Source organism: Drosophila obscura, unplaced genomic scaffold (assembly GCF_018151105.1).
Source record: "Drosophila obscura isolate BZ-5 IFL unplaced genomic scaffold, ASM1815110v1 contig_87, whole genome shotgun sequence".
In the NCBI taxonomy this organism is placed as follows: Eukaryota; Metazoa; Arthropoda; class Insecta; order Diptera; family Drosophilidae; genus Drosophila; species Drosophila obscura.
The window spans coordinates 2,940,493-3,012,581 of NW_024542880.1; the positions used below are offsets into that span (position 1 = coordinate 2,940,493).

Sequence of the window (72,089 nt, forward strand, 5' to 3'; positions counted from 1 at the left end):
AGCCAGTGGAAGTGGGTGGAAGCGGCACTGGCCGACCGCTGCTTCGAGCTTCTAGAGAAGGATCCCGGGCCACCCCCAGTCTGCAAAGACATGGGATGGTTCCAGGGGAGCATCAAGGTGGTAGCCTGCGAGGATGAGCGCTCCGTAAAGCTATACAAAGCTGCGGTGGCGCAAATCGGTGAGGTCTACGCCGGGGCAAAGCTCGTCGCTGTGGACTGGAGCGAGGTGCCCAGTAGGCCAAGGGCCCGTATATGGGTACCGGCCACTTTCAAGGAGCCCGAGCGGATCCTCACGATGTTGCAGAGATGCAACCCCACACTGACAACCTCAGATTGGAGGGTGGTCAAAGTGGAGGCATCAAAGGGCCCCACAAATCAGGCGGTGGTTGTGCTGAACAAAGAATCGCTAGCCCCGATCGAGGCAGCCAGGGGAGAGCTTAACTTCGGGTTCAGCTCGGTGACCATGAAGGTCTATAAGTCGGACGCAGCGACCGAGGCGCGTTCTGTCGAGGCGCGTTTCTAATGAAGTCTCTGAGGCTTCTGCAGATAAATCTCCATCACTGTAAAGCAGCATCCGCTGCCCTGATACTCCGCTTAGTCGCAAGCGGAGGGGACATAGTCCTAATCCAAGAGCCCTGGGTGGTAGGAGGCAGGGTCTGTGGATTAGCGACGAAGGACTACAAGCTGATTGTAGCCCAAACTGAAGGTAAAATTAGAACCTGCATATTAGCAAGAAAGCACCTAAATATCTTTCTGCTCCACAATTTTAGCAATGGCGACAATACGGCAGCTAGCCTAGAGCTACAAGGGACACGCCTGAACCTGGTGTCGTCCTACATGGCTCACGAGGAAAGCGATCCTCCCAGTGACCTCGTTCGCAAGATTGCCAGCGACAGCGAGAGGTCGGATACAAGCCTACTAATAGGCTGCGATGCCAACGCTCATCACACCCAATGGGGGAGCTCGGATACAAATGTAAGGGGTGAGTCACTTTTCAGCTTCATCCTGAACTCCAACCTAATTATCGGTAATCGGGGTAATGACCCCACTTTTATCATAAAAAACCGTCAAGAGGTTATTGACCTCACTCTATTGTCTCACAAACTGTCAGACATAATGGAAAGTTGGAGAGTCCTAGAGGACCACTCCTTCTCCGACCACAGGTACATCGAGACAATCCTATCGAGACGATCTTAATCGTCTTGTGGACAATTTCACGGAAGCTTGCAACAAGGCCTTCATGGCAGCTTGCCCCCCAACCAAACCAAGAGGGAAAAAGAAACCCCCTGGTGGTCTAAACATATAGATACCCTCCGGAAAGACTGCAGGACTCTCTTTAACAGAGCCAAAAGCAGCAGCGAGGAAGCGCATTGGGAAAATTACAAAAGTAAGCTAACCCTATACAAAAAAGAAACAAGGAGAGCAAAAAGGGCCTCTTGGCACAAATTTTGCTCCGAAATTGAGGACACGTCAGAAGCCGCAAGGCTACGCAAGATCCTGTCAAAAACATCCCCCTCGGTGGGATACCTCAAGAGAACGGTTTCGTTCTCTTTCGTAGTGACCAGACGTGTTTTTGTTTTGCGCTCCGCATTTTCCTTTTGTTTAACTTAAACAGCCGGTGTTTTTTATCTATAATTTAACTCTCTTACTAACATACATTAAAATCATTCTTTTACCGCGGGTGCATGCCTGTTAATTGTGTAAAAACACAACTTATTTAATAAATTTTGTGCGTCGGTTAGTCGTGTGTTTGTGTTGTTGCTTTTCGTAAGTACGCCCTCTCATTACATTTAGCCGCTCTTTGTCGTATTTATTGCCTTCTATCACTCTCTCTATCACCTAACTCTCAATAACTGTTCTTTCGCTCTCGCTCTTGTAACCTTTTGTGCAGTAACGCTCTCACTTATAAGCTGTTGCTGCAACCACTCTCCTCTCTCTCTTTTTTTCCGATTTCGCTTTAAGCATTGCTCTAAGCATTTGCTCTGCACAGTGGTCTGATTGCTATTTGTTTTGAACTTTTTTTTTCCCGAAGTAAAAAAATAATAAAAGACATAAATATGGAATTTTCTGTCGTCTGTGCCAAAAAAACCTGCAAGAAGCAGATCACCCATGACCAGCCCAATATCCCCTGCTGGCTTTGCGAAAGCGTAGTGCACGCAAAATGTGTAGGGATATCGGGCCGTGTAGGAGACGCCATTTCCCAAAACAACGGCCTACATTATAGTTGTGAGGAATGCCGTGCTGTGGAAAACGACATGCGTTCGTTCATGAGGCAGACGCGGAGTGGCTTCAAAGAGCTGATCGTGGGCTTTAAAAAGCAGTACGATCGGCTCTTGGCCATGAACACTCAGTTCAGCAGTTTACAGCTGCTGGCTGAGTCTCCGAGGCGCAAGAAGTCTACTCCGCGGGACTTGCAAGTGCCGACTGCCTCATGTCCGCCGGCATCCGAAAAACTTACTCCGACCACTCCCTTAGTGCAGCAGTTGATTACGTTTGCTACTCCAAGGGCAACGATCGCTGCTGGTGATGCAGATTCGGGAGCCGAATGCGTCACTTCGGAGAGTATGCAGTTAGAAATGTCTGTAGAGTCCGTGTCCGTCGAGTCCGCACCCAACCCCTTAACTATCCCCTCAGTTTTGCTCCCACCAGCTAATAGATGTCCAGGACCACCGGATACTGCCATCACAGGTACTAGGCCTGTGGTGCCAAAACCACTGGTGGGAGTCCCACCAAAGCGACAAGTTTTTGTCTCGCGGCTAGCCCCTGACCTCACATCCAATGATGTGACCGCTTTTATACAAAGCAAAATAAAAGCCGTCGGCTTAAAGGTGGAAAAATTTAACTTTTCTTACGCCAGGGAGATATCTTCCTTCAAGATAAGCGTCTCCCCAACTCAATTTGAAACCATTTGTTCCGCCAAGTTTTGGCCAGAGCATTTGGTGGTTAAAGAGTTTAAGGCTAAGAAAAAGAATAGGCCCCCCATTACTCTTCCTAGCATTCAGACCAGTGCTCCATCTCTATACTCATCTTCCACCTCTACTTCCACCCATCCAAAAAACTAACTTCCTCTCTTGTAGTTACCTACCAGAATGCTAGAGGCTTGCGTAGTAAGCTCAGCACTCTTTTCCTTGAGAGTCTCGCATTCTCATCCCACGTTATTGTGTTCACCGAGACCTGGTTAAAGCCGGACATCCTTAGTTCTGTAGCAGTACTATCCCCTAATACCACTGTACATACATTTAATACTAGCCATTAAGCCCACTGTAATCGTGTTCTCAGCACCAACACATATAGAGACACTCTCAATGTAAAGAGAGCGCAAAGAATACGAAGGAGAAAAGGAGAAGAATAAAATGAGAGCGAGATCAGTTTTTGATCGAGCAGAGACGAGAAAGCACGCGTTGTGAATTGCTGCCCAGACTACAATTTCAGAAGTGGTTCAGAAGCCCACTAAAGTTAGAACTCCCACTCAATTAAAAGCTACTGACTAAAACAATAAAAATGGATAATCTCGACATCAACAACTATACACTTATCGGATTGAAGACTTGGTGTGCTCGATTAAATCTGCCCACAGAGGGTAGTAAGGCCAGCTTGATTGCAATGCTGAATGAAATTCCTGCATTTGAGCGTGGACCTGGACCAATAATCGACAATCAAGGCGCAATTCCAAAACACAAAGAAAATAACGAAATCAACTACGCATTAAAAGGCACTGGCGAAATTTCTGGAGACTCCGACAACGGCACTGTACCCACAGCTTCAGCTAGCAGTGTATCAGACAAGGACGGATATACTGACCTGCTCGTTGAGTTCGACGCACACAACGAAACGTTGAGGAAAGAAGAAAACGCCGATTGAAGCAATAGTGCAGACCACAAAAAAGATGTCGTTGGTATTCGAAAAAGACAACAAAGAAGAAATCGGAACATTAATAGAAGTTGGCAGCTCCAGCCCCACTCCGATAAATAGTAATTTTGCAACACTAGAACAAACCATCGAAAACCTGCAACACGAAAACGAACAGCTGCGCAAAAAATCAGCTGTCCCATTTAATGTAATAAAAGAATGCGTTCCTGAGTTCAATGGCGAAGGTGATATTGATGTTTGGCTAACCTGCATAAAAAATGTTCAAGCCATTTTCAAAGTTGAAGATGACATTATGCGCTCACTCATTTGCGCACGCATTAAAGGCAAAGCCAGTGCTTGGTTCTTCGCAAACTACTCGCCTCTCTCCTCGGGCATTGATCAAATTCTACATCAACTTCGTGTCATGTTTGGAAACAAGGACAACATTCTGGAAACTCGTCGCAAGTTTGAACAACGAAAATGGATATTTGATGAAAAGTTCGTGGTGTACTATCACGAAAAGTTGCTACTTGCCAAAGATTTAAATATGAAAGACGCTGAGACCATACAATACTTGATTGATGGAATCCCGGATCAACAGTTACGCAATCAAGCATTGCTTCAATGTTTTGTCTCGACAGAGGCTATGCTTATGGCATTCCAGCACCTGAACAGACCTCGTCCACCACCCACCAAGATGCGTCCTTCCTTGGCTGACGTTAAGAACTACACAGGACCCAAGTCAGATGTAAGCCAACCAGGGACCACACTAAGCCTGTACGCCCAGATGGAGCTTGCTATGCCTGTGGTGAATACGGGCATGTGGCCAGAGATTGCAAGCTGTATAAGAAGAACATCAAAGAAACTAAAAACGATTACGTAAGATATTATAATATAAGATTTCCTCATTTTTCTGACAAAGTATATTACATAGAGTGCCTTCTAGACTCGGGAAGTCCGATCTCATTTGTTAAACAATCAATAGTTCCTGAAGGACTTAAAATTCGTAACACTGAAGACCATGAAGATTATGTTGGAATAAATAATAGTAAATTAGTCATTTTTGGAAAAATATTTTGTAACATTATAACTTCAAATAAAACTGTTAATATTGAAACAATGGTCGTGAACAATGAGTCTACAAGGTACAATATGGTACTAGGTAGAGATTTCTTAGAGCTATGCAATTTACAATTAATTTCAGTGAACGATACTAAGACCAGATTGATCGATGTAAAATGGTATGATAACTATGAACAGCCTGTAAGGGTAGGCATCACAGAAACAACAAAGAGTATAAGACAACGTAAAGTCTCAACAGAAGAGTCAAAAGTAGAGTCAAAAGTAGAGTCAATAGTAGCGGAAGTAGTAGAGCCAAAAGTAGAGTCAATAGTAGCGGAAATAGTGGAGCCAAAAGAAAAAATCAACGTAGCGAGCTATCACAAAGTTAAGTCAAACAATAAAATTAATATTACAAATTCAAAGCCAGAAGTAGTGAAATCGAATCCTTTTAAAAACAATGTACATATACAAGGCAAAGAAAACATAGACGTCAACGTAGAAGGCGAGCCAAACGATTTTGATAAAGAAATGTTAGCCATCAATGTTGTGCAAGAAGGCAACGCTACTTTCAAGGTGGGGAAGAAATTAATTATAAAGTAAGAGAACAATTCAAACGTATCTTCGAAGAACAATATTTGCTAGCCAATAGATCACTAGAACCCAAAGTAAAAACTGTAATGAAAATCACGGTAGAGAGTGATAAACCATTCAATTGTCCACCACGGAGATTATCATACATGGAAAAAACAGAAGTACAAAAAATTCTAGATGAAAACCTAGAATTAGGTTATATACGTCCCAGCGAATCAGAGTTCGTATCACCAATAGTTCTAATTAAAAAGAAGACTGGTGAGCTAAGATTATGTGTAGATTATCGTAGGCTGAACAAAGTAACTATAAAAGACAACTATCCAATCCCCCTGATAGATGATCTGTTAGAAAGGTTAGCGAACAAGAAGTTATTTTCCAAACTAGATCTAAAAAATGGGTTTCATCATGTATTCATGCATGAGGATTCTATCAAATACACCTCGTTTACAACGCCTTTAGGACAATTTGAATACACAAGAATGCCATTTGGGCTAAAGAATGCATCTCCTACGTTTCAAAGATACATAAATAAAATTTTTTTCTGATATGGTCAAAGATGGTAGAGTAATCATTTATTTAGATGACATAATGATTGCTTCAGAAGATATCAACACCCACTTTAAGATACTTAAAGAAGTTTTTAAAAGAGTAGGAGACAACAGTTTAAATCTTCGACTTGATAAATGCGAATTTTTGCAATCGTCTGTAAACTATCTAGGGTATACAGTAACAGGAAATGGCATATGTGCAAATGAGACGGGCATAGACGCCATAAATAGTTTCCCGGTACCCAAAAAAGTGCACGAAATTCAAAGCTTCATTGGTCTATGTTCTTACTTTAGGAGGTTCATCAAAGATTTCGCATTAATAGCAAAGCCATTATATGATGCAACAAGAAAGGATAAAAAATTTGAGTTTGGAGAAGTAGAGATAGAAGCATTTCAAGCGCTAAAAAATAAGCTGATAGAAACTCCGATTTTAGCAATTTATAATCCACACGACGAAACCGAGCTGCACTGTGATGCAAGCTCTTTAGGTTATGGAGCCATTCTTCTTCAAAGAAAGAATGATAGTAAATTCCATCCAATATTTTACTTCTCCAAGAGAACTACAGATGTCGAGTCGAGATATCATAGCTTCGAGCTAGAAACATTAGCGATCATAAACGCACTCAAAAGATTTCGTGTCTATCTACAAGGTATTAAATTCAAAATAGTGACCGACTGTAATTCATTAACATTAACGTTAAATAAAAAAGAGCTAAACCCTCGTATAGCGAGATGGGCATCAGATTGCAAAATTATGATTTTGATCTCGAACACAGATCTGGAAAAAGGATGCAGCATGTAGATGCACTCAGTCGTAACAATAATATTTATACCCGTACTCAAAAAAAGAGTTAAGGGGGGTATATTAGATTTGTGGTAGAAGTGGATGTGTGTAACGCAGAGAAGGAAACGTTTCCGACCCCATAAAGTATATATATTCTTGATCAGCATCAATAGCCGAGTCGATATAGCCATGTCTGTCTGTCCCTGTCCGTCCGTCTGTCCGTCTGTCCGTCTGTCCGTCTGTCTGTCTTGTTGAGCGCCTATCTCAGAGACTATAAAAGCTAGGGGAACCAAATTTTGTTTCCAGACTCATGTGATATCACACTGCTACAAATGTGAGTTTCAAAATTTCGCCCCGCCCCCTTCCGCCTCCACAAAGGACGAAAATCTGTGGCAGGCACATTTTTAAAGATACGATAAAACTAAAAACGCAGTGTCGTAGAGAATGCCCATATCTACCAGACTGCCGAATCTGAATCAGATCGGATCATAATTAAAGCCAGAATGAAGAAATTAATTTTCAGTTGCTTCCCCTTCCCCCTCCTGACGCATTCAAGCAAGTCATTTTCCTTCTCGCTCGCACACTCTGCCGCGTTCAGTGCGCGAGCAACCCCTAGCGGAGGAGATGTAGAATATGAATGGAACATGTACAATCTACATATTAGATGTATAATAGACATTTTATATGTAGATGTAGATAGCATATGTAGCAAAAAAATGTAAAATGTAAAATTTTTTTTTTTTTTTCTAAAATTCTAAAAAATCATAAGCTCAAAAGTGTATGTATATACTGACTGAGTACGGGTATAAGTAGAGTCGTGTCCCCAGAAACGACTCACACGTTCCTTCTCGTTTAATATTAGAAACAAATACTTTCGAAGATAATTTAATAATATCACAAAGTAGAGATGAAAAGTTAAGAAAAGTCAAAGACATGTTATTAGAAAGGGAAAATGAATATTATGAAATGCGCAACGGTGTAATTTATAAGAAGCACAACGAAGGACTCTTATTTTGTGTACCAGAGTCAATGATCGAAAGTGTTTTATACAAGTATCACGATGAGATGGGACATGTAGGTGTTGACAAAGTAACAGATTTAATAAACAAAAGCTATTGGTTTCCGCAAATAAGAAAAAAAGTCGATGTACATATCAAGAATTGTGTGAAGTGTATAGCCTTTTCATCTAAAACCGGAAAAAAAGAAGGATATCTACACTCAATACCCAAAGGTACAACGCCGTTCAATGTCATCCACATTGACCACTATGGTCCCATCAAGAGTAGTGAATCTAAGAAAAAGCACATACTATTGGTTATAGATGCCTGCACAAAATTCATAAGGCTTTATCCTACAAAAACAACAAGTTCAAAAGAAGCAATAGATGCTTTGCAAAATTATTTTAAAGCGTACAGTCGCCCTAAGCACCTAGTTTCCGACAGAGGCTCTTGCTTCACCTCCCACGAATTTCAATCATTCATAGAATCACAGAACATCAATCACATAAAAATAGCAACAGGGTCTCCGCAAGCTAACGGGCAAGTGGAAAGAATTAATAGAGATTTAGGACCAATGATTGCCAAGATTCGAGACGTAGAAAAAAATGAGCAATGGCATAAAGTTTTGGACAAAGTGGAGTTTGCAATGAATAACACAAAAAATAGAAGCATAGACGAATACCCGAGCGTAATGCTCTTTGGTGTATTACAAAAGGGCAATAGTATAGATAGTTTAAAAGAAAACATAGTCGAAGAAAATCAAAGTAGCGACCAAAGAGACTTAGAGTATACAAGATGCAAAGCAGCAATAGTTCAACAGAAAGTTCAAGAGTACAATAAAAGTTACGTTGATACAAAGCGACAGAGACCCAGACTATATTCTATTCATGATTATATTATGATTAGAAATTTCAACTCACAACCAGGAACGTCCAGTAAACTAGCTCCAAAGTTCAAGGGACCGTATAGAATTTCAAAAGTTTTAGATAACGATAGGTATGTTGTGCAAGATATAGAAGGATTCCAACAAACTCAAATCCCCTATTCAGGAATATGGGCTGTCCACAATATTAAACCATGGGTTTATGATCAAAATGTAAACAAAGAGTTAAATGATGAAGAAAATGTAAACAATGAGTTAAATGATGATGAAAATGTAAATAATGAATTAAATGATGAAGAAAATGTAAATAATGAATTAGATGATGAAGAAAATGTAAATAATGAATTAGATGATGAAGAAAATGTAAATAATGAATTAGATGATGAAGAAAATGTAAACAATGAATTAAATGATGAAGAAAATGTAAATAATGAATTAGATGATGAAGAAAATGTAAATAATGAATTAGATGATGAAGAAGATGTAAATAATGAACAAAATGTAAATACTAAATTAGAAAATGAAAATGTAAATGAACACGAAAGCAATTTAAATAAGAATGAAGAGGATGTAACTGATTCAAGGAATAAGATCATAGCAAGCGAAATGCAAAGAAAAAATGTAAGAAAGAAAAATGTTAGAAAAATGGCTGAGAGCAGCATAATAACAACAAACATGGCAAAGAGAATCAGGAGATCCTCACTGTCAGGATAGGCCGAATTGTAGCAGTACTATCCCCTAATACCACTGTACATACATTTAATACTAGCCATTAAGCCCACTGTAATCGTGTTCTCAGCACCAACACATATAGAGACACTCTCAATGTAAAGAGAGCGCAAAGAATACGAAGGAGAAAAGAAGAAGAATAAAATGAGAGCGAGATCAGTTTTTGATCGAGCAGAGACGAGAAAGCACGCGTTGTGAATTGCTGCCCAGACTACAGTTCCGAAGTTTTGGCAGGTCGGTACACAATTTTTAGAAATGACCGTTCGTCTCGACGTGGAGGTGGGGTCCTTATTGCAGTGGACTCAAATTTCACGTCGGAACATTTCATGGTCCAGGTTCAACAAGACCTGGAATTCCTGTGCGTAAAACTGATTCTCCCAGGCTTTTCCATTTTCATTACTTGCTCGTATATTCCACCTTCCTCGGATATCTTAATATACGAGCATCACCTGACCGCTTTAAAAACTGTTTCTTCCTCGCTATCAGATAAAGACCATATGATAGTTCTTGGTGATTTTAATTTGCCAGGTGCTGTTTGGTCTTCGGTAAACGAGTCTAATAACCTTGTGCCCATGTCACGACATGACTTTATCGACGGCTTGCTAGACCTATCCCTGTCTCAAGTCAACCATGTGAAAAATTCCTTGGGTCGATTGCTTGATCTGTGCTTTGTCTCGGATCCGACCATAGCGTTGTTAACCCGAGCCCTTCCGCTCAGTATACCTGAAGACTCCTACCATCCTACATTCGAAGTGTCAGTCGATATTGGCCCTACTGTATTGGATCGAATGAGTAGGCTATCCGAACGTGTCCGCTGCTTTCGTAAAGCCGAGTTTACGAAGCTTAATAACCTTATTAGGGATTTTGATTGGTCCGCTCTGTACTTGTGCACTGACGTTATGAAAGGCACACACATTTTTTACAATGTACTTGACACATTTTTTGATTCTTGTGTCCCACTTTCTTGTCCGGTTAGATCTGGAAAACCTCCTTGGTTTACCAAGGAGTTATCCAGTCTAAAAAATTTAAAATCAAGACTTTATAAAAAATTTCGAGAAGTTGGTTCTCCCTCTTCTCTTTCTCACTATGTAATAGCTCGGTCAAATTTCTCCGTTCTTAACGCTCAATGCTATAAGAACTACCTATCTCGATGCAGGATACGATTTTCACAGGACCCTAAACAGTTTTACAGCTTCGTAAATAGTAAGCGTAGAACGTCCGTACATCCATCCTCGTTATCTTTTTCTCAATATGTCAGCAAACAATGATCAGGCAATTGCCGATCTTTTTGCCAAATTTTTCCAAACAACATATTCTCATGAAAGCTACTCTGGTCAGCCGTATCCATACAGTTTACCAAGGTCGAATGGCATCTTCAGCCCCTTGTTAAATGAAAGCTCACTGCTTCATGATCTTCGACTAGTTAAGCCGGTGTTTTCACCAGGTCCCGACGGAGTTCCCGGCTGTGTACTCAGGTACTGTTCCGACGCTCTGTGTGGACCCTTGCTTAAACTATTCACCCTATCTATTAACTCTTCATGCTTCCCCCCATCTGGAAGGAATCTTTTATTATTCCGCTCCATAAGAAAGGTAGCAAGTCTGATGCAAATAATTATAGGGGTATATCTAAGTTATCCGCTATTCCTAAAATGTTTGAAAAAATTTTAACTCCGCACTTGCAACATCTCTGCAAATCACTTATATCTCCGTCCCAGCACGGATTTATAAGGCGACGATCAACAACCACAAATTTATTAGAGTTTACCTCTTTTATCATTAAAGGCTTTCAAGGTTACTTGCAGACGGATGTCATTTACACTGATTTTAGTAAAGCATTTGATTCTGTAAACCATTCCCTTTTAGCACAAAAACTTGACCTTTTAGGGTTTCCGCCTAATCTCTTGAGATGGATTTCTAGCTACCTTTGTTCTAGGTCTCAAAGAGTCCTCTTCAAAAACTCCTTCTCTTCACCTGTTAAGGTTACTTCTGGAGTACCACAGGGCAGCCATCTAGGCCCCCTACTATTCACACTCTTTATTAATGATCTGCCTTCAGTATTAACAAACTCTCGAGTACTCATGTATGCGGATGATGTTAAACTTTGTGTCCAGTATAAGGACATTTCATTTCACTCTCGCTTGCAATCCGATCTCAATAACTTTCAATCATGGTGTTGTGCAAATATGTTACACCTAAATGCCTCGAAATGCAAAGTAATGACATTTCATCGCTCCAGCCCCCTATTGGCTCCTTATAGCCTCTGCGGTGGTTCTCTTGAGAGAATCACCTTGGTTGATGATCTTGGTGTTAAATTAGACCCAAAGTTGAAGTTTTCTGAACACATTTCTACCATGGTAAATAAGGCCATGGGTGTGTTGGGTTTATAAAGAGGTGGTCAAAGGAATTTGACGACCCCTATATAACGAAGACTCTCTATATCTCGCTTGTTCGTCCGATTTTAGAATACGGCTCTTGTGTATGGTGCCCCCAGTACAAAGTACACCAGGACCGTATAGAATCAGTCCAGAAAAACTTTTTACTTTTTGCTCTGCGTGGCCTTAACTGGGATGCAGGTGTGAGACTGCCATCTTATCCTCGTAGATTGATTTTAATAAACCTTCCAACCTTAGTTAGTCGTAGAAAAATGCTTGGTGTGATTTTTATGCACAACCTGATCAAGGGTGATGTAGATAGCCCTGACTTGTTGAGCCGCATAAACTTTACGATTCCTATTAGATCTACTAGAAACTTCATTCCTCTTTTCCTTCCGCTTTGTAGATCGAATTATTCCTTGCACGAACCATTTAGGGTACTTTGCTCGGACTTCAATTCCCTTTACCACATAATATCAACTACTAATTCCCTTCCTCTTCTTAAATCACTAATACTAACATACCTTTCCCGTAATTAGTTATATTTTTTAGCTATCTTTGCATGCTTAGCTCTTTGAGTTGTGTTTAGCTCTAATTTTCCTCGAATTTTAGTCTAACACCTATCTTTCCTGCATGCTCGCGATCGGTTCGGTAACACGCGTCGCGCGTCATGCGGCAGCGCCCCTCGGTCGGTTGGGCGGGAGGAGGGCTGCGTTTCTGCCTGGGTTCCGCGCGTAACAGGCTTCGGCTTGGTGTCGCATGGGCCACTTGATGGTGCAGTCATTGCATATCAACGTCCAGACTATGAACGGATGGTACGTGGACTAACTCTAGTGAGGACTCCCTACACATTCTACTCGATACTCATTTTCCTGGGTGTACGACCATCGAGCCGGCAGACACCCCAAGTGAAGGCCCGGAAACCTCGATGGGGCACATCCTCACAAAACGGAATATTAGCTGGGCAGTAAACAGCTTTAAATCCTACAAATCGCCTGGCCCGGACCAAGTCATTCCGGCTCAGTTGCAAAAAGCCGGGGACATGGCCATCAACTGGCTGCAAAGTATCTTCAGGAAGATACTGACAGTGGGAAAAATCCCCCGAGCTTGGCTAAAGGCTAAAATAGTCTTTATCCCCAAAGCAGGGAAACCCTCACACTCAACCCCAAAAGACTTCAGACCAATAAGTCTATCGTCCTTTCTTCTCAAAACCTTTGAGAGACTAGTCGGGCTGCAGCTGAGGACAACTATAAATCCTCAGTGGCTGTCAGGCGCTCAACATGCCTACCGAAAAGGAAAATCCACGGAAACGGCACTCCATGAAGTAATCTCGGCGGTAGAGAAATCTCTACAAGTCAACGAATACTCCTTAATCGCTTTCCTAGACATTGAGGGAGCTTTTAACAACGTCATACCAGGAGCCATCACAGAGGCCCTGACTGACCTGGGAGTGGATCGTCACTTGATGATGCTCATAGATCAATTGCTCACATGCAGGACAGTGACATCATCAATGGGATCGTCCACTCAGTCTAGGTATGTCAACAGAGGCACCCCGCAAGGTGGTAACCTGTCTCCCCTTCTATGGAACATAGCAGTCAATAAGATACTGTGTGACCTGGAAGGGGGGGGCTGCAAGGTGGTAGCATACGCGGACGACGTTGCCATTATCTTCTCGGGAAAATTCCCTCAAACACTCTGCGATCTAATGACCGCAAAGCTCGCGCGACTCTCAGAATGGACAGAGTCGCGTGGACTGGGAATCAATCCCTCTAAAACGGAACTTGTATTGTTTACAACCAAATACAAAATCCCGTCCCTCAACCCCCCAATACTAAACGGATGTAGGCTCTCCTTCAGCGACAGTGCCAGTTACTTAGGGTTGGTAATTGACAAAAAACTTAGCTGGAACCTGAGCATCAAAGACAGAGTGAAGAAGGCTACGATAGCCCTCTACACTTGCAAGAAAGCCATTGGGCTAAAATGGGGCATGAACCCAAGAATAGTCCAATGGATTTACCTGGCAATAGTCAGACCAATACTACTCTACGGAGTCGCAGTGTGGTGGCCTGCCCTATCGAAGGGGACCATCACTAAACAACTGGGCAAGGTGCAGCGCACTGCAGCCCTATGCATCAGTGGAGCTCTAAGCACAACACCAACGGATGCGCTAAATGCTATCCTATGCTTGCAGAGCCTTGACCTTGCAAGTAAGGAGCAGGCAGAAATGGCAGCAATCCGTCTTAGAGACTCTGACCAATGGGTGTCACATCACACCGGTCATGCGTCCATCCTAAATAGAAACAAAATCGTCCCCACAAAAACGGACTACTGCGTTCCGAGGGAGTATACAGATACCCCCTTCGAAACAATCATCCCTCACAGAAACATCTGGCCCTGGACCACCTGGTCCAAAGGGAGCCATTCGAATCTTTACTGATGGCTCAAAGCTGGACAACAAGGTCGGAGGAGGAATCTACTCCGAACAGCTGAACATAAGACAGTCCTTCAGGCTCCAGGATCACTGCAGTGTCTTCCAAGCAGAAGTCATAGCGATCAAGGAGGCTTTGAGCTGTCTTCAGGAAATAGCCCCTGCGGCAACTCATATAAATATCTACAGTGACAGCCAAGCTGCGATCAAATCGCTGAATGCGATAACAACAAGCTCGGCCACCGTGGCAAACTGTCGCAAATCTCTTCATGAGATGGCTTATCAGTTCGTCATTAGCCTAATATGGGTCCCGGGCCACCAGGACATTGAAGGCAACTGCATAGCGGACGAGCTGGCCAGAGCTGGCACAACAATCCCCCTTCTCCATGATAAGGAGGATATTCGTATGCCAATAAAATAAAAGAACATTTTAAGCGATTAATAAATGACAGATGGCAAACCGTGTCACTATGTCGCATAACTCGGCAAACATGGCCTAACATTAATAGGAAGCGCACCGATGAGCTTTGCAAACTCAGTAGGAGTAGGTGCAGCTCAGTCATACGCTCCCTCACGGGACACTGGCTAATAGGCACACATGCAAGTACGAGGAAGAAACGGTGGAACACCTATTCTGCTCATGTCCGGCTCTCAGTAGAAGGAGACTGCAATACTTGGGCGCTCCTTTTCTAATTGACATTTCGGACATGTCTACAATCAGTCCCAGACGAATCGCAGGCTTCATATGGGCATCCGGATGGGATAATGGATAACATAGGGTCTCACGAGGGAGAAGGGAACGTAATATGCGGTATCACAACGGGCCGAAACCGGCCTAGGTGTGTCTGGTCTCTGACAATCCCGACAGCCGCTTCAACCTAACCTAACCTAACCTATGTTACCCCTTTTTAAGGACGTGACATAGAATGTGTTTGCGCCAATTGTATCAGTTTTTTTTTTGACCAGTTCAGCACAATTTGCCTGTCGAACATAAATAGGTGGCGGTCATAATTTTTTGGCCTTGGGTGTTTGGGCGATCTTATCTTCATTTAGGACACTTAGTAAATCTATTGTTTGCTAGTGCCTTATGTGGCACAGTGTTCTCGGTTATTTTAGTTATTTTAGCTGCATTGTTGTTCTTCACATTTTGTGGGCTCAATTTTCTTTTGATATGCACATACCAATCGAGCCCAGTCTGAATTAACGCTCCGTTAGCATTTTTTGGGGCTCTTAATTATCTTTTCAAAATAGCAAAGTTCTTTACAACCAGACGTAGGATACTAGAGTTACGTGAAAAAAAGATGCGCTGCCTCTTTCTAATTAGAAAATTAGGTGCCATATGTAAGGCTGATTTACATGTTTTTGCTCGATATAATTAGAATATCAGCCATATGTTTGTAGTAAAAGCCTAATAAGATGTTAGTTTTTCACAAGCAGCGTTTGCACGCATCTACTTGTTGGTAGAAGTTATAATAGGAGTAAATAAAGGCATTGGCATGAATGCAGCCTCATTTACTTTTCTTTGCATCGCAAAGAGTTTGGTTGATGTTGTCCAGTTTTTTTTGTTTTTCTTCTTTGTCCTCGTTGGATTTTGCTGTGTGGAGGAGGACATTGACCAACCTACATTGTTGTAGTAGTTTTATACGCCTGCCCCCCCATTTATTCTTCTTTATCTGCTTCGGTTACTGCCGTGCCCGGTACTCAGCTATTTTGAGTGGGTGTCAGGCCTCTCACGAGTTTAATAACACTACTCGACAAAATCGAACTTTTTTTTTCCTCAAGGATCCAAACAAACTTTTTTTGATAGATATGGAGATTTAAAATTTTTTAAAGAATTATAGTTTTTTTCTATGGCAGAACTTTTTTTTGAAAAATTTTTGAAGTCTGGTATTTTTTTTAAAGCTTTTTTTCAGAGGAAGCGAAAAGAAAATTAAAACAGCTAGAAGTTAAGCCTAAACACTTTGTGATTACAGATTACCGTCTGGGAAATATAAAGCATTGAAATGCAAAAATGATGATTTTTGTGCGGTATTTTTTACGAAACTTTGACTTTAAAAACTCAGGAAAAGTCGAAAAAAAATGATATCCTTTTAAGAAAAAGTTCGTTTTGTTCCTTGAGGAAAAATCGTGTTGACTAGTGTAATTGTTCCAGCGGCAGTGAAAGGGACGGTCCTTTGCCTCTATCACTTTACGGTGGGCGCTCTTGTTAGCGCTGTCGGTGCCTTTCTCAGGTCTTTATCTTAACATATTGTGTAAATAATATAATATTAAAAATTATAAAAATAATAATAATATAATATTTTTCAGATAAATGGAACACTTCCATTCTTCTCTTTCGTTCCTGCTTCTGGTTTCCATGTTTTCATTATGCTATTAGATGGGTTTTTCATTAGGTTTCCATTTACTTACGAAATTTAAACTTAAAAGAGTAGTTCGGCATACGGCAACGCCACCATTCATAAGCACCACCATTCGGCAACTCTAAAACAGAGAGACAATTGGGGATAAACCAGCGAAGAAAGAACACAAAATCTTTTAAAGCTCTCTCGTATTATTATTATTATTATTAAACTCACATAATAAATTGGAATGCTAAATTTGTCTACCCTTTATTTCTTCGAAATATTCAACACCAGTGCCTCAACATTTCTTTAAAAAACATTTAATTACGCACAAACAACAAACATAATCGTGAACCACGCTTGGATTTCAACAAATTGCGAAATACACAAGACGCTCGCATACACAATTGCCTACATACACACACACAAGTGTAAAAGCCATGTATGTGTAAGAACCTTGCTGTAGTAGATCGCACCGAATACAAGCAACGTGGCAACACACAGCAAAAGCAAGTTAAAGTGCATAAGTCAATAACATATGTGTATATAAACATGCCTATAGAACGAGATGATACGGTCTGTGGGGTCTGCAGAAAGAACCATATTTCAGAAGGCATCCAAAACTGGGTGCAATGCGACAAATGCAAGATTTGGCACCACTATGCCTGTGTTGGTGTGAACAGCACCATTGCGCAGTTGGAATGGACAGGCCCCGCATGCAAGGGCCCAGCAAGTGATCAAGCTTTAACCAGCAAATTTCCGGGAAATATCAGTTCCTGGAACACCGTGCAAGTTGACCAAGTCAATTGCAATATATCAAAGCCACCATCATCCACCACCATCATATCATCCAGAAATAAATCTGCACAAGCTGACCGAGCAAACACACACACATAATAGCTCAAATTCCTTGATGTTGGCAATGCTGGAAAAGACACGCGAAGCTGAAAAAAGGTACATAGAGAAGAAATACATGGTGCTTGCACAGGAGCAGGGAACACAGGCTATTTCATTCCCACCAATGCGGAGGACTGGCCGATTTTCATCAGCATGTACGAGAACAGCTGCGCAGAGGCCGGCTTTTCAAATGCAGAAAACATGCTTCGGCTCCAAAAGTGTCTTAAGGGCAAAGCTTATGAGCTGGTGCGTGATAAGCTGCTGCTGCCAGCATTAGTCCCAGAAGTGATCGATACCCTAAAAACCTTCTTTGGGCGACCGGAACAAATCCTTAACCGTTTGATTGATAAAATTAGAAAAAACAACGTACACAAAGACAAATCAGAATCTCTTATAGACTTTGCAATGGCATCACGCAACGCGTGTGCAACTATGGAGGCCTGCAAATTAAACTCACACCTGGACAACCCCTTGCTGCTTCGAGAACTTATCGACGATAAGTTGCCCACTCAAAAATTAAACTGGGCCATGCAGCGATTAGATATACAAATTAGCCGAAGCAGCATGTTATACCTGTACCAAGCTCAAGGGCCAGCACCGTCAACACTCACGCACAGGTTCGCCATGGACAACAAAGAAAACTCTCAGTCAGAAGACGATCAGCAACAACAAGCTACTTCGTTTCTCATATGTGTAATGTGCAAGTCCGCCGAGCACCACGCCGCCCAGTGTGAGAAATTTCAGATGTTGACCCTCAAAAATTTCAATCCTTTGTTATGCATAGAGTTGGTGAGATCATAGATAACACCAGCCGTAAACAGTGGCGCTAGATTCCTACGAAGGAAAACGTTGCAGTCTCAGCTACAAAATTCTTCAATCCTTCAAATTCTGCCTCCAGGTGGATCCAAGGCCCACAATTCCTTAGACAATCGGAAGATAAATGGCCACAACAAGATGTCGTTTTTTATCAAAATAACGATCAATCCGAATTACGTAAGCATGTTTTCATAATAACGAAACTAAAGAATTTTGATTTTGCAGTGGATTACTTTTCAGAGACGTCTATATAGAGCCGTAGCTACCTTCATCCTATACATCCAAAGGCTGAAAGCAAAATGCGCCAGAAAGTCCCTGCCAAAATTCCTAAGTCCTGAAATCATACATGCAGCAAAGTCGTGGCTATTTAAACAGTCGCAGTCAAAGGCGTATTGTATGGAAATCAGCGCCCTTAAACACCATTCAGCTGTGGACAAGTCAAGCCCATTAATTGCTCTGAACGTTTACCTAGACGCAGAAGACATACATAAGACCCACGTGTACAAGGAAGAGCAGATCGCCTGAATCCAAAAGAAAACGTCATCGTATTGCCAAAAGAGTGCAGAGTCGCATTTTTAGTTGCAAAGTACTACCACAAGAAATCTCACCACATGCTCCACGAGTCAACTATCAACCTAATTCGAAGCACATTTTATATACCACGTCTACGAGTATTGTACAAAACTGTGCGTAAGGAATGTAAAAAATGCAAAATCGCCAATTCGACACCAAAGGTACCCCAAATGGAACCTGTACCAGCTGCCAGACTGGCTTGTTTCGAAAGACCATTAACATATACGGGTGTCGATTATTTCGGCCCCATATTAGTGAACAATGGAAGGCACAAGGAAAAGCGTTGAGGAGTCCTATTTACATGCCTCACATTAAGAGCAGTACATTTAGAAGTGGCACACAAGCTTGACGTAAGCTCTTGTATACTGTGCCTGAAGAACTTTATGGCCCTCCGTGGAACTCCAAAAGAAATCTCCGACAATAGGACCAACTTCAAAGCCACTGAAAAGATCGTAAAGGAGGATCTTAAGCAAATCGACTTTGATGAAATCACCATCCGCTACGTAGCTATTAAATGGCGCTTCAACCCACCAGCTGCACCCCACATGGGCGGACATACAGATATCTATTCCAATAAATTCTCCTCGACAATATTCATTATAATCCTCCATATCCAGCAACATGATTATATTGTGAAAGAATATATTTTGGTGCTGAATCATATTCAGAACCATAAAAATATTATTAATATTCATTTTAATTATAAAAGTGAACAAATTTTCCGCCGCTCCAAATTGTGTGCATTCGCTGTTTTTCATGGATGGTATGGTGGATGGTAAATGGTGCCAGTGTGAATCGGTGTTTCACATCATTACAAATTCCCACCACTCCCTCCACTACCGTTCTGAAAATATCCCAGTTATTCCACCATCCATCTGGGATCTTCCTAATAGGCTACTTACACGGACATGTGTTACTTATCGATTGCTGAGTTAACTCAATAACTCAGATTTGGCGTCTACACTGGCACAAACTCTAGTTATTGAGTTATGAGTTTTGACAACAGCACATTCTACGTGTTTTTAAAAACATTTTACATATCAACGAAATTATTAATATGGACAGAAGATATTTGGGGCTACATTTCATGAATAGTTCTCAATGAATAACAAATTCAACTATTCAAATTCATTTATTTGTGATGATTTTCATTCACGTATGTGAGAGTTCTTCCGTACACCACGAAAACCATTGTTTTTTCCTTCCAGAAGTCTAGAAGTTCCTGTAGAGGCAAATAGGTCTACAACAATTTGCTTATGATAAAATTGGCTAAAAGTATTATTTTTTAAGTATTATATGCAAATTTACATATTTCCCTAATTTTTCTATGTAAACACTTTTTGTTTTCTAGTGGTGAGATGGAACTGGGTTGAAATAATCGGAGAATCGAACAAACGCAACCATAACTCAACTTTTTGCCACTTTGCAACTTTTTGCTCCTATGCTAAACCTATGTCAAAAAAAAACTGAGCTTTGCTTAAAGCGCAATAACTCAGCAATAGTATAAACAGGCTATAACTCGAACGTTAGCAATAATTAAGTATTTCCGGGTCAAAGACACACCGTGGAAAACACGGTCTCAGGTGCGATCGCCAGCTGCTTAAAAAGCCCAAGCTCGGCCAAAGAAGCAGGCTGTCCATCAGCCCGAACGCAATATACAACACTATGCAGTACATCAGAAAAGTGTAAATAAACAAGTAACACGAATAAAGATAATTGAATAAATCCAGAACAAAATACAAAACTTTCCACCTTGCCCATTTCGGGGATGGGCCGTAAGGTTTTGCCGTTCCAAAAATTTCCCAGTTATTCCACCATCTATCTGGGATGTTCCTAATTCGCACGTTTCTGTGCGGTATTTTTTTGATCATTATCAAATGCAACCATAAATATTTGAAATTCACAACGTAAAAATGGAATTCACTATGAAAATGACAGACAGCTGTTTCCGTTTTTTTCTTTTGGAATAAATAAAACTTAAAAAAAAAAGAATTGTTATATGTAACATGAATAATGGATATATGCATTTGCTTCTTATTCCCTGGAATTATAATTTTACAGCCATTAAAAACACAACAAGCGGCAGGTTGTAGTGGTCTGCTGAAATCGGGAATATTTAATTGATATTTGGCAGGAGAGTACTGATTGTTTGCAGGGACCTCGGAAGTATTCTCATGCCTATATGATATATTCGCCTCCTCGAATTCATTATTAAATTTTGCAATATGTTTTGTTGGTATTGAAAGACAGTGAAAACAATTGCCAAATTATGATCCATTCTTGCCTAATAAACAAGAACATTTTCCGCACAAATCTTAGATATTTTTTTCTCATCCAAATGTTTTTCCATGGATGGTGGATTGTGCCGGTGTGATTAAGAGTTTCAAATTTGTCAAAAATTACCACCGTTACCCCGGGATGAGCTCAGTGTGCAGAGGCTATTAGTCTTTAAAAAACTTTGAAATATCTTTAAAAATTAAAAAAATAACTACAAATTATAATCACAAAGTATTTACACAAGTAAATTCCCACTCGCGACCGGATCCATAGGGTTTTATACCCTATTCCCAATGGCACCATCCATACCATACATGGAAAAACAGCTGGATGAGCATAAAATAACATAGATTTGTGCGGAAAATGAATTAGTCAATTATTAATGAATTCAACGAGGCGTAGATATGTGCGAGGGGTGCTATTTATTTTTCTGGACTAGGTCACTTCTATCCATATAAGGTCATTTACATACAAAAGTTTGGATTTTTATGGATAAAACCTACATAAAACTTTTTCATGTACGAAGTTTGATATCGACTAACGATAAATCAGAAATTTATCTCAGGCAAAAATTTTAATTTACACATGAAAATGTCTTTGTTTTTAAACCAAGAATGCTTAGATCAGCTGAGTTCAACTTTTATTGAAGATGTAATTGCATTGCATGCAATGCCAATGTAAAAAACTGGTTTCGCGAATTCAATCGTGAACGTCCTTCGTTTTAGAACGAATTTCTTGAAGTTAATTTATAATTAATTTTTGTGCCACAAAATATCGATGCTGTGAGCGAAATTATTGAGTAAGATCGTTATGTCATATTATTGACATTGAGGTATCCTTGGGCATAAGCATGACGAATATTAATACGATTTTCCATTATAACATCGTGATAAAAAGGTGTGTTAGCGTGGGAACCCAAACAATTAAAAAATCGAAAATTTTACAAAAATACGATATGGTACTTCAAAAGCTGTGTATAACATCTATACAGGTGACGAAACATTGATGTATAAATGCAAATCGAAAAAAAATTAACGAGAAGGAACGTGTGAGTCGCTTCTGGGGACACCACTCTACTTTTATAGTACTCAGTCAGTATATAAAATTTTTAGCTTATGATTTATGTAGAATTTAAAAACATTTTACATTTTTTTGCTACATCTGTTATCTACATCTACAATGTATATGTTACATCTAACATGTAGATTATACATGTACCATTTAGATTCTACATCTTCTCCGCCAGCGGGCGCTCGCGTACATAACGAGGCAGAGTGTGCGAGCGAGAAAGAGAATAAGTAGCGTGGTCTCTTGCTGGAGGAGGTGGGAGAAGCAACTGAAAATTAATTTCTTCATTCTTTAAAATTGTGCCTGCCACAGATTTTCGTCCTTTGTGGGGCGGGGCGAAATTTTGAAATACACTTCTAGCAGTGTGATATCACATGAGCCTGGAAACAAAATTTGGTTGCTCTAGCTTTTATAGTCTCTGAGATTTAGGCGCTCATCAAGACGGACAAACGGACATGGCTATATCGACTCGGCTATTGATGCTGATCAAGAATATATATACCTTATGAGGTCGGAAATGATTCCTTCTCTGCGTTGCACAAATTCACTTTTACCACAAATACAATATACCCCTTAACTCTTTTTGAGTACGGCTATAAAAATCGACGGCATGAATTTTTGTAAGCGAAAGAGGCTGATTTTGCCTGCTTTATAGGCCTTTCTTCAGAGTGATAAAAAAAAATTTGAAAATGTGTTAAAATGTTTCGCAATAGGATTTTATATTCCTGAAGAATATTGTTCAAAACAATAAAACCGTTTTTAGACGACTAAGTTGGGGTTTTCATAGTTAGGCCAGAAACTTAAATAACAACCTACGTACAAAAATAATAAATTCTATTCAACCGCAATCATGGACTGCGTCATCTCCATATGGGCATGGGATTTCTTCCGAGGACCCTGCAAATCCTTAATACTCTCCTGTCAAATATCTATAAAAATATTCCCGATTTCAGCAGAACACTTCAAGCTGCCGCTTGTTAGTTTTGTAATGGCTGTAAAAAAACTATTTCGTGGTCAGACTTCCATCTTATTAATGGAATTTTAAAGTTAAATTTCTGACCATACAAATTGTAAGCACAATCAAATATGCTCATGAATAAAATGAAATATGCGTACTTGTTTGGTATAAGTTTTGAAATTGCTGTCTAAATTTCGTCAAAGGCTAAATATTTGATCGTTTTGTCTTAGGCTATCACTATTTTATAGTCCATAGAAGTCTGTTAGAATAAGAATTATAAAAAAATCAATGAACTAAGTAACCCACTAATATATAATTGATATTTAATTTTATATAATAAACTGATTAAAAAGTAGATTTATAAGATTAAATCAAATTAAAAGTCGATGTCGGAGTACCATTATTAGGGATACATGTCGAATGCAATGTAAGCCCCTCTCCCTATAAATATTATTTAGATTGATTGTTTTTATCTACATTCCTGGCAGCACAAAAAAAGTTCGAACAAATTAAGAGTAGCAGCCACACAAGAACTAAGCCACTAGACATCATGTCAGCCATAAATAACTATTCCACGTAAATTTAAAACTAAAAACACATTCATACATTTATCACAATTGTTAAATGGATCGTTCCCTCGCCCAGGTTTGTAGCGAAGCGTGGACAATTAGATGGTCAGATACAAAGAGAAAAGCAGGTAAGCGAGGTATACGCATACACAATCTGTAGGCCCAACAACTTCTGGGTAGCAGGTAATATGATTCTCTTGAATTAATTAAATTATATAAACCTATGTAATTTGATTGACATATGTTGTATTGATTACCGCGAAAAGTCCATTATAGATAACGTAAACGCCGACCGAGATACCATTTCTAAAATCCAATATGTCAATTCAGAGCGCGAACTAATATCACTAAAAAACCAAGAGGATGGTAAGTGATTTGACCCTGCCCTCGCTTAATCTTAATATAAATGTATTACAGATCCATCATTGCGAAAGTACCTCGTCTTTGGGGTTCAATGGATTTCCCTAGTCACAGAAAACCTCATAAGCCATCCATTTATTGTATTACGTCGGCAGTGCCAGGTTTATAATGCTTCAAAGCGCTTTCACTTGCATCCACTAACGCTACTGCCAAGCATTGTTCATTTGCACAGACGGCAGGGGCTAACGACGCTTTGGAAGGGCCTGGGAAGCTGTCTCCTGGTTCGAGGCATGAGCTTAGCCATCGACGATGTTATCTCCAAACTTACCAGTTGGCCCAAAGACGTAAACAGTCGCACAACTCTTAAGCGCTTTGGACAACACGTTCTCCTTAAGTGGTAAATGGTATAAACTCCATGTGTGTACTGTAAAAATAGTAAATAATATTTTTTTAGCATTAGCATAGGACTGGTGGTTCCTTTCCATGCTGCCTCTCTGGTGGAGACAGTACAAAGCGATATAGCGAGCGAAAAGCCTGGACTGTTTGATGTTTTTCGTGAGGGCAGTCTTCGACTTTTCTTCTGGAGTTATCCGCAAAAGGGTAGAATGCTTCCTGCCTGGGCGTTGATTGGACCAAGTGTATCGTTGGGCGTCACAAAGTATCTATTCAATTTAGTAATACGTGGCGTGTCCTCCCGCATAATGCTGCGCCGACAATCGCATATGCAAGAAAATTGTGGCTCAAAGTCGCATGGCAACGATACGCTGGAGCATCAAAATTCGGAGATCTATGGAAATCTTATCGCCACGCTGACTACCGAAGTCATATTCTTTCCCTTCGAAACGATTTTACATAGACTCCAGCTGCAAGGCACGCGTACTATAATTGACAACCTGGACAATGGCTACGCAGTGGTTCCTATTCTGACAAACTATCAAGGAGCTGTTGACTGCTATCGTACAACTATTATTTCGGAAGGATTTGCCGGACTATACAAGGGCTTTGGGGCTATGATCCTGCAATTTGCAGTACACATTGCTGTAATCAAGATAGCCAAATGGATTGTCACCCAAATCACAGAAGGGATCTCAAATCGACCACCACCATGCATTGTACAGTACTACAATCTTGACTGTGTTGCTGGAAAGTCCAGTTCAACGACCATATCGTCCAGTATTTCAAGTACAGAGGTGGACGCGCCGTGTGAAGAGAATTCTTAGAAGTAGCTATTGAAAAAACAGTTCTTTACAGAGTTATCTATGGATAATAAGAATGTATGATAATATAGGTATATATTTTATCGTGATAATTATATATGTATATGTACTTTTGGTAGCATTTGTGTGTGGTGGATAAACTGGAATATATAGGATGTGTCACATCCTTCTATGGCATTTCATTTTACCAAAAGGACAAAACCCTTTGGATATAAAATTTGGGCTTAAAAAAAATAACCTACAAAAGGAAGTAATTTCGATCTCATAAAGTAAATAGATCAGAATGAGCAGCCTAAACGATATGGTCATGGTCATGTTCGCCAAAAAGACATTTTCTGATAGATTTCGAGCCTTAATAATATTTAATGGACCATGGTGCATTAATTAAGCTCACACAGTGGGGACTTCGGCCATTTCAGCTTGATAATTAATAGCTTCTGAGCAAATCAAGATATTTTCATGAAATAAACTGCATTTGATATGAAAATCTTAAATTGTAATCTGCACATATGGTGGTAAAATGTTTAGAAGCTTTACAATAAATAGTCAAATTACTTTTTTTCTGGTACCTTAGCTAACCTTAGCTTTTTTTGGTCAATAAAGTAAGTTTAATGGTCATTATATATTTTAGTTTTAATATTGAATATATACAAATTTAAAGGTTACACAGGACAATGTCAAAAGAGAAGGAACGTTGTGAGACGCATCTGTGTATGCGACTCTACTTTTATACCCATACTCAGTCAGTATATAAATATGTGAGCTTATGATACATGTGGAATCTTATAGGCCGTTTACACTGGGGCTGCGTCATGCTTCTTTGCGTCTTGGCGAAGACGCAGTTTTTTTTATATAGGTTAAGCATAGGGCCCTAGTGGTGGCAAAAAGTTGCGTCAGTGTCTGATTCATGTGCGTCAATTCGGTATATTCGATTGATTTTGCTCATTTTTGGTATTTTCTGCCTATCAGCGCAACTATCACCACTAATAACAACAAAAAATTGTAGATCAAAAATCAAATTTTGGCGCTAAAAATGTATGATTGTGCAAAAAGGTGAAAATATACATAAAGTCATTAAATAAAATACTTGAAACTGATTGTATTATTATCATATGAAATTTTTCTGACCCCCTGATGCCATTAAGACACTGCTGGAGACGAACTTCGGTGGTTTTCATAATTTGAAGAAGAACTCCCACAAACTACAATGAAATGTCTGAAAATAATATTTAAATATGAGAATCAATTCTTTTTCGTTCATTTTCCTGACGTCTTGCTTAATTCTGTTGATTTTCAAAAAATTGTGTATCTTTCCTTGTCATCAAACACCCAAATCCAAATTCAAGACGCACGTCTTCCAATGTAAACGCCTTTTCTGCTTCATTGCGTCTATGCCGATATCGATAGCAGACGCGCCCAGTGTAAAAAGGATATTAAAATATTTTATATTATTAATTTTTTTTGCTACATCTGTCATCTACATCTTCATCTACAATATAGATTATACATTTAAAATGTAGATTATACATACATCTACTATGCATATTCTACATCTTCTCCGCAAAAGGTCGCGCACTGCACAGGGCAGAGTGTGTGCGAGCGAGAAAGAGAATAGGTAGCGTATCCCGCCGTCTAACACTTAATCAAGTTGGAAGGTTATTAAAAACTTATACACAAAAAAAAATAGAGAACACAGGATATAATTTTTTTCGACTTTTCCTGAGCTTTAAAATTAAAATGTAAAAAATACCGCACAAAAATCATAATTTTTGCATTTGAATGCTTTATATTTACCAGGCGGTAAGCTGAAATCACAAAGTATTTGAGCTGCTGTTTTAATTATCTCTTCAAAATAGCAAAGTTCTTTACAACCAGAAGTAAGACACTAGAGTTAAAAAGTGAAAAAAAGAAGCGCTACATCTGAAAAAGCTTAAAAAAAATAGGAGACTTAAAAAAAAACTTCTGCCATAGAAAAAAACCATAATTCTTTAAAAATATCTATAATATCTATCAGAAAAAGTCGGATTGGATTCTTCAGGATTGGATTTGTCGAGTACTGTTTTCGGAGGGTTTGTCAACCAATTTCAGATGAGTCGTTTCTTTATTGAATTTTATGAAAAATACTTCAAAGGACGCCCATTTAATGCACCTACATATACACAAAAAAAATTAATTAAGAAAAAACGAGAAGGAACGGTGAGTCGCTTCTTTGGATTCGACTCTACTTTTATACTAGTACTCAGTATGTAAATTTGTGAGCATATGACATGTAGAATTTTTGAATATTTTACGTTTAAAATTTTTTTCCTACATCTGTTTCTACATCTACATCTAATATGTTTATTCTACATCTGAAATGTAGATTATACATCTACAATGTAAATTCTACATCTTCTCTGCGAAGTGTGCGAAGGGAACACGGTCTGCGAGGTGCCAAAGGAAAGCCAAGAGGTAACGCTGTCTCGCCAAGGCGGTCGATAGAGAATCGGTGTGTGCGGAGTTGTGTGCATAGATCAGGTCGGACGCATAGCCACAGCACCAGCGAGGAACCTGAGAGGCCTGTGGCGCGAGAGCGTACAATAATAGAAACAATTCACTGTTATCTAGGAAGTAAGATCCATTAAGTATAAGATACCAATAAAGTACCCATAGCCCGTAACTAAATCCACCCGTGCGTTCTGTCTTGTCTGTGAGGCAACATAGAAATTTTTTGCAACTAGCCCGTTGGCCGCTGAGGCAGCCTCGCTGATTAGACGGACAGAAACAGTTCGTTACAATAGTCAATGGGACATTCAATTGGTTGTTTAAATTAAGCATTACCTTTTAATCTACTACACTAGTCCGCTGTGGCCCAAAATGACTTTTTCTGATAGATTTCGGGATTTTTAATTTTTAAAGAATTATGTTTTTTTTGTGGTTTAGTTTTTTTTTTTTAATTTTTTAAAATCTGGTATTTTTTAATGTTTTTTTTTCAGAGGTAGTACTTCTTTTTATAAATAAATACAAATAACTTAAGTATCTTATATCTGGTTTCATAGATTTGTATGTTGTAATTTTCCATTGTATTTTTCCCCCGTTTTGGCCAGAGTTTTCTTGAGTAATGCTCAGTTCTAGCTCTACTATCCCATATGCACAGGAAGCAGCAGTATTTTGTGTAACCACCTTGCACCTTAGGCCTGGCCTAACCCGCTCAATCGCAGGTAAATCCTGCTCGGTGGAAGGTACCGGTACGAACTCGGTGGGGTCCCATCCCGAATCAGGGATTTAAAACCCAAAACGGAAACTTGGAGAGGCAGCTAAGCAATACTGCGGCTGCCCGACCTTCTGGTAAAGTGGAGGGAGACGATTTGCCGTCGACCAGCGCCAAAGCTAAATATACGTACGCCGAAAAGAGGAGTGCAGGTCACATACTCCGTCGGCAGAACGCAAGTACGGAGACCAGCCCGTCGGCCGACTGGTTGAAGAAGGTGGAGCTGGCCACGGCAGTGCTCCCCGACTTTAGCATGAAGCAACCAAGGGAGGTTCCTCAGCCTAAAAGGCAACGCTACGAGGAGACGCCAGGACCTGCGGTGAAACGCTCAAGGGCCCTGGTAAATATATCCTTCGCACAGATTGCCAAAGAAAGGACACTTATTGGTGTCCTGGATAGAGGCAGTGCAGATGGAAGGATTCCAAGGAACCAGTGGAAGTGGGTGGAAGCGACATTGGCCGACCGCTGCTGGAGAAGGACCCTAGGCCACCCCCAACCTGTAAGGACATGGGATGGTTCCAGGGCAACACAAAGATCGTAGCCTGCGAAGACGAGCGCTCCGTACAGCTGTACAAAGCACCGGTAGCGCAAGTCGAAGAGGTCTACCCAGGAGCAAAGCTCGTCGCGGTAGACTGGAGCGAAGTACCCAGTAGACCGAGGGCCAGAATCTGGGTGCCCGCCTCAATAAAGGAGCCGGAGCGCATCCCCAAGATGTTGCAGCGATGAAATCCACACCTATCTACCAAGGACTGGAAGGTAGTGAAAGTTGAGGCGACGCAGGGCCCCACAAACCAAGTGGTGGGCATCCTCAACAAGGAGTCGCTGGCCCCGATCGAGGCCGCTAAGAGTGAGCTGAACTTCGGCTTCAACTCGGTCACCATCAAGGTGTACAAGTCGGACGCAGCGAGGCCCGAGGCCCGTCCTGTCGACAAGACAGTCGAGCAGGAGGTGGCCTCGGAGATCAAAGCACCCGATGATGAGCTGGGGCCGGAACAGGATGGCTACCTCACAGACTCGACCCTCATGAAGGAGTTCGAGGCTATGTGTTGCGAGGACGGGCAGGTCACCGACGACTCGGACGCCGACACGAAAGTGGTGGAGATTGATCATAACGATGCCTCTAAGACTTCTGCAGATCAATCTCCACCACTGTAAAGCAGCATCTGCTGATCTCATACTGCGCTTGGTTTCAAGCGGAGTCGACGTAGTCCTAATCCAGGAGCCTTGCATGGTAGGAGGCAAGGTCTGTGGATTAGCGACGAAGGACTACAAGCTTACCGTAGCCCAAACGGAAGGTAAAACTCGTAGCTGCATACTTGCAAAAAGACACCTAAATATCTTTCTGCTCCACAATTTTAGCAACGGCGACAACACGGCGGCTAGCCTAGAGATACAAGAGACACACCTTAGACTGGTGTCGTCCTACATGGCCCACGAGGAAATCGATCCTCCAAGTTACCTCGTTCGCAAGCTAGCCAGCCACAGCAAGAGGTCGAATACAGGCCTCATAATAGGCTGCGCCGCCAACTGAGCGTCACACTCAATGGGGGAGCTCGGACACAAATGTAAGGGGTGAGTCACTTTTCAGCTTCATCCTAAACTCGAATCTGGTTATTTGTAATCGGGGGAGCGATCCCACCTTCATTATAAAAAACCGGCAGGAGGCTTTCGACCTCACTTTAGTGTCTGACAAACTGTCAGACATAATTAAGAGTTGGAAAGTCCTAGAGGACCACTCTTCTCTGATCATAGGTATATTGAGACAGTCCTATCTCTCGAAAACCCTAAACCCACTGACTACATAAACCCCAGGAAAGCCAACTGGGATATATATAGTTCAACGAGAAGGAACGTGTGAGTCGCTTCTAGCGACGCGACTCTACTTATACCCGTACTCAGTCAACATATACATTTTTGAGCTTTTGATTTTTTAGAATTTTTGAATTAAAAAAAAATTTTACATTTTACATTTTTTTGCTACATCTGTTATCTACATCTACATCTACAATGTATATTTTACATCTAACATGTATATTCTACATGTACCATTTAGATTCTACATCTCCGCTAGGGGTTGCTCGTGCACTGAACGCGGCAGAGTGTGCGAGCGAGAAGGAAAATGAGTTGCGTTATTGTTGACAGGAGTGGGCAGGGGAAGCAACTGATAATTAATTTCGTCATTCTGGCTGTAATTATGATCCGATCTGATTCAGATTCAGCAGTCTGCTAGATATGGGCATTCTCTTAGTTCTTAGTTTTATCGTATCTTTAAAATTGTGCCTGCCACAGATTTTCGTCCTTTGTGAGGGTGGAAGAGGGCGGGGAAAAATTTTGAAATACACTTGTAGCAGTGTGATATCACATGAGTCTGGAAACTAAATTTGGTTGCTCTAGCTTTTATAGTCTCTGAGATCCAGGCGCTCATCAAGACGGGCGGACGGACGGACAGACGGACATCGCTATATCGACTCGGCTATTGATGCTGATCAAGAATATATATACTTTATGGGGTCGGAAACGTTTCCTTCTCTGCGTTGCACACATCCACTTTTACCACAAATCTAATATACACCTTAACTCTTTTTTGAGTACGGGTATAAAAATGGAAGATTTACTTCCCCCTTTAGCACTCAAGATGATCTTAATCGTCTAGTGGACAATTTCACGGAAGCATGTAAAAAAGCCTTCACGGCAGCATGCCCTTCAACCAAACCTAAGGGGAAAAGGAAACCCCCTGGTGGTCAGAACAAATAGATATCCTACATAAAAGCTGCAGGACTCTTTTCAATAGAGCTAAAGGCCACAACGAGGAGGAGCACTGGGCAAACTACAAGAGTAAGCTAGCCCTATATAAGAGGGAAACTGGGAGAGCAAAGAGAGCCTCTTGGCAAAAATTCTGCTCTGACATTGAGGAGTCGTCGGAAGCCGCAAGGCTCCGTAAGATCCTCTCAATGGAGGTACGTGGACTAACTCTAGTGAGGAATCCCTACATATTTTTCTCGAGACACATTTTCCAGGGTGCACAGCCATCGAGCCGGCAGACCCCCCCTTTGACGGCCCGGCAACATCAATGGCGCACATCCTCACATAAACGAACATCAGCTGGCAATAAATAGTTTTAGTTCCTTCAAATCACCTGGTCCCGACCAGGTCATTCCGGCTCAATTACAAAAAGCCGGAGACACAGCCATTAACTGGTTGCAATGCATCTTCAGGAAGATACTGGTAGTGGGAAAAATTCCTCACGCCTGGCTTAAGGCTAAAATAGTCTTTATCCCCAAAGCAGGGAAAGCCTCACACTTAACCCCAAAGGACTTCAGACCAATCAGTCTATCGTCCTTTTTTCTCAAAACCTTTGAGAGACTAGTCGGAGAACAACCTTAAATCCTCAGTGGCTGTCAGGCGCACAACATGCCTACCGAAAAGGAAAATCCACGGAAACGGCACTCCAGGAAGTAGTCTCGATGGTAGAGAAATCGCTACACGTCAAAGAATACTCCTTAATAGCTTTCCTAGATATCGAGGGAGCTTTTTACAACATCATACCAGAGGCCATCACGGAGGCCCTGACTGACCTGGGGGTGGATCGTCACATGGTGGTGCTCATTGATCAATTGCTTACATGCAGGACGGACATCATCAATGGGATCGTCCACTCAGTCAAGTTATGTCAACAGAGGCACCCCGCAAGGATGTGTCCTGTCTCCCCTTCTATGGAACATAACAGTCAACAAGATTCTGTGTGACCTGGAAGGGGAGGGCTGCAAGGTGGTATCATACGCGGACGACGTTGCCATTATCTTCTCGGGAAAATTCCCTCAAACACTTTGCGATCTAATGACCGCAAAGCTCGCGCGACTGTCAGAATGGACAAAGTCGCGTGGACTGGGAGTCAACCCCTCTAAAACGGAACTTGTGTTGTTTACAATCAAATACAAAATCCCGTCTCTCAACCCCCCAATACTAAACGGATGCAGGCTCTCCTTCAGCGACAATGCCAGATATTTAGTGCTGGTAATTGACAAGAAGCTGTGTTGGAACCTGAATATCAAAGACAGAGTGAAGAAGGCCACGATAGCCCTCTAAACGTTCTCTTTCGTAGTGACCAGACGTGTTTTTGTTTTGCGCTCCGCATTTTCCTTTTGTTTAACTTAAACAGCCGGTGTTTTTTATCTATAATTTAACTTTCTAACTAACGTACATTAAAATCATACTTTTACCGCGGGTGCATGCCTGATAATTGTGTAAAAATACAACTTATTTAATAAATTTTGTGCGTCGGTTAGTCGTGTGTTTGTGTTGTTGCTTTTCGTAAGTACGCCCTCTCATTATATTTAGCCGCTCTTTGTCGTAGTTATTGCCATCTATCACTCTCTCTATCACCTAACTCTCAATAACTGTTCTTTCACTCTCGCTCTTGTAACTTTTTGTGCAGTAACGCTCTCACTTATAAGCTGTTGCTCTCCTCTCTCATCTTTTACCGATTTCGCTTTAAGCATTGCCCTAAGCATTTGCTCTGCACAGTGGTCGGATTGCTATTTTGTTTTGAACTTTTTTTTCACAAAGTAAAAAAAAAAAAGACATAAATATGGAATTTTCTGTCGTCTGTGCCAAAAAAACCTGTAAGAAGCAGATCACCCATGACCAGCCCAATATCCCCTGCTGGCCTTGCGAAAGCGTAGTGCACGCAAAATGTGTAGGGATCTCGGGCCGTGTAGGAGACGCCATTTCCCAAAACAACGGCATACATTATGGTTGTGAGGAATGCCGTGCTGTGGAAAACGACATGCGTTCGTTCATGAGGCAGACGTGGAGTGGCTTTAAAGAGCTGATCGTAGGCTTTAAACAGCAATATGATCGGCTCTTGGCCACGAACACTCAGTTCAGCAGTTTACAGCTGCTGGCTGAGTCTCCGAGGCGCAAGAAGTCTACTCCGTGGGACTTGCAAGTGCCGACTGCCTCATGTCCGCCGGCATCTGAAAAACTTACTCCGACCACTCCCTTAGTGCAGCAGTTGATTACGTTTGCTACTCCAAGGGCAACGATCGCTGCTGGTGATGCAGATTCGGGAGCCGAATGCGTCACTTCGGAGAGTATGCAGTTAGAAATGTCTGTAGAGTCCGTGTCCATCGAGTCCGCACCCAACCCCTTAACTATCCCCTCAGTTTCGCTCCCACCAGCTAATAGATGTCCAGGAACACCGGATACTGCCATCACAGGTACTAGGCCTGTGGGGCCAAAACCACTGGTGGGAGTCCCACCAAAGCGACAAGTTTTTGTCTCGCGGCTAGCCCCTGACCTCACATCCAATGATGTGACCGCTTTTATACAAAGCAAAATAAAAGCCGTCGGCTTAAAGGTGGAAAAATTTAACTTTTTTTACGCCAGGGAGATATCTTCCTTCAAGATAAGCGTCTCCGCAACTCAATTTGAAACCATTTGTTCCGCCAAGTTTTGGCCAGAGCATTTGGTGGTTAAAGAGTTTAAGGCTAAGAAAAAGAATAGGCCCCCCATTACTCTTCCTAGCATTCAGACCAGTGCTCCATCTCTATCCTCATCTTCCACCTCTACTTCCACCCATCCAAAAAACTAACTTCCTCTCTTGTAGTTACCTACCAGAATGCTAGAGGCTTGCGTAGTAAGCTCAGCACTCTTTTCCTTTAGAGTCTCGCATTCGCATCCCACGTTATTGTGTTCACCGAGACCTGGTTAAAGCCGGACATCCTTAGTTCCGAAGTTTTGGCAGGTCGGTACACATTTTTAGAAATGACCGTTCGTCTCGACGTGGAGGTGGGGTCCTCATTTCAGTAAACTCAAACTTCACGTCTGAACATTTCATGGTCCAGGTTCAACAAGACCTGAAATTCCTGTGCATTTGCATTTTCATTACTTGCTCGTATATTCCACCTTCCTCGGATATCTTAATATACGAGCATCACCTGACCGCTTTAAAAACTGTTTCTTCCTCGCTATCAGATAAAGACCATATGATAGTTCTTGGTGATTTTAATTTGCCAGGTGCTGTTTGGTCTTCGGTAAACGAGTCTAATAACCTTGTGCCCATGTCACGACATGACTTTATCGACGGCTTGCTAGACCTATCCCTGTCTCAAGTCAACCATGTGAAAAATTCCTTGGGTCGATTGCTTGATCTGTGCTTTGTCTCGGATCCGACCATAGCGTTTTTAACCCGAGCCCTTCCACTCAGTGTACCTGAAGACTCCTACCATCCTACATTCGAAGTGTCAGTCGATATTGGCCCTACTGTATTGGATCGAATGGGTAGGCTATCTGAACGTGTCTGCTGCTTTCGTAAAGCCAAGTTTACGAAGCTTAATAACCATATTAGGGATTTTGATTGGTCCGCTCTGTACTTGTGCTGACGTTATGAAAGGCACACACATTTTTTACAATGTACTTGACACATTTTTTGATTCTTGTGTCCCACTTTCTTGTCCGGTTAGATCTGGAAAGCCTCCTTGGTTTACCAAGGAGTTATCCAGTCTAAAAAATTTAAAATCAAGACTTTATAAAAAATTTCGAGAAGTTGGTTCTCCCTCTTCTCTTTCTCACTATGTAATAGCTCGGTCAAATTTCTCCGTTCTTAACGCTCAATGCTATAAGAACTACCTATCTCGATGCAGGATACGATTTTCACAGGACCCTAAACAGTTTTACAGCTTCGTAAATAGTAAGCGTAGAACGTCCGTACATCCATCCTCGTTATTTTTTCTCAATATGTCAGCAAACAATGATCAGGCAATTGCCGATCTTTTTGCCAAATTTATCCAAACAACCTATTCTCATGAAAGCTACTCTGGTCAGCCGTATCCATACAGTTTACCAAGGTCGAATGGCATCTTCAGCCCCTTGTTAAATGAAAGCTCACTGCTTCATGATCTTCGACTAGTTAAGCCGGTGTTTTCACCAGGTCCCGACGGAGTTCCCGGCTGTGTACTCAGGTACTGTTCCGACGCTCTGTGTGGACCCTTGCTTAAACTATTCACCCTATCCATTAACTCTTCATGCTTCCCCCCATCTGGAAGGAATCTTTTATTATTCCGCTCCATAAGAAAGGTAGCAAGTCTGATGCAAATAATTAAAGGGGTATATCTAAGTTATCCGCTATTCCTAAAATGTTTGAAAAAATTTTAACTCCGCACTTGCAACATCTCTGCAAATCACTTATATCTCCGTCCCAGCACGGATTTATAAGGCGACGATCAACAACCACAAATTTATTAGAGTTTACCTCTTTTATCATTAAAGGCTTTCAAGGTAACTTGCAGACGGATGTCATTTACACTGATTTTAGTAAAGCATTTGATTCTGTAAACCATTCCCTTTTAGCACAAAAACTTGACCTTTTAGGGTTTCCGCCTAATCTTTTGAGATGGATTTCTAGCTACCTTTGTTCTAGGTCTCAAAGAGTCCTCTTCAAAAACTCCTTCTCTTCACCTGTTAAGGTTACTTCTGGAGTACCACAGGGCAGCCATCTAGGCCCCCTACTATTCACACTCTTTATTAATGATCTGCCTTCAGTATTAACAAACTCTCGAGTACTCATGTATGCGGATGATGTTAAACTTTGTGTCCAGTATAAGGACATTTCATTTCACTCTCGCTTGCAATCCGATCTCAATAACTTTCAATCATGGTGTTGTGCAAATATGTTACACCTAAATGCCTCGAAATGCAAAGTAATGACATTTCATCGCTCCAGCCCCCTATTGGCTCCTTATAGCCTCTGCGGTGGTTCTCTTGAGAGAATCACCTTGGTTGATGATCTTGGTGTTAAATTAGACCCAAAGTTGAAGTTTTCTGAACACATTTCTACCATGGTAAATAAGGCCATGGGTGTGCTTGGGTTTATAAAGAGGTGGTCAAAGGAATTTGACGACCCCTATATAACGAAGACTCTCTATATCTCGCTTGTTCGTCCGATTTTAGAATACGGCTCTTGTGTATGGTGCCCCCAGTACAAAGTACACCAGGACCGTATAGAATCAGTCCAGAAAAACTTTTTGCTCTGCGTGGCCTTAACTGGGATGCAGGTGTGAGACTGCCATCTTATCCTCGTAGATTGCTTTTAATAAACCTTCCAACCTTAGTTAGTCGTAGAAAAATGCTTGGTGTGATTTTTATGCACAACCTGATCAAGGGTGATGTAGATAGCCCTGACTTGTTGAGCCGCATAAACTTTACGATTCCTATTAGATCTACTAGAAACTTCATTCCTCTTTTCCTTCCGCTTTGTAGATCGAATTATTCCTTGCACGAACCATTTAGGGTACTTTGCTCGGACTTCAATTCCCTTTACCACATAATATCAACTACTAATTCCCTTCCTCTTCTTAAATCACTAATACTAACATACCTTTCCCGTAATTAGTTATATTTTTTAGCTATCTTTGCATGCTTAGCTCTTTGAGTTGTGTTTAGCTCTAATTTTCCTCGAATTTTAGTCTAACACCTATCTTTCCTGCATGCTCGCGATCGGTTCGGTAACACGCGTCGCGCGTCATGCGGCAGCGCCCCTCGGTCGGTTGGGCGGGAGGAGGGCTGCGTTTCTGCCTGGGTTCCGCGCGTAACAGGCTTCGGCTTGGTGTCGCATGGGCCACTTGATGGTGCAGTCATTGCATATCAACGTCCAACGTCCATACAACAAAGAGAACGCAAAGAGTTTGGTTTCGCATATCCTATTGCACTTCATACTAATTTTGGTTGGGTCATTACAGGCAGCTACCATCTCGGTATTGATCACACCCACGCACTAGCTCATCACGCTCACGAGGATCTGGATACCTTAGTCCGATCGTTCATGGACATGGACCAAGTTCAATCAAGTAGCGCTACCATTGACGCTACTGATCCCGCTGAACAACACTTCGTTCAAACGCATTCCCGCAGAGACGATGGAGTGTACGTCGTCCAATATCCATTCAACGATTCCGCTCCGCCGATGGGGTCCACATTGCCGCAAGCCTTACGCCGCTTTTCTTCTCTCGAACGGAAATTTCGAAAGTTTCCGGCACTCAAACAACAATATGTCGACTTTATGGAGGATTACTTACTACGAGGACACATGGAGTTGATTCCTTTTACTACCGTAGCCGAGGATCTCGCCAGTCACAATTATTTAGCACACCACGCAGTATTTAAACCAGATGGTACCACTACAAGATGCCGAGTTGTGTTCGATGGCTCTGGGGAGGACTGCCAGGGACATTCACTTAATTCACGGCTACACATTGGACCACCTATTCAAAGGGATTTACTTGGAGTCTGTTTACGGTTCCGTCAGCATCGTTATGTGTTCTGTACGGACATTGAGAAAATGTTAAGAGGCATCCGAGTTTTAGAAGAACACAAGCAGTACCAACGTATCGTCTGGCGAAAGGAGGAGACTGCTACACTTGATCATTACCGACTACTGACCGTGACATATGGTTTAGCTTCTTCACCGTTTTTAGCTGTTAGAGTTCTCAAGCAAATCGCTCAAGATTATGCCGAGTTGTATCCGAATGCTGCTGCGGTGCTGGTAAGGGACGCTTACGTGGATGATATTCCTACAGGCTGCGATAATATCAACGAACTCATTGCACTCAAGGATGAATTGATTTTGTTATTGAGCCGAGCTCAATTTAAACTTCGAAAATGGAGTTCAAACTTTTGGCCACTACTACAATCGCTGCCAAAGGACATTTGTGAGTATCCCCTTGAAGCTCTAGAGGAAGAGAGCCCAGATCAATATGTGAAGGTTCTTGGTATACGCTGGGACCCGGCTGCTGAAAACCTTTCCTTCAAGCTGACCATTCCCGACGCCACAGCTGCTCTGACAAAACGGATTTTGCTGTCGGAGCTTGCCAAGATCTACGATCCCCTGGGTTTGCTTGCCCCCACCAATGTATTTCTAAAGGTTCTCTTTCAAGATAGTTGGCTGAGCTCGATCGAATGGAACGAGCCACTACCGCCGCAGTTATGCTCACGTTGGCAACAGTTTGTAGCAGAAGTTTATTTATTGGAAACGTGTCGCATATCTCGCTACCACTTCAAGCAACGGAGCTGCATGGATTTGCCAATGCGTCGTCTCATGCATACGCCGCTGTTATTTACAGTCGCGTGAAACTCAGTAAGGACTATGTTGTCAGAATGATCGCCGCAAAAACCCGTGTTGCGCCCATCAAACCTGTATCCATTCCGCGGCTCGAATTGAATGCAGCCCATCTTCTTTCAAAATTGATGTCTCTGGTTAAGCAAGCACTAACTATTCCTATTTCCAGTACCTCATGTTGGTCTGACTCAGAAGTTGTGCTGCATTGGCTCTCATCACCCCCTCGGACTTGGAACACTTATGTTTGCAATCGGGCTGCTGAGATTTTAGATGCTTGTCCACGTAGTTGCTGGCAACACATTCGCACTGGGGACAATCCCGCGGACTGTGCATCACGCGGACTTTTACCGAGGGATCTTGTAGACCATCAGCTGTGGTGGAATGGACCACCGTGGCTTTCACAATCACGGCTCACTTGGCCACCTGCTAAGGCAAAGTTTGCACTGTCGACTGAGGAGGCTGCGCACATGGAAGTTAAGGTCAAGCCTCAAGTTAATCTACACATTTCCGATGAAGGAAATGATCTCTTGCGGACAATAAGCTACTGCTTTCGCTTTGTACACCGTCTTCGCAGCAAGGAACGCCTGTCATCGTTTTTATCATCATGGGAGCTTCAATATGCACTGATTCGCTACACTCCATTTATTGACGACCAAGGAACAATGCGCGTAGGAGGACGCATTGACAATTCAATGGCAACTTACGATGCAAAATATCCCATACTTCTTCCAAAAGAATCACCAGTCGCTGTTTTATTAGCTAGACACCAGCACGTCACATCGCTACACGCTGGAGTTGAATTTATGTTCCATACGTTGAGACAGAAGTATTGTATTCTCGGTGCCCGCAACATTGTCCGGAAAATCGTATTCAACTGCAAGATTTGTTTCCTCCAGCGCAAAAGTACGAGCACACAACTCATGGCTGATCTTCCCGCTTTTCACGTTCAGCCCACCCGCTGTTTTCTCCATTCTGTATTGGATTACGCTGGACCAGTTACTATCAAGACATCGGTAGGTCGGACACCGAAGCTTGGCAAAGCTTGGTTTTCTATCTTTGTTTGTCTGTCCACCAAAGCAATTCATATCGAACTCGTCAGTGATTTGACGACTCCCGCATTTATCGCAGCCTTCAAACGATTCTGGTCTCGACGTGGCCCTATATCCGATTTATACTCAGACAATGGCACAACATTCCACGGAGCCAGACGGGAACTAACGGAAATGCAACGGATGGCTGTATCTCAAAGTCAAGACGAGGACATTGCAAGTTTTCTGACGAGTCAGGAAATCAACTGGCACTTCATTCCGCAGTCTGCCCCGCATTTTGGAGGTATTTGGGAGACTGGCGTACGATCAATTAAGCATCACCTTCGCCGAGTAATTGGTAGCAGTGCATTAACTTTCGAAGAATATTCATCCGTTTTAACCCAGATTGAAGGTCTACTCAACTCTCGCCCACTGTGCGCTCCCAGCGATCACAGCTTGGATCCCCTTAACCCCGCTCATTTTCTTACAGGTCAACCTCATATGTCGGTGCCAGAGCCCTCGTTCTTGGACGTGAACATTAACAGACTGCAGCGTTGGAGACAACTGCAAGCCAAGGTTCAAGGGTTCTGGAAACGTTGGAATCTTGAATACCTTTCTTCCTTGCAGTCGCGCCCCAAATGGCAGCAGGAGACCAACAACATAACAGTGGATACGCTTGTGGTACTGAAGGAGCCGAATCAACCTCCTAGCAAGTGGCTGCTTGGCCGAATCACCGAAGTTCATCCTGGTCAAGACGAGAGAGTTCGAGTGGTCACCGTAAAAACTGCCCGAGGAGTGTACAAGAGACCTATCACCAAAATTGCTGTGCTTCCCTTTAACTGAACAGTCGTTCAGGGGGGCCGGTATGTTGAGAAATTAATCGCTTAGTTTTAGGTCAATATTCATTCCTATAGTAGTTGCCCTAATCATATGCTCGCTATTGTTTTGCCCGCTGTTCTTATTGCTTATGTCCAAAAACTTAACTGTAACGTTCTGTAACTGTTCTCACACGTATAGCCAAAACGCGCAGCTGCACACGAAGACATCGATATGCACCGTCTTGGTATTGGAGTGTCGCATCGCGTGATCTTCTAATTCCCTTATGGGCACGACGTCATTTGTGGAGTTGAGTCAATACAAAATTATATTTATCATATTTGTCGCCCCCGCTTTGTATAAAACCCGCTGTGCAAATAACATTTAAACCACTAATATATATATATGAATAAAATAAAACTACATATAGATTAATACAGTCCACTCATTCGCAACCACCTAGGCAACATTTATATTGAAATGAAACTATTGAATTAACGACAGTGGTGAAATTTAGTTATTTAGTCATTTAGTAAATTATGTATTTCCATATATCTTTTTTGTACAGCTAATTTATAGTTATTAATATATAAAGGCGATTCAAGAGCATACAGAAATAATAGGTTTCAATTAACATTTCGGGACAACTCGTGGGTTTTTTGAGAAGGGCGTTGAGGCGAACTAAACTCATTTTGTTTTTCTTTATTCAGGACGCTAAATGTTTCTTATGAATTCTTGTGATTTAATCGCATTATAACCAATATACTCAACGAAATCCATTGCAATCCAAATCCTTTCCATTGAAATTTCGCTGTTGGAACCTATTATTATTGTGTTTTCCATCTTAACGGTTTAATGTCAATGTTGTTGTTGTCATTCTCATATACAGCTGTCGGCAGATTTTATGCAAAGAGCAGCCATCCGATGCACAGAAAGGCCAAATAAAGAAACAGCTTGGAAAGTGTCTGTTCGTCCTCGTATTGCGTGGTGCCTCGATTGGCAGCTTAAAAAAAGAAAGGAGGCAAATAAAGCAAATGGAAATATTGAAACAAGTTAACACACAATGTTTCAACACAAACGGAAACGAACTCACCAGGCGGACGCGGTTCACCAAAATTTAGTGAGGATGTAATAAAACCGAAAGGAAAAGCGCCAATACCAAACGACATGTGAAAACCATCACCAAATCCAAAGCCAGGAAAACCAGGCGCCGGCTCTGGCTCGGTGCGGTGGCCAGCAGGTCGTGGGGGAACTTTATTGCTGTAGAAATAGGTTAGCAAATATCATTGTTGAATTGAATTTTTTCCTAATTTATTTTTTAGTTGAAGTTTTACTTACCGAGGATCCTCTTGTCGCGTGCTATTTCGCCCATAAAGTGGTATGACTTTGTCTTTGTCCACTGCAGCCTTGCATACTGGGCAGAGTTTACGACTGGGGCGCGTTAATAGCCACTGGTGTAAGCAGGGCCAGCAGAACAAATGCCCACACATACTAACCACGGCATCTTTTGCTGTGTCCAAACATATGTTACACTCATAAAGTGACTCATCGCTTTGTTCTTTATCGGTAGAACTGTTGCCGGGTGTGTCCTTGGTTTTGGCACTTAAGCCAGGTTCAGAGTCAGGCGATCCTGACTGTGCAGTCCCAGGATCGCCAGATTTCTTCAAATCAGCAATGTTTCCACCAGCAAGAGAACTGCCCGTAAATGAGTACGATGTACTAGAAGCAGCCCCTTCTTCCTCCGAAACTGTCAACGTTGACTTTTCAAACGGTCGCATTTGAGTTGAAGAAATATGTTTATTGTGTTTTTCATTGTTCACGTGCTCTGTGACTGTGTCCGTATTGTTGACATTGCTACTCCCAGTATATGGTAGGTTGGGCTGCTCCGGTACTGTCGCAAAATGTGGCATTTCCATGTTTGATCCACTCTTCCACATGTAGAGAACATAATCATTATAAGGTTTATTGTATAAATCACACAAAAAAAATTTAATTTTAAGTTTTCAGGATGTTCAACGATGAAAAAACTGTTATTTTTATACCCGTACTCGAAGATCTAAGGGGTATATTGTATTTGTGGTGAAAGTGGATGTGTGCAACGCAGAGAAGGAAAAGCAGCACGAGACCACGCTATCCATTCTCTTTCTCGCTCGCACACACTCCGCCCTATGCAATGCACGACCTTTGCGAAGAAGATGTAGAATCTACATTTTGTATGTAGAATCTACAATTCAGATGTGGCTTGGACATTGTAGACGTAACAGATTTAGCAAAAAAAAATTCAAAAATTGATATACTGACTGAGTACTTATTACTCAGTAATTATTATTCTGGCTATAATAATGATTCGATCAGATCCATATTTGGCAATCCGGTAGATATGGTCATTCTTTACGATACTGCGTTTTTAGTTTTATCGTATCTTTAAAATTGTGGCTGGCACAGATTTTCGTTCTTTGTGGGGGCGGAGTCTGAAAACAAAATGTTGTTGCTATAGCTCTTATAGTCTCTGAGAACTATGCGCTCATCGGGACGGACGGACGGACAGACAGACAGACTCAGATATTGATGCTGATCAAGAATATATATACTTTATGGGGTCGGAAACGTTTCCTTCTCAGCGTTGCACACATCCACTTTTACCAAAAAACTAATATACCCCATAACTCTTTGAGTATGGGTATAAAAATAACGAGAAGGAACGTGTGAGTCGCATCTGGGGACGCGACTCTACTTTTATACCCGTACTCAGTCAGTATATAAATTTTTTAGCTTATGATTTATGTAGAATTTAAAAACATTTACATTTTTTTGCTAAATCTGTTATCTACATCTACAATTTATATGTTACATCTAACATGTAGATTATACATCTAACATGTATATTCTACATGTACCATTTAGATTCTACATCTTCTCCGCCAGCTGGCGCTGGCGTACATAACGAGGCAGAGTGTGCGAGCGAGAAAGAGAATAAGTAGCGTGGTCCCTTGCTGGAGGAGGTGGGGGAAGCAACTGAAAATTAATTTCTTCATTCTTTAAAATTGTGCCTGCCACAGATTTTCGTCCTTTGTGGGGCGGGGCGGGCGGGGCGAAATTTTGAAATACACTTATAGCAGTGTGATATCACATGAGCCTGGAAACAAAATTTGGTTGCTCTAGCTTTTATAGTCTCTGAGATTTAGGCGCTCATCAAGACGGACAAACGGACATGGCTATATCGACTTGGCAATTGATGCTGATCAAGAGTATAAATACTTTATGGGGTCGGAAACGTTTCCTCTCTGCGTTGCACACATCCAATTTTACCACAAATACAATATTGATATATATTGATAATATTAATTCTTTTTTGAGTACGGGTATAAAAATTGTAAATCGCTCTGTCAGTGATGTGACAGTTCTTAGACGGTATAATATACATTAATTGAATGCAGAAAGGTCCCAGAAAGCTCCGCGTTTGGATCTAGGAGTACATGGGTGCATGACTTCAGTTTGGAAAAACGCATGTGGAATGGCCTGTGTCACAGTGACATAAATGCTTTTGACTGATGATAGTAAAGTTGTACTATTTGGTAAGATAGACTCAAAAGATTATGTTTGGCATTCACAGACATACATATTACAGTTGAAAAATTCCTGTTAAAAGGCTGTTTTAACCGGATAATGACTTGAAACACCCATAAAATCTCGCTAAGAATTGATTTTCATCGGAAAAGATCGACGTTTTGCCATGGCCAACTGTCCAACTGAATATTATTCTCATCGAAATCTTATGCTGGAATACCAAATACATTGTTGCAACTGCAAATCCGTCAACCAGAGCAAAGTTCTAGCAAGTGGTTCAAGGATTATTGGCGCAACTTCTATTGAAGCGTTGGCAAGAGATTTATGACCCATATTCGGCCGGTACAGTTTCGCGATGAAAACTAAATTGATTAAAAACTAAATATTAAAGCTCAAGAAACATGAAGAACCTAAAATATATGTTTTATATTTGAGTTTCGTTGTTTTTTTTTCAATTTTCTAAAAAAAAAAAACACTACTATTTCATTGAACAGCATATTTTATGGGTATTCGGCTTATGTCATGTAAAACAAGAAGATGGAACTCAAATGTATGGATATTTCTTCGGTTTTTTTAATGCTTACAGTCCAGTCTATTTAAAATGGTATAGTTTCTTCAATTTGGATAACTGGAAGTGTCTCAAAAACAGTTTTGAAAGTGATGAGGTGCGGCACTACTATTTCATTGAACACAACTGTGCATGTTTAATAAACTAAAAACAGAAAAAGTTCATTTTATATCAAAGATCAACATTTTTACTATCTGTTCATACAATTTTTTTTTAATTTTCTACTATGGTATCTTTATAAACGAGAAGGAACGTGTGAGTCGCTTCTGGGACGCGACTCTACTTATACCCGTACTCAGACAGTATATACACTTTTGAGCTTTTTTGATTTTTTAGAATTATAGAATTAAATTTTACATTTTTTTGCTAAATCTGTTATCTACATCTACAATGTATATTCTACATCTGACATGTATATTCTACATGTACCATTTAGATTCTACATGTCCTCCGCTAGGGGTTGCTCGCGCACAGTGTGAACGCGGCAGAGTGTGCGAGCGAGAAAGAGAATGAGTAGCGAGTCTATTGCTGAAGGAGGCAGGGGGAGCAGCTGAAAATGAATTTCTTCATTCTGGCTATAATTATGATCCGATCTGATTCAGATTCAGTTTTATCGTATCCTTAAAATTGTGGCTGCCACACATTTTCCTCTTTTGTGAGCAAAGCAAAAAGTCACTTTTTGGCGCACATAAATTATTCGTGCAGTCGTTAGGTTCTTCCTTTCCCCAAGGTATTGTTGCCCTATTAGGCTGGGCCAAAGTTTGATAAAAAATTTATTTTTTGTTTTTTAAAGCGGAATATGCTAAAATTTTGTTTTTTGTTTTTTCAAGCGGACACCCCCTTATTCTGTTCTTTGTTAGTAATTGAAATTATACAATTTTTTTTTAAATGTTATGTTTGAGGGTTGCTACCACGAAAAGAAAAACACACTTTTTATAACCGTGCTCAAAAAAGAGTTAAGGGGTCTATTAGATTTGTGTTAAAAGTGGATGTGTGTAACGCAGAGAAGGAAACGTTTCCGACCCCATAAAGTATATATATTCTTGATCAGCATCAATAGCCGAGTCGATATAGCCATGTCTGTCTGTCTGTCTGTCCGTCTCGATGAGCGCCTAGATCTCAGAGACTATAAGAGCTAGAGAAACCAAATTTTATTTCCGGACTTATGTGATATCACACTGCTACAAGTGTATTTCAGAATTTCGCCCAGCCCAGCCTGAAAACGCAGAATCGTAGAGAATGCCCATATCTACCAGATTGCCAAATCTGAATCAGGTCGGATCATAATTGTAGCCAGAATGAAGAAATTCATTTTCAGTTGCTTCACCCGTCTCCCCCTGAATGAAACACGCTACTGATTCTCTTTCTCGCTCGCACACTCTGCCTCGTTCAGTGCGCGAGCAACCCCCAGCGGAGGAGATGTAGAATCTAAATGGAACATGTACAATCTACATGTTAGATGTAGAATATACATTGTAGATGTAGATAGCAGATGTAGCAAACAAATTTAAAATGTAAAATTTTTTTTTTAAGTTCTCAAATTCTAAAATTTTAAAAAATCATATGCTCAAAAATATATATACTGACTGAGTACGGGTATAAGTAGAGTCGCGTCCCCAAAAGCGACTCGCACGTTCCTTCTCGTTTGGTTAAATATACATTAAAAAAATAATTCGTCGTTTTTTTTCAAATAATATTGAAACTTAACTAGTTCATATGGATAATTAGGAATTTTTATTTTATTTTTTAGTTACTGTTAAAAAATTTACGATTAGTGAATCTCAGGAAGTTCAGCTGAGGTTGATATATTTAGTTAAATTGTTCGCAAAAACTTGTGCATGTTTTTTACTGCCAATAACTGATTAATTACGATATTAATGGTATCAACATATGTATATGCAATAGATTTCACCACATTATTCAATTCATTCAGCAAAGAAAAAATTCGGTAGCAACCTCTAACAAATTTTTTTAAAATAAAAATAAAAACTTTAATATCCAAGCTTAAGATAACAAAATTAAGGGGTGTCCCGTTTAAATTTCAAAAAAAACATTTTTTGGCTCACGCTAGTGAACTACGCATTAAAATTGATCCATTAATCCAAAAATTGTCATATTTGGATTCACCAGTTAAATCACAAAAGTAAATAAAGTCATTAATGAGAAAAATCGAATACCAACTATAATGAATGGCTGAGGGAGCATAGAGGTTTGTGGGTGTATAGGTGCAGCTGGAGCTGTGAGAATGGTCTTAATTAATGACAAAATTAGCAAGGACATGTACAATGATAATTTGAGGACAAATTCCATCAATGTCCATTAAATTTGGGCAGTCCTAAGACAATCTTGTATCAGCCAAAATTATGCCGAAAAAATGTATCTTTTTTGGATCAAATCTTGCCACCAATTTACCAATGCAACCAATGAAAACTCAGCTCCAGTTACCTGACTTAATTCCGATGAAGCATGTTTGGAGAAATTTGGAAAAAAGGATACAAATACCCAAAATTTCATTGAAAGAATCCTTGAAAATGGCTCTGCTTGTTTAGTGGGTCAATATTAATGCATAGGGCACCAATATCTTGAAGGAAAGGTTGTGCAGAGGACTTTTAGACAATATTCGTTCGTTCTCTTTCTTAGTGACCAGACGTGTTTTTGTTTTGCGCTCCGCATTTTCCTTTTGTTTAACTTAAACATCCGGTGTTTTTATCTATAATTTAACTCTCTAACTAACTTACATTAAAATCAATTTTTACCGCGGGTGCATGCCTAATAATTGTGTAAAAACACAACTTATTAATTTAATTTTTTGAGTCGGTTAGTCGTGTGTTTGTGTTGTTGCTTTTCGTAAGTACGCCCTCTCATTACATTTAGCCGCTCTTTGTCGTAGCTTTTTCCGTCTATCACTCTCTCTCTCTCTATCACCTAACTCTCAATAACTGTTCTTTGTCTCTCGCTCTTGTAACTTTTTGTGCAGTAACGCTCTCACTTATAAGATGTTGCTGCAACCACTTCTCTCTCTCGTCTTATTTTTACCGATTTCGCTTTAAGCATTTGCTCTGCTCAGTGGTCTGATTGCTTTTTGTTTTGAACTTTTTTTTCCCGAAATAAAAAAATAAAAGACATCAATCAAGAATTTTCTGTCTTCTTTGCCAAAATAAACCTGCAAGAAGCAGATCAGCACTCTTTTCCTTGAGAGTCTCGCATTCTCGTCCCACGTTATTGTGTTTACCGAGACCTGGTTAAAGCCGGACATCCTTAGTTCCGAAGTTTTGGCAGGTCGGTACACATTTTTAGAAATGACCGTTCGTCTCGACGTGGAGGTGGGGTCCTCATTTCAGTAAACTCAAACTTCACGTCGGAACATTTCATGGTCCAGGTTTAACAAGACCGAATGGGTAGGCTACCTGAACGTGTCCGCTGCTTTTGTAAAGCCGAGTTTACGAAGCTTAATAACCTTATTAGGGATTTGGATTGGTCCGCTCTGTACTTGTGCACTGACGTTATGAAAGGCACAAACATTTTTTACAATGCACTTGACACATCTGGGAAGCCTCCTTGTTTTACCGAAGAGTTATCTAGTCTAAAAAACTTAAAATCAAGACTTTATACAAAATTTCGAGAAGTTGGTTTTCCCTCTTCTCTCTCTCGCTCGGTCAAATTTCTCCGTTCTTAACGCTCAATGCTATAAAAATTACCTATCTCGATGCAGGATACGATACGGCACAAATAATTATAGAGGTATATCTAAGTTATCCGCTATTCCTAAAATGTTTGAAAAAATTTTAACTCCGCATTTGCAACATCTCTGCAAACCACTTATATCTCCGTCTCAACACGGATTTATAAGGCGGCGATCAACAACCACCAATTTATTAGATTTTACCTCTTTTATCATTAAAGGCTTCCAAGGTAATTTGCAGACGGATGTTATTTACACTGATTTCAGTAAAGCATTCCAATCTGTAAACCATTCCCTCCTAGCACAAAAACTTGACCTTCCGCCTAATCTTTTGAGATTGATTTCTAGCTACCTTCGTTCTAGGTCTCAAAGAGTCCTCTTCAAAAACTCCTTTTCTTCACCTGTTAAGGTTACTTCTGGAGTACCACAGGGCAGCCATCTAGGCACCATTCTATTGACACTCTTTATTAATGACCTGCCTTTAGTATTAACAAACTCTCGAGTACTCATGTATGCGGATGATGTTAGACTCTGCGCCCAGTATAAGGATATTTCATTTCACTCTCGCTTGCAATCCGATCTCAATAACTTTTAGTCAGGGTGTTGTGCAAATATGTTACACCTAAATGCTTCGAAATGCAAAGTAATGACATTTCATCGCTCCAGCCCCTTTTTGGCTCCTTATAGCCTCTGCGGTGGTTCTCTTGAGAGAATTACCTTGGTTGATGATCTTGGTGTTAAATTAGACCCAAAGTTAATGTTTTCTGAAAACATTTATACCATGGTAAAGAAGGCCATGGGCGTGCTTGGGTTTATAAAGAGGTGGTCAAAGGAATTTGACGACCACTATATAATGAAGACTCTCTATATCTCGCTTGTCTGTCCGATTTTAGAGTAAGGGTCTTGTGTATGGTGCCCCCAGTACAAAGTACACCAGGACCGTATAGAATCAGTCCAGAAAAACATTTGATGTGCGTGGCCTCAACTGGGATGCAGGTGTGAGACTGCCATGTTTAAACTTTAAACTAGAATGTTAAGGGTGTACGAATAATGTGTGCTTAGTGTATTTAGAATCTAATTTTTATATCCTCATGCAGACTAACATGTTTCGGGATTGGAATAAAAAAAAATCAAACTCGTGATATGCACGTATACATATTTACATAGTATAAGCTAATGTGTACTTTGTCAAAAATAAAGATGGTAATAAGATTATAAGAAATACATACAAATTTACAAGTTCATATTAGTATAAATATATTTATATTAATGGCACCGTGCGACTAATGTATTAACTATTAATACGTGAATATCAAAATATAAACGTTCATCTGCTAAGCCAAGCCACACACCCATACATATGTATGTATGTTTACATTGGCATAGTGGAGTTTAAAAACACTGCACAAATATATATGTATAAATATTTAGAATTAAATGCCTTGAATCAGAATAAAAATATTCTTGTTAATAATGTTGCTACTTATGTAGGTAATCTATTTTGTCCTTGTTCATTCTGGGTTTAGTTGCAAATGTATATCAACTTGATTATACGTATGTATGTATGTATGTACATGCATATAAATATACACGAACGGGTAGTCCAAATAAACACGTATACCAAGGATGTGTTTTTTAATATAACGATACGATATTTACGTACATAAAATGGTTGGAATGGAAAAATAGAAACGTATTGTTTATTTATTAAAATTCTCAATTGGCGTATCAAATTATGGTCTGGTTACACGTCCAATCCAAAATAGACCTGGAGTACAATCGATGTGATTGATGTTTGGGTGCATTATATCGATGTTTTAGGATAACATTATAGCCTCAGCACACTAAGCACATCCCGGGGTAACGGTGGGAATTTTTGACTAGTGCCACTAACCATACAGTATATAGAAGTGCCAGTTAATACAACGAAAGTGGTGCAGCTGAGTTTTCAGCGTACGTTCCCTGGTCTTCGGCTCTGGGAATGACCGCGTTCGGCTCAAGACGTGACTCGAGCCGACGGACAGCAAGCATTTATGTGTGCACGTGTAACACACCAAAATATATGATTGTATGCATGGAATAATTTTTACCTGCCGAAACGACTTTGCTTGAGATTTCAGTTTACGTAAATGTGTGTGTGCCATGTATTCTCACATAATGTGCTTGCGTGGGTTCTACAATTTTTGGGCGCTTGAATTGGTTTTTCGTTTTGGTTTGAGGGCTGATGTAGCGACCTGAACTGATCTGCCGCAACATAAACGAGGAATTGGCATCTTTTTTTTATTATATGCATTTATTTTTACTTTTGCATATAAATATTGTGTAAATGCCGTCAGCATTCGACTTAGTTTGTTGCCGTACTATAAACTTTGTCAATAAATTTATGTTTTTTAGATTCTATAACACAAGTGATTTGAACTAAAATAATTTTATATATGTATTTATATACATTTGAGACACAAATCGGAGTGGCTTACGTTTACGTTTTCCTGGAGTGTGTATCCAGCAACACGAGCGGAATCCACAGAATTATCGGGACCGTCTGTGGACTGAGAGAACAGCTGACACTCAGCTCAGGAATATATGTTCTACAAATATTCCTGAAGTGAATGGTGCAAGATGTAGGCAAAAACTGTGCGCAAAAAAAAAAAAAAGCATACGGTACATAAACCGTTTACAAATTTGTCGTCGCAACTAGAACTTGAACCAGTTGGACTGCGGAGAGGGTTTCCTACGTCGTGCAAATGAGGGTCTAAAGACACGGCGACAGCCTCTGTTGATTGCAGTTGTAGAGAATGAGTGAACAGGCAGTGATGGTACTGTTTCTGATACTGATTTTATTCAACAAACTTAAATTCTATTTATAGGTAACAAAAGGTACAGAAAGTGCTGAGTCTAGTAAGAATATGGTAAAAGAAAATTGAAATTAATATTAAATTAATTTGGATTTAATATGATATTGTGTTATTGGGCAATTTTGATAGTCAGCAATTGCACCAGTGTTTTTGCACTCTGAAGAGCGATCGCATCGTTGGCAGAAATTGCTGCAGAAGCGGTTATTGTTGACTCAGCTACAATGCTTTGTCGTTTGTTATTATGTCTCCCGTTACATGGGTCGACCTGACTTATTCGATAAGTGTATATTATGTAATATTAATTAATGCTTAAATATGCGACTGAACAAGAGTTAAGGGGTATATTGTTGTAAGGAGGTTTTCTCAGGCCGGGGTACAGCCTCTCAGTCTGTCCAGGGCCCGATCCTAATACAGCCTATTTGTATTTTTGGGATCTAGAGATTGGAATGAGTGGCGAGGGAAAAGTGCGGCGCTCCGCGCTTGGGACCGAACGGGGCCCTTACAGCCAGGCACGGGAAGGAAATGCTCGAGGGGAATCCAGTTTCGGGGATGCCGTGCTTGCCCGCGTACACACCTTTCAACTGGTCCTCCGGGGGGAAAAAGGCGAGGTTTTCTACGGGGAAGGTGCTACGGGAAGGGGGAGGGGCGGACCACAGTCACCGTGCGTTGCCGCGTACCGATGCTATGGCCCGTCTCCCCAAGGATAGTGGTGGAGAGATGGAAGGGTACAGTTTGGTGGCAGCCGATACAATAACCAAGAGCGTTTTATATATATTCTTTATTATATCCGTGGTTGGGTCCCTACCTATCGCACCGTCTCTTTCTCTCCCTACACACCCACGTAAGTGAGCCGGCTTACCAGTCCTCTTTTCGCCTGGTTTGGTGCTATTCCGCTGAGTCTCGGTGGCCTCCGTGTTGGGGAAATCTTCAGCGGGCAGGATTCCGTCGGTGTCGTTGGCTGGGTCCTGTGTTGTTGTCGTTGGCACAAATCCTGGGGGCGGGGGTCACGGCGATCGCACTAGGTCTGGACCCTGCTCTGGAACTGAACTGCTCGCTTCTGACACCATTTTTCGACTCCCGGCTCGCATCTTTTTTTTACGCGTGCCAAGCCGCTTGTTCCTGCCTCTGCCGGTAATTCTGCCTGGCCATCGGCCACTTCGTAGCTTAGCTGCCGAACGCTGAGCCGATCGTCGATTATCTCTTGCGTTGCGGCGCTGCTCCTCTCTCGGCTGCTGTGGGCTGGCTTGGGGTGGTTTTCGGCTTTGCGCTAGAATTGCGTCGTTGGCTCTGCCGCTCATATTTCTGACGCGTGCCAGGAGTCTGCTCCTTCACATTGTATTTGTGGTAAAAGTGGATCTGTGCAACGCAGAGAAGGAAACGTTTCCGACCCCATAAAGTATATATATTCTTGATCAGCATCAATAGCCGAGTCGATATAGCCATGTCCGTCTGTCCGTCCGTCCGTCCGTCCGTCGGTCCGTCTTGATGAGCGCCTAGATCTCAGAGACTATAAGAGCTAGAGAAACCAAATTTGGTTTCCAGACTCATTTAATATCACACTGCTACGAGTGTATTTCAATTCGCCCCGCCCTCTTCCGTTCCCACAAAGAACGAAAATCTGTTGCAGACACAATTTTAAAGATACTATAAAACTAAAAACGCAGTATAGTAGAGAATGCCTATATATACCAGATTGCAGAATCTGAATCAGATCGGATCATAATTATAGCCAGAATGAAGAAATTAATTTTAACTTGCTCCCCGCGCCTACTTCAGCCAGAAACCCGCTACTCATTCTCTTTCTCGCTCGCCCACTCTGCCTCGTTTAGTGCGCGAGCAACCCCCAGCGAAGGAGATGTAGAATATACATTGTAGATGTAGAACCCAGATATAACAAAAAAATTTAAAATGTAAATTTTTTTTTAATTCTAAGATTCTAAAAAATCGTGCTCAAAAATGTATATACTGACTGAGTACGGGTATAAGTAGAGTCGCGTCCCCAGAAGCGTCTTAAAAAACGCAGTACAATAGCACATATTTAAACCATCACTCAAAAACATTTAAATGACAAGCATATTATGTTAATAAATAAAAAAGTAAAAGCCCTCGTCAATTATATTAATACAACCTTGCTGAAGTGTAATTTAACACCCCGTTGCAAGTCGGCCAGATCGGTTATAGGGCAGCTATATGAAATAGGGCTTCAAAGCATATGAAACTTGGTTGGTGGTATTGGGACCGTAAAATATGTACACAAACCAAATTTCATCACAATAGCTTCAAATTTAAAGTTTATGCAAAGAAAAAAAAACGGAAAAAACCACTGTGCTACGGTATCTTTATATAAATGAAGTAAAGCAAAAAGTCACTTTTTTACGCACATAAACTATTCGTACAGTCGTAAGGTTTTTCCAGTAATATTTTAGTATTACAGCTAAAAATTAAAATTTTCCCGCGTACACCATCAAGCCGAAGCATGTTACGCGCGGAACCCAGGCAGAAACGCAGCCCCTCCTCGCGCCGAACTGACTGAGGGGCGCAGCCGCATGACGCGCGACGCGCGTTACAGAACCGATCACGAGCATGCAGGAAAGATAGGTGTTAGACTAAAATTCGAGGAGCTAAACACAACTCAAAGAGCTAAACATGCAAAGATAGCTAAGAAATAGTACTAATTACTGGTAAAGTATGTTAGTATTAGTGATTTAAGAAGGAAGGGAATTATTAGTGGATATTATATGGTAGAGGGAATTGAGGTCCGAGCATAGGACCCAAAATGGTTTGTGCAAGGAATAATTCGATCTAAAAAGTGGAAGGAACACCCTTGATCAGGTTGTGCATAAAAATCAACCAAGCATTTTTCTACGACTAACTAAGGTTGGAAGGTTTATTAAAAGCAATCTACGAGGGTAAGACTGCCAACTCCTGCATCCCAGTTGAGGCCACGCAGAGCAAAAAGTAAAAAGTTTTTCTGGACTGATTCTATACGGTCCTGGTGTACTTTCTACTGGGGGCACCATACACAAGATCAGTACTCTAAAATCGGACGGACAAGCGTGATATAGACAGTCTTCGTTATATAGGGGTCGTCAAATTCCTTTGACCACTTCTTTATAAACCCAAGCACGCCCATGGCCTTATTTACCATGGTATAAATGTTTTCAGAAAACTTTAACTTGGGGTTTAATTTAACATCAACCAAGGTAATTCTCTCAAGAGAACCACCGCAGAGGCTATAAGGAGCCAAAAAGCGATGAAATGTCATTACTTTGCATTTCGAAGCATTTAGGTGTAACATATTTGCACAACACCCTGACTAAAAGTTATTGAGATCGGATTGCAAGCGAGAGTGAAATTAAATGTCCTTATACTGGGCGCAGAGTCTAACATCATCCGCATACATGAGTACTCGAGAGTTTGTTAATACTAAAGGCAGGTCATTAGTAAAGAGTGTCAATAGTATGGTGCCTAGATGGCTGCCCTGTGGTACTCCAGAAGTAACCTTAACAGGTGAAGAAAAGGAGTTTTTGAAAAGGACTCTTTGAGACCTAGAACGAAGGTAGCTAGAAATCCATCTCAAAAGATTAGGCGGAAACCCTAAAAGGTCAAGTTTTTGTGCTAAAAGGGAATGGTTTACAGAATCAAATGCTTTACTGAAATCAGTGTAAATGACATCCGTCTGCAAGTTACCTTGGAATCCTTTAATGATAAAAGAGGTAAACTCTAATAAATTTGTGGCTGTTGATCGTCGCCTTGTAAATCCGTGCTGAAACGGAGATATAAGTGATTTGCAAATGCGGAGTTTACATTTTTTTCTAACATTTTAGGAATAGTGGATAACTTAGATATACCTCTATAATTATTTGCATCAGACTTGCTACCTTTCTTATGGAGCGGAATAATAAAAGATTCCTTCCAGATGGGGGGGAAGCATGAAAAGTTAATGGATAGGGTTAATAGTTTAAGTGGGGGTCCACACTGAGCGTCGGCACAGTACCTGAGTATACAGCCGGGAACTCCGTCAGGACCTGGTGAAAACACCGGCTTTTCTAGTCGAAGATCATGAAGCAATGAGCTTTCATTTAACAAGGGGCTGAGAATGCTGTTCGACCTTGGTAAACTGTATGGATACGGCTGACCAGAGTAGCTTTCATAAGAATAGGTTGTTCGGATAAATTTGGCAAAAATATCCGCATTTGCCTGATCATTGTTTGCTGACATATTGAGAAATGATAGCGAGGATAAATGTGCGGACGTTCTACGCTTACTATTTACAAAGCTGTAAGCCCGTTTAGGGTCCTGTGAAAATCGTATCTTACATCTAAATTGGTCATTTTATGGCATTGAGCGTAAAAAATTCTTGATTTTAAGTTTTTTAGACTGGATAACTCTTTGGTAAACCAAGGAGGCTTCCCAGATCTAACCGGACAAGAAAGTGGGACACAAGAATCAAAAAATGTGTCAAGTGCATTGTAAAAAATGTTTGTGCCTTTCATAACGTCAGTGCACAAGTACAGAGCGGACCAATCAAAATCCCTAATAAGGTTATTAAGCTTCATAAACTCGGCTTTACGAAAGCAGCGGACACGTTCAGATAGCCTACCCATTCGATCCAATACAGTAGGGCCAATATCGACTGACACTTCGAATGTAGGATGGTAGGAGTCTTCAGGTATAGTGAGCGGTAGGGCTCGGGTTAACAACGCTATGGTCGGATCCGAGACAAAGCACAGATCAAGCAATCGACCCAAGGAATTTTTCACATGGTTGACTTGAGACAGGGATAGGTCTAGCAAGCCGTCGATAAAGTCATGTCGTGACATGGGCACAAGATTATTATACTCGTTTACGGAAAACCAAACATTACCTGGCAAATTTAAATCACCAAGAACTATCATATGGCCTTTATCTAATAGCGAGGAAGAAACAGTTTTTAAAGCGGACAGGTGATGCTCGTATATTAAGATATCCGAGGAAGGTGGAATATACGAGCAAGTAATGAAAATGCAAATGCACAGGAATTTCAGGTCTTGTTGAACCTGGACCATGAAATGTTCCGACGTGAAGTTTGAGTTTACTGAAATGAGGACTCCACGTCGAGACGAACGGTCATTTCTAAAAATGTGTACCGACCTGCCAAAACTTCGGAACTAAGGATGTCCGGCTTTAACCAGGTCTCGGTAAACACAATAACGTGGGACGAGAATGCGAGACTCTCAAGGAAAAGAGTGCTGATCTGCTTCTTGCAGGTTTATTTTGGCAAAGAAGACAGAAAATTCCTGATTTATGTCTTTTACTTTTTTATTTCGGGAAAAAAAAGTTCAAAACAAAAAGCAATCAGACCACTGTGCAGCGCAAATGCTTAGAGCAATGCTTAAAGCGAAATCGGTAAAAATAAGATGAGAGAGGAGAGTGGTTGCACCAAAATCTTATAAGTGAGAGCGTTACTGCAAAAAAAGTTACAAGAGCGAGAGACAAAGAACAGTTATTGAGAGTTAGGTGATAGAGAGAGAGAGTGATAGACGGAAAAAGCTACGACAAAGAGCGGCTAAATGTAATGAGAGGGCGTACTTACGAAAAGCAACAACACAAACACACGACTAACCGACTCACAAAATTAATTAAATAAGTTGTGTTTTTACACAATTATCAGGCATGCACCCGCGGTAAAAATTGATTTTAATGTAAGTTAGTTAGAAAGTCAAATTATAGAAGAAAAAAACCGGCTCTTTAAGTTAAACAAAAGGAAAATTGACCCACTAAACAAGCAGAGCCATTTTCAAGGATTCTTTCGATGAAATTTTGGGTTTTTTGTATCTGTCGGGTCAAGCAGCATAACGCATATGCCTACGCCCGGCAGCGGCTGTTCTGGCTGCTGTCTCCCGCTGCCTTCGTGTTGCTGCTGCACCTGCTGCGTTTAAGCAGCTCTCTTGCTCTACTAAGCTCAGAAGCCGAGCCTAACTATGCCAAATTGCTCTCACGCTCTTGTTATACATAGGGCACTGGCAGTCGGCCCATTTTGCCCTTCGATCAGTCAATTATTGATATTCAGAACGTTCGGTCTATATACCTTAAGCAAACATATTAAATACGCGTACTGCCGCTACTAAATACTAATAAGATAATATTGTAATAAATTGATCGGCTCTGTTCTTAAATTTAATTAAAATAGCTATTAAAAACGCTTAATAGCTCAAACATTGGTGACCCCGACGTGATCTGTGCAATTTGGTACATATCACAAACTACATTTCAACATAATAATTATCACTTAATTGCCGTTTGTTCGTCTGCTTTGCTCGCCGCTCTGATCCAGTGCCATCAAACACATAACCAGTGCCATCGACCACATAGCTGCCATACAAGAATATACACCGGCCGCCTGTGTATACACAAATTGCGCTTGAAGTTCCCGATTGTTACGCGCGTTGCGCTTTGTGTTCCTCTTCAAGCTACGAACGTTTTTAGAACCGCTGCTGCTATGGATGCTGCACTATCCAGTGCCCAGGGAGCAAAACAGGGTGTCTTTTCTAAGGATTAAGTCATCGGAACTATGTGAGAAAGTGAAAAGATTGGCTACCGCTTGGGAAGATGAGGCTGCTGTCTGTGACTATTACATGCTACTGGTAAAGCTGGAGCAGATCGAGAAGCTGAATGGGCAATTTGAAACATTGCACAACGAGCTTGAAGAATTGGACTGCAACGAAATTCATAGTGGACTGTGCGACAGCTTTGAAAAAATTGCCAGTGCTCTCAAGGCTTCGATCATGCGTGAAACTGCTAGGATTAGCGGATACATGCCGCTGGAGCAAATGCAACTGCAGGTTTTGCCGGTGCTCAGCCGCCACCTCGTCGTAGGCCAGGATCATGCCTTCCTCCCATACAATTGCCAAGGTTTAGAGGAGGATATGCGGATTGGACGGACTTTTACTCGATGTTCACGACCATCATCGACAATCATCCAGACCTATCCAACATTGAGAAGTTTCAGCATCTACGATCTTGCCTGCGTGACTCGGCGTTGGAGACAGTTCGTTCGCTGGAAATCTCGGACAGCAACTCTAATAGAGCATTGGATTTATTGGGAAAGCGTTTTAATAATCGTCGTTTAGTTTTTCAAGCGCACATTACTGAGATTCTGGGGCTGCAGGCAGTTGAAAATGGGTCAGTGTCGATGCTGCGGCGACTCAAGCCAAGTGGGAGGAACGTTTAGAGGACACAGCCTTCGTCAACTTGATTCCATCATGGGAGTCCATGGCCTCGTTTTTGGAGCAGCGATGCAGGACGTTGGAAACAGTGGATTTTGCTATGGCAACATATGCGCCAAGCAATCAGGTAGGCAGGAGTAGAAAACCTAACCATTCTAAATCCACACTTGTTGCCATTAACCAAAACACATCAAGCTGCGTGCTGTGCAATGACAGCGCTCACGAAATCAATCATTGTCCCAATTTGATAGCACTGTCTCCCGCAAATCGCCATAAGGAAGCCAAAGGCTTTCCCTGTGTGTAAATTGCCTCAAAACAGGGCATCGATTGAGTCAATGTAGCTCCAGCAAATTCCGTACCTGTGGACGTAGGCACCACACTCTCTTGCATTTTGGTGGCCCTGATGCTACTGCAGCCCAAGGTGGATCTGTTCCACTTGGCACTTCGTCTCCGTCTGCGTCATCTCATCCTATCGCTGAGTCCTCTGCTTCAGCGTCCACGGCGGCTACTCATACCACTGAACCATCTATCCCAGCATCTACCTCTTCTGCTCTTATTGCCCAGGGTCTTAGTGATGATGTCGTTCTGCTAGCCACGGCAACAGTCTTGGTAAAAAATCGTTCCGGAGTTTTTGTTCCCTGTCGAGCGTTGCTTGATTCTGGCTCTCAACTACACTTAATTACTTCTCGCTTTGCAAATCATCTTCAGCTTCGAAAAATGAAATCATCAACGTCAGTATCAGGAAAAGGCGATTCTATCTTTGTCACGGATGGAGTTTCGGTCAACGTCAGTCTGCACTCTCGCTCATCGGAATACTCAACTCTCATCACCGCTGTCGTACCCTCTAGCATAACCGACCGGCAGCCGAGCTTCGGAATAGACACTTGCAGCTGGAATATTCCAGCAAATCTGCCACTAGCTGATCCAGAGTTCTATAGACCGCAGCGTGTTGATCTTCTAATTGGCGCCAGCTTGTTTTACGAACTCCTCTGTGTTGGCCAGGTCAAGCTATTGCCAGGATTGCCCTCAATTCAGAAGACTCGCTTGGGATGGTTCATATGTGGAGGTTGTTCCCGGGTAAAGAAGGGGTCCTCTTTAATGGTTTCGCGCGCCCCGGCCGTAGCTGCGGAGGATAACCTAGACGAGAGACTTGAGGTCCTGCTGCGACGGTTTTGGGAGGTAGAGAATTGCATCGAACCCATAGTAAATTCTACCAAATAAGAGCTAGATTGTGAAGCTCACTTTGTGCAGCATTTCCGCCGATTGCAAACCGGCGATTATTGTGTTAGGCTGCCCGCAAAATACAATCTGGATCTCTTGGGAGAATCGTACCATCAAGCTCTTCGAAGGTTCTTATCCCTTGAACGGAAGTTAGATCGCCGTCCTGATGTAAAATCTCTGTATGCTGCTTTCATACAAGAGTACCTTGATCAAGGTCAGATGTCCTTGGTTCCTGCCGAGTCAATCAGCTCCTGCCGATATTTTTTGCCTCACCATTGCGTCACAAAGGAAGATAGTTCTACAAACAAGCTTCGGGTCGTTTTCGATGGATCTGCATCAACATCATCTGGTTATTCCCTGAACGACGTTTTAATGGCCGGTCCTGTAATCCAACCGAAGCTTTTCCATATTCTTACTCGATTTCGGTCACATGCAGTTGCGATTACGGGAGATATTTGCAAGATGTATCGATGTGTCAGGGTCTCATCTGAGGACAGTAACTTGCAGTGTATTCTATGGAGGAATTCCATGCAAGAGGAGTTCCGTGTATTCAAGCTGGACACCGTTACTTATGGGACGAAGCCTGCCTCTTATTTATCTGTGCGGGCGATGCATCAGCTGGCAATGGATGAACAGACAGCGTTTCCTATTGGGACTGAGATTCTTCGCCATGACTTCTACGTTGATGACCTAATATCTGGAGCCAGCTCTCCGGAGGAGGCTATCCGCATTCGTGAGCAAACTGCAGGAATTTTGACTAGAGGCCAGTTCCGACTGAGGAAATGGTGTTCGAACGTCCTCGATGGGGTTCCTGAGGAGGACAAGGAAACTTATTTGAAGTTCGACGATGGCAGTGATTTTACCAAAACATTGGGACTTGCCTGGGATCCTGTGTCTGATCAACTGAACACCTCCTGGCAGGAATTATGTAACAGTTTTGGCCACATTCGACGCTATGAATTTCCTCGGTTCGTGCTTATTCCGAATTTTGAGCTAGAAATTCACGGATTTTGCGACGCCAGTATTGAGGCTTATGGTGTCTGCATTTATGTTGTGTCTAAGGGTCAGCGGTTCAGCAGCCACTTACTCTGTGCAAAATCTCGTGTTGCTCCATTGAAAACACTGACTGTACCAAAGCTGGAGCTTTGTGGAGCTGAGTTTCTAGCTAGACTCATATCTGAGATAGCCGGAATGAAGGTATTCAAAGGGAAGTTTTACTGTTGGTGTAATTCGTCTGTTGCGCTCTCTTGTATTCGGGACGAACCGTCCAGATTCAACGTATTTGTCACAAATAGAGTGGCAACGATACATTAACTTACTGCTCAAATGGAATGGCACTATGTTCCCACAGCATTGAACCCGGCTGACATTCTCTCGCGAGGGACTCTTCCAGTAGAGTTGAGCGAGTCACCTCTTTGGGCTCATGGACCTCCCTTTCTTTGCGGATCCTTTGATGACTGGCCACCCACTGTACTACCTGTTAAGCCAACCCTGGAGCTTCGTCGGAAGGTTCTCCTGGTAAAATCGCCCTATGTAGACATTGTATCTGAGTCCAAGTATGCGAACTCTTTTGCGTCCATGCAACGTTTTTGGATATATTCATAAGTTTGTCAACAGGATTCGGCATCCCGGACTCACTGTTTCTGACATTGAACATGGAACTCAGTTATTGGTGCGGCTAGTCCAGCGTACTGAACTATGGGAAGACATGAAGACACTGCGTGCTAAGGGGGTGGTCTCCTCATCTAGGTCCCTCGTATCGTTGAATCCTTTCATGGATCATTTCGAACTTCTCAGAGTTGATGGCCGGCTGAAGAACTCGTCGTTGGATTTTGATGGCCGTCATCCCATCATACTGCCCAGCAGTCATCCGCTTACGTTTGCAATCATTTCTCACTTTCACGAACGGAATCTGCACGCCACGAGCTCTGCTTGGATTAATCCGATCCCAATATTGGCCTATTGGGGGGAGGAAAACGGTAACCAAGGCCGTAAACAAGTGCGTAAGATGCTTTCGAACGAAGCCTAGAGTATTGGAGCACATCATGGCGGATCTTCCAAAGGAGCGCCTAGATGGTTCTCACGCCTTTGAGACTACAGGCGTAGACTTTTGTGGCCCGTTTTTCTACAAGCCGGAGGCACGCAACAAGGCTCCAATCAAGTGCTACGTCTGCGCCCTCATTTGTTTTGCGACAAAGGCTGTTCATCTGGAGCTGATCATGGATCTATCGACAGTCTCTTTTCTCCACGGCCTAAAGCGCTTTATATGCACCAGACGAAAGCCACGGCAAATTTGGTCAGACAACGCAACCAATTTTGTCGGTGCAAGGAACGAGCTCGTGGAGCAAAAACGCCTGTTTCTCAGCGATGATCATCAGAAGGCGGTTCTGGATTTCTGTTTGGTTGAGTCTATTGATTGGCACTTCATCCCGCCACGCTCCCCGCACTTTGGAGGCGTGTGGGAAGCTGCAGTGACGACGGCCAAGTATCACTTCTATCGTGTTATAGGCACCTCGGTGCTTGGACTTGAAGAACTGCGTACGCTGTTATGCCACATCACGGCAGTTATTAATTCAAGACCCTTAGTATCCATTTCAGAGAATCCTGCCGATCTGGACGTTTTAACTCCAGCTCATTTCTTTAATGGCGGACCTCCTGCTTCGTTCGCTGAGCCTGACGTAACTCAGCTAAAATTCGATCGCCTGAACGGATGGCAGCGCGTTTCATATTTGCAGCAGATCTTCTGGTCCCGATGGAAGGAAGAATACATCACTTCACTGCAACAGCGCTCAAAGTGGCGCACGCCGAAACCTAGTTTGGCAGTCGCAGATGTGGTCCTTGTTAAGGATGAGAATCTCCCTCCCATGAAGTGGCCACTAAATAGGGTGGTCGAACTATTACCCGGAAGAGATGGCGTCGCCCGAGTCGCTGTTCTGAAGACTGCATCTGGAATGACAAAGCGAGCCGTTAACAAGCTGTGTCTGCTTCCCCTTACAGATGCTGTTGAAAGTCAGGCTTCCAACGGGGGGAGTATGTCGGGTCAAGCAGCCTAACGCATATGCCTACGCCCGGCAGTGGCTGTTCTGGCTGCTGTCTCCCGCTGCCTTCGTGTTGCTGCTGCACCTGCTGCGTTTAAGCAGCTCTCTTGCTCTACTCGGCTCAGAAGCCGATGACATAATGCTCTCACGCTCTTGTTATGCATAGGGCACGGGCAGTCGGCCCACTTTGCCCTGCGATCAGTCAATTATTGATATTCAGAACGTTCGGTCTATATACCTTAAGCAAACATATTAAATACGCGTACTGCCGCTACTAAATACTAATAAAATAATATAGTAATAAATTTATCGGCTCCGTTCTTAAATTTAATTAAAATAGCTATTGAAAACGCTTAATAGCTCAAACAGTATCCTTTTTTCCAAATTTCTCCAAACATGCTTTATCGGAATTAAGTCAGGTAACTGAAGCTGAGTTTTCATTGGATGCATTGGTAAATGCGTAAGATTTGATCCAAACGAGAAGGAACGTGTGAGTCGCTTCTGGGGACGCGACTCTACTTATACCCGTACTTAGTCAGTATATACATTTTTGAGCTTATGATTTTTTAGAATTTTAGAAAAAAAAAAAAATTTTACATTTTACATTTTTTTGCTACATCTGCTATCTACATCTACATATACAATGTCTATTCTACATCTTACATGTAGATTGTACATGTTCCATTCATATTCTACATCTCCTCCGCTAGGGGTTGCTCGCGCACTGAACGCGGCAGAGTGTGCGAGCGAGAAGGAAAATGAGTTGCGTTGTCTGAAACTGGATGGGGAGGGGAAGCAACTGAAAATTAATTTCTTCATTCTGGCTATAATTATGATCCGATCTGATTCAGATTCGGCAATCTGGTAGATATGGGCATTCTCTACGATACTGCGTTTTTAGTTTTATCGTATCTTTAAAACTGTGCCTGCCACAGATTTTCGTCCTTTGTGTGGGCGGAAGGGGGCGGGGCGAAATTTTGAAATACACTTGTAGCAGTGTGATATCACATGAGTCTGGAAACCAAATTTGGTTTCTCTAGCTCTTATAGTCTCTGAGATCCAGGCGCTCATCAAGACGGACGGACGGACAGACGGACAGTCGGACAGACGGACGGACAGACGGACATGGCTATATAGACTCGGCTATTGATGCTGATCAAGAATATATATACTTTATGGGGTCGGAAACGTTTCCTTCTCTGCGTTGCACACATCCACTTTTACCACAAATCTAATATACCCCTTAACTCTTTTTTGAGTACGGGTATAAAAAGATACATTTTTTCGGCATAATTTTGGCTGATACAAGATTGTCTTAGGACTGCCCAACTTTAATGGACATGGATGCAATTTGTCTATGCTCCCTCAGCCATGCATTATAGTTGGTATTCGATTTTTCTCAATAATGGCTTTATTTACTTTTGTGATTCAACTGGTGAATCCAAATATGACAATTTTTGGATTAATGGATCAATGTTAATGCGTAGTGCACTAGCGTGAGCCAAAAAAATGTTTTTTTGAAATTTAAACGGGACACCCCTTAATTTTGTTATCTTGGGCTTGAATATTAAAGTTTTTATTTTTATTTTAAAAATTTTTTTTAGAGGTTGCTACCGAATTTTTTTCTTTGCTGAATGAATTGAATAATATGGTGAAATCTATTGCATATATATTGATACCATTAATATCGTAATTAATCAGTTATTGGCAGTAAAAAACCTGCACAAGTTTTTGCGAACAATTTAACTAAATATATCAACCTCAGCTGAACTTCCTGAGATTCACCAATCGTTAATTATAATTGCTTCAAAGTTAAAAACCGTATTAAATGATGCCAGGACAGAGTCCGCCGTTCCTGTAATTTTGTTCCTGATTATAGTAACAGCCTGGTAGTGTCTAGAGCTGCCTGGATATTGTTTATAAATCTGATATGAGGTCTCTGCCGATTTTCGCCAAGAGACATACTTTAAACTCAGGTAGTGATTTAACAGCATCGAGTGGCTCACTGCAGTCTGAGCTTGTAATTTGAATATCCTGAAATACTTCTATTTTGGGGACGTCCCCTGATATATTTCTACTTACAGTTGCAACAGCTAATTCGATTTGCTGTTTAATTTGCACGTCCTGCGCGTCTAAGGCGGCCTGTAACTCTAATTTGATTCTGCTCAGTTCAGTGCTCTGTGCCGCTAAAGCTGTGGCTACAGCCCTTTCTACAATGCTCTGAACGTCAGCGTGATCCATTTTTATGCTTCGCTTTGGTCTACCATGTATTTCGTGTCTAGCTAATAACTCTTCCAACTCACTGTCAATGTCACTGTCTCGTGTTGTCATTAATGTGCGGTACGGAACCGAGAAAAATAACCGGATTAATATAAAATTTATATTTGGCCGAAAAAGGTCGTGGTGGGCTTCGCTGTTTCACTTGGAAAAATTACTTTCAAAAGATGCGATTTAATTCTTTGCACTTATTACAACATTAACTAATGGCGCAATTTGTAGACTTATTCCACCTTAAAATACTATTGTTATGAGCCTTGATATCACTTACATGAATAACCGGGGTGCTTATCTGTATTCGGTGTTAAACTATACAGTGTTTTTGGTTTGTTTTTTCTTATTTATATATTTAATATTGTTTCGCGGGTTCGCGATTCTGTTGGGCGCCTATGGATTCCTATGGTGGCTTGGAGATAAGACCACGACGATTTATGCCACAAGGTATTCGCCGATAGGCGAAGTAGGAGAGACGTAATATGGCGAGCTTTCCAGTGTTTAGTTGTTGTTGGCCGATCAGCTCAACAATAAAACAACAGTTATTTACGGCTACGGCTGGAGCTTATTTATTCGTCGTTGATTCGATAGCCGATATTTTAAGACTAAAATACTTAATATCAGAAAGATTAAGCTAAGCCCTAAAGCTTCCTATTCAGCGGCAGCGGCGCGATCGTCCCTCGGTGGCAACGAAGTTAGTGGATTTAGTCAGCTGAATAAGTTATTGCCTAATTGCAAGAACCCAGTGCCCAATTGCACGTCTCCGCTACCGAGTGTTAACTTATATACTGACTGAGTACGGGTATAAGTAGAGTAGCGTCCCCAGAAGCGACTCACACGTTCCTTCTCGTTTTTTAACAGTAACTAAAAAATAAAATAAAAGTTCCTTATTATCAATATAAACTAGTTAAGTTTCAATATTATTTGAAAAAACCGACGAATTATTTTTTTTAATGTATATTTAACCAAAAAAGTGTGTTTTTCTTTTCGTGGTAGCAACCCTCAAACATAACATTTAAAAAAAAATTGTATAATTTCAATTACTAACAAAGAACAGAATAAGGGGGTGTCCGCTTGAAAAAACAAAAAACAAAATTTTAGCATATTCCGCTTTAAAAAACAAAAAATAAATTTTTTATCAAACTTTGGCCCAGCCTAATAGGGCAACAATACCTTGGGGAAAGGAAGAACCTAACGACTGCACGAATAATTTATGTGCGCCAAAAAGTGACTTTTTGCTTTGCTCACAAAAGAGGAAAATGTGTGGCAGCCACAATTTTAAGGATACGATAAAACTGAATCTGAATCAGATCGGATCATAATTATAGCCAGAATGAAGAAATTCATTTTCAGCTGATCCCCCTGCCACCTTCAGCAATAGACTCGCTACTCATTCTCTTTCTCGCTCGCACACTCTGCCGCGTTCACACTGTGCGCGAGCAACCCCTAGCGGAGGACATGTAGAATCTAAATGGTACATGTAGAATATACATGTCAGATGTAGAATATACATTGTAGATGTAGATAACAGATGTAGATGTAGATAACAGATGTAGCAAAAAAATTTAAAATTGAATTCTAAAATTCTAAAAAATCATAAGCTCAAAAGTGTCTATACTGGCTGAGTACGGGTATAAGTAGAGTCGCGTCCCCAGAAGCGACTCACACGTTCCTTCTCGTTTTATATGGAGTTTGACGAGAATTTTTCGTTTCCGCAGTGCTGGATACTATGCTTAAATAGTAAATTCCTGGCAGGAATTTTCCGCAGTGCTGGAGACAGGCCTTTCGCATAAAAAAAATTATATTGCACAAGCTTTTCATGTTGCTGGACATGCATGACGATAATGACGCCAACATTGACTTACAGTGTTATGATATTAGGCTTGGCCAATTTTATGAATAAAACGGCTCTGAACAATAATATTGCATTTTGTCTCTCTAAGGGCTTTCAGTCGAACAAATGATGCACTACTTGATACAAAATGATGTTTTCCAACAAAACAAAGCCACCAAGCCAGCAAAATTGTATCATCACAGTAAAACAATTGATTATTTCTGCCGCAGCGCTGCTTCAGATCAACTGGGAAGCAAACTTGACGCATTTATATCTCTCGCTCTGACTGTAGGCATTTCCCATAGGGCCATCTCTTTTTTTCCAGCTAGTCACTTAGCAAAGTCTAATGTCATCTGGCCGTAAGAGGAGATATTAGAATAGGTATCTTTTCAAAACAGTGAAATCGTGAAGTTTGAGGTCGTTTGCGACTGCTTCTACTAAATACCATCAAATTTATATACAAATATATTTGCTATTTTTTTAAGAAAAAGCTCGTTACATTTTGGGAAAAAGATGCACCCAAAAACAACGAGTCGTTATTTGAGGAAAATTTTGTGTCGACATGGCATTGTATACTTTGTGCTATTTTTCTGAGTACCGAACAAGCGGAAGGCTTTCGGCGTGTCCGCAAATATCTTGCATGAGTTTTGCAGAGTTTTGCATTCATAAACTAATTCTTAAAAGATAGTCCACAAACTATCTCACTATCTAAGTTGTGCCAGAGACAATTATGAATTTTTGTTGTTGTTTTTTTCCACATTTTCCTGATAGACATTATTTACATTTTCGCAGTGAATTTCCCTTTTCGCTGTTAATGTCAAATATTTATGGTTACACTTGAAGATTACACTACTCGACAAAACCGAACTTTTTTTTTCCTCAAGGATCCAAACCGACTTTTTCTGATAGATATGGGGCTTTAAAATTTTTTAAAGAATTATGGTTTTTTTTCTATGGCAGAACTTTTTTTTGAAGAATTTTTGAAGTCTGGTATTTTTTTTTAAGCTTTTTTCAGAGGTAGCGATAGTTTTTTTCACATAACTTTAATATCTTACGTCTGGTTGTACAGAACTTTGCTATTTTGAAAAGGTAATTAAAACAGCTAGAAGTTGAGCCCAAATACTTTGTGATTTCAGCTTACCGTCTGGGAAATATAAAGCATTGAAATGCAAAAATGATGATTTTTGTGGGTATTTTTAACGAAATTTTGACTTTAAAAACTCAGGAAAAGTCGAAAAAAAATTATATCTTGTGTCCTTATTTTTGTGTATAGGTGCGTTAATTTGGCGTCGTTTAAGGTATCGCTCATTAAAATCTATGGAAAAACTTGGAGCTAAAATTCGTTAACCAAACCTAAAAAATGGAAAAAATGAACAAAAATACCTTTTTGAAGGCGGCGGGCCCAACTGCCAATTGGGAACAAAGCAAACGGCAGGGTTGTACTGGTACCTGATCGCGTTCCTGTCCCTGGCAGGCGTCAAAAAGGTTTTTTTGTTCATTTTTTCCATATTTTAGGTTTGGTTAACGATTTTAGCTCCAAAGTTTCTCCATAGATTTTAATGAGCGATACTTAAACGACGCCAAATTAACGCACCTACACAAAAAATAGGGACACAAGATATAATTTTTTTCGACTTTTCTGAGTTTTTAAAGTCAAAATTTCGTTAAAAATACCCACAAAAATCATCATTTTTGCATTTCAATGTTTATATTTCCCAGACGGAAGCTGAAATCACAAATTGTTTGGCATCAACTTCTAGCTGCGTCAATTATCTTTTCAAAATAGCAAAGTTCTTTACAACCAGACGTAATATACTAGAGTTATGTGAAATCAAGCGCTACCTCTGAAAAAAGCTTTAAAAAAAATACCAGTTTTCAAAAATTCTTTAAAAAAAAGTTCTGCCATAGAAAAAAAAAAATATCATCAAACCATTTCTAAGCCCCAAATCTTTAAGAAAAAGTTCGTTTTGTTCCTTGAGGAAAAATCGTGTTGACTAGTGTTATCGAACAACTATCGCATAGAAACGTGCGAATCAGGAACATCTCAGATGGATATTGGAATAGCTGGGAAATTTTCGGAACAGCAAAACCCTACGGAACATCCCAGAAATGGATGGTTGATTGTCGCTTGTGGGAATGTGCTATTGGGGTTGCATTTGAAAACTCTTGGCTAAATATCACAGAGACAACGGCGACACCATACGGACCATCCAAGAAATGGATGGTGCCAGTGTGAATCGGTGTGCTGTGCGCAGTGTGCAGACACTTTTAATGGAACAAATAATGGGAATTCTAGTTTCGGAGCTTTCGTCTAGCGTGTCTTCGCCTTCACAACATCTTGAATCTAAATAAGTAAAAATATTTTATAAATTTACATATAACACTACCCGACAAAAATTTTCCTCAAGGTACAAAAATTACTTTTTCTAATAGATTTGAGGTCTTAAAACTGTTTGATGATAATAATAATAATAATAATAATTTTTTTAAACTTTTTTTTTGAGGTAGCGCTCTTTATTTCAAATAAATCTGGTTGTAATGATTTTTATTATTCTGAAATAAAATTTAGCTGTAAATCAAACCCAAAAACTTTGTGATTTATATTATGTGTTACTGAACCCATAAATCATTTTGTAGGGTCGTTGGACTATATTAGTCCGTTCCGTTTGCTCTCACGGTTTTGACTCCCCCGCTCTCATGAGCAATGCAACTCACTCAGCCCGCTCAACGCTATGCACTCGGGCTTGATCTATGAGCAGTGAGTGAGCGTTTGATGGTAAGAGCGAGCGTGCATTCGATGTAAGAGCGACAGCTAGCGCAAAGAGCTTGTTTCCAGCGGCTGCTCCGAACATTCTCCCCCCTGCGGAATATCAGGGACTGCCGCATCAGCATCCGCGGGAAGGACGCAGAGCTTGGTAACATCTCATCGAGTAGTATCAGTCGACTTACGTAGAACGGCAACTCTGATTACGCCATCAGCTCCATGGATGACGTCGACGATTCGAGCTACCGGCCACTTCAATGGATGCAGCCCTTCGTCCTTGATGCAAACGATGTCGTTGACTTTGACGGACGGCTCCACCGTCCGCCATTTCGAGCGCCTTTGAAGCAGAGTTAAGTACTTCTCGCTCCACCTTCTCCAGAACATCTGCTGAATGCGGGTGACGTGTTGCCAACGATCCAGCCGACTGTAGCTTAACGACGAAAGGTCCGGCTCCGCAAACGATGCAAGGGGTCGACCAATGAGGAAGTGGCCGTAGTGAGGACGCCAAGATCATCTGGATTCTCTGAAAGGGGAACAAGAGGGAGAATTGATTATTCCCCTGTATTTGGCATACCAAGGTCCGAAGCTCTTCACAACCAAGGATGCCCGTTCCGACTGAAGTGTACAGGTGCCGCTTAGTCATTTTGACAGCAGCCTCCCAAAGCCCGCCAAAGTGCGGGGATCGATGGAATGAAACGTCGTCGCATGAACGTCGTCGATGTGCTTTTGGCTCAAGAGCAGGCGTTTTGGTTCCTCCAGGTCATGCCTTGCGCCAACGAAGTTGGTCCCATTGTCCGACCAAATGCACCTTGGAATACCTCTTGTGGCTGTAAAACGTTTGAGGGCGGCCAGGAACGGAAGCTGTCGTCAGATCCTTTACCAGATCCAGCCATACTGCCTTGGTGGCGAAGCAAATAAACACCGATATGTAACACTTCTGTAGGGCCTTGTTGCGTACATCGGTCTTGTAGTAGAGGGGTCCACAGCAGTCAATCGCGGTCACAGTGAATGCCGATCACTTCTCCAATCGATCCTTTGGCAAATCTGCCATAATGTGCTTCCCGAGACGAGGCCAATATTTACTGTAGATGATGCATTTCCGCAATGCGCGAGAAACCGTCTTTATACCGCCTATCGTCAATATTTCAACCGAATCAAGCAGAGCAGGGACTGCGGGCCTGTATGGTGATGCTTCCGGTGAAAGTGTTCAACGACGGCAAACGTCAACGGATGATCCTTCGGTAAAATAATTGGATGGCGAGCATCATAATCAAGCTCTAAGTGTTAAAGTCGTCCACCTATGCAAATTAATCCAAACGAGTCCAGAACAGGAAAAAGCAATGCAAAGCTGCTCGAAGAATCGATTTTACTTTCATTTGTCAAAGCCTTATACTCTGGAGACCACGAAGGTGCCCAACACGAAGGTGAACAATGCGAAGGAGCATGTGGGTTCCCCCACGAATATCCTCGAGTGTAAGCTTTGGTGACCCAATCCCTTTGATGAATTTAAAAACATATCCAAAAATTCGCTGCATCGTTCCAAACGAGTTGATGTACCTGAAATTACGCGAAATTTCCACTCGAGCCGAAGTAAGCAGAGCCTTCTGCCGAACTTCAGGAAGGTCTCTCTCTGGCAATCAAGATATAGGCCAAAATGACCCTGTTGGCAACGAACACGTTGAATTTCGAAGACTCTTCCGTCAGCCACGAGAGCACCACAGAGGAGTCTGACCAACAATAGACTTTGCAATTGAACACTTCTATCCCCAAGACCTCGCTAACCAAGTGCGCAAGAAGCGCGGCACCACAGAGCTCTAACTTGTGAATGCCGATCGTGTTCAGAGGTGCCAGCCGAGATTTCGAACAAAGTAGATGTGTCTGAACCCCAAGTGAGGTAACCGATCGCGTATAATGGCACGTTCCAAACGCAGCGAGACTGGCATCACAAAATGCGTGCACCTTCGAACCTCGAGCACCACTTTTTGAAACGAAAATTACCACGACCAAGGAGGTGTGTGGTTTGATGCATGACCTTCCGCACTTATTCAACGGCATCGCCTCCTGATTTCATGTCATCAACACAGAAGTCCCGCAAAACGACTTTCGAGCCCAATGGATACGACGAAGACTCATCCATGGCGAGTTGTTGCATTGCACGAATGGCCAAAAATTAAGCAGGCTTGGTGCCATACCGTGTCCAGCCTAAAAACTTGGATGTCATCTTTGGGTGAATCACGCCACAATATACACTGTAACAGAGAATCTGGCTCTGCCACGCGCACATATCGGTACATCTTACGCATTAGAGTGGTGAAGAGCTTCGCCTGAATTGTGGGCCCTGACATTAGGAGCTCTTTTAACGAGAATCCAGACAACGTCACTGCTGAGCCATCAAACACGACCCTTAACTTTGTGGACGAATCTCCTCTTTCAGTACGCAATGGTGCGGCAAGAAGTATTAACACTCTTGTACTTACGAGCTAGGCACGGACGACATATGCTTCAGGTTCAAATATTCCTAAATGAATGTTGCGTATTGCTCCTTAACCT

General features: G+C 41.4%; 4 protein-coding genes across 6 annotated transcripts; 3 read left to right on the forward strand and 1 right to left on the reverse strand.

Annotated features, from left to right (window-relative positions):
• Nucleotides 1–23,582: 23,582 nt before the first annotated feature.
• Nucleotides 23,583–25,415, forward strand: LOC111075293 (solute carrier family 25 member 46). Of its 3 annotated transcripts, none has more exons than XM_022368478.2 (6): nucleotides 23,583–23,604; nucleotides 23,666–23,753; nucleotides 23,823–23,929; nucleotides 24,023–24,112; nucleotides 24,164–24,503; nucleotides 24,561–25,415. In XM_022368478.2, exons 1-6 carry the CDS (start codon nucleotides 23,598–23,600, stop codon nucleotides 25,324–25,326), a joined length of 1,398 nt encoding a protein of 465 aa, XP_022224170.2. In that variant the 5' UTR covers nucleotides 23,583–23,597; the 3' UTR covers nucleotides 25,327–25,415. The 3 variants fall into 3 exon arrangements, with proteins under 3 accessions (XP_022224170.2, XP_022224171.2, XP_022224172.2); XM_022368479.2 differs by having other exon boundaries at nucleotides 23,823–23,874; nucleotides 24,013–24,112; XM_022368480.2 differs by lacking the exon at nucleotides 23,583–23,604 and having other exon boundaries at nucleotides 23,656–23,874.
• Nucleotides 25,416–32,037: 6,622 nt separating this feature from the next.
• Nucleotides 32,038–40,558, forward strand: LOC121405267. The gene is made up of 3 exons (XM_041595891.1): nucleotides 32,038–32,161; nucleotides 37,312–38,562; nucleotides 38,631–40,558. The coding sequence occupies exons 1-3, from the start codon at nucleotides 32,038–32,040 to the stop codon at nucleotides 40,556–40,558; spliced, it is 3,303 nt and encodes a 1,100-aa protein (XP_041451825.1).
• A 500-nt stretch (nucleotides 40,559–41,058) lies between these two features.
• On the reverse strand, nucleotides 41,059–50,120 carry LOC111075292 (E3 ubiquitin-protein ligase RNF185). The gene is made up of 4 exons (XM_022368477.2): nucleotides 50,012–50,120; nucleotides 41,870–42,459; nucleotides 41,625–41,791; nucleotides 41,059–41,534 (listed from the first exon to the last, which is right to left on the reverse strand). The coding sequence occupies exons 2-4, from the start codon at nucleotides 42,445–42,447 to the stop codon at nucleotides 41,434–41,436; spliced, it is 846 nt and encodes a 281-aa protein (XP_022224169.1). The 5' UTR covers nucleotides 42,448–42,459; nucleotides 50,012–50,120; the 3' UTR covers nucleotides 41,059–41,433.
• Nucleotides 50,121–61,677: 11,557 nt separating this feature from the next.
• On the forward strand, nucleotides 61,678–62,685 carry LOC121405268. Its single transcript, XM_041595892.1, has one exon. The coding sequence runs from the start codon at nucleotides 61,678–61,680 to the stop codon at nucleotides 62,683–62,685; it is 1,008 nt and encodes a 335-aa protein (XP_041451826.1).
• The last annotated feature ends 9,404 nt before the right edge of the window (nucleotides 62,686–72,089 follow it).

Bases quoted from the DNA above. Each gene is read 5' to 3' on its own strand.
- LOC111075293 (XM_022368478.2), top strand. The intron at 24,113-24,163 runs GTAAGTGATTTG...AATGTATTACAG, and splicing joins ACTAAAAAACCAAGAGGATG to ATCCATCATTGCGAAAGTAC. The intron at 24,504-24,560 runs GTAAATGGTATA...ATATTTTTTTAG, and splicing joins CAACACGTTCTCCTTAAGTG to CATTAGCATAGGACTGGTGG.
- LOC121405267 (XM_041595891.1), top strand. From the start codon at position 32,038: ATGGTAGAGAAATCGCTACACGTCAAAGAATACTCCTTAATAGCTTTC. The intron at 32,162-37,311 runs GTCACATGGTGG...GGGTCATTACAG, and splicing joins GACTGACCTGGGGGTGGATC to GCAGCTACCATCTCGGTATT. The intron at 38,563-38,630 runs GTTGGCAACAGT...TACCACTTCAAG, and splicing joins ACCGCCGCAGTTATGCTCAC to CAACGGAGCTGCATGGATTT.
- LOC111075292 (XM_022368477.2), bottom strand. From the start codon at position 42,447: ATGGAAATGCCACATTTTGCGACAGTACCGGAGCAGCCCAACCTACCA. The intron at 41,792-41,869 runs GTAAGTAAAACT...CTATTTCTACAG, and splicing joins ACGCGACAAGAGGATCCTCG to CAATAAAGTTCCCCCACGAC. The intron at 41,535-41,624 runs GTGAGTTCGTTT...TCTTTTTTTAAG, and splicing joins TGGTGAACCGCGTCCGCCTG to CTGCCAATCGAGGCACCACG.
- LOC121405268 (XM_041595892.1), top strand. From the start codon at position 61,678: ATGGCGGATCTTCCAAAGGAGCGCCTAGATGGTTCTCACGCCTTTGAG.